The 72089-nt window shown below is 35.4% G+C and overlaps 1 pseudogene; it reads left to right on the top strand.

Moving 5' to 3' along the window:
- Positions 1-26995: 26995 nt before the first annotated feature.
- LOC112427397 (small nucleolar RNA U3) lies at positions 26996-27076 on the top strand (annotated as a pseudogene).
- Positions 27077-72089: the final 45013 nt, after the last annotated feature.

Raw genomic sequence — 72089 nt, forward strand, 5'->3', positions numbered from 1 at the left:
AGATACAAGTGATTTATACACTAGTATTTCAATATTAAAGTATTCCAAAATTTGACTGTGTACTTACTATTACCACTGAGCTTATACTTTTATGTTTTCATGTTACTAATTAGCTTCCTTTTGTTTCAGCTTGAAGATCTCCCTTTAGCATTTTTCATAAAGGCAAGTCTAGTAGGGTAAGCTCCCGGAGCTTTTATTGTCTAGAAAAGTCTTTATCTCTCTTTCATTTCTGCACAACAGCTATGAATAGAGTTTGTGATATTATCGGTTGGCAGTTTTTTTTTTTTTCTTTTAGCACTTTGAATGTCTCAACCTTATCTGCCTTTGCTTTGAAAAATTTCTGCTGAGAAATCATCTGGTAACATTATGGTTATAATATATATATGGAAGAATCATTTTTCTCTGTTGCATTCAAAATTCTTTGTCTTTAATTTTTGATAGTTTAATTATAATATGCCTCAGTGTAGTCTTCATTGACTTGATTATGATTAGAAACATGTTAGCTTTCTATATCTGTATATTTATATCATTCCCCAGATTTGAAATATTTTACTTACTATTTTTTAAAGAAGCTTTCATTCCCTTTCCTCTTTCTTTTGCTTCTCACGATGTGAAAGTTAGCTTTCTTGATGCTGTCCCATATAGCTCATAGGGTGTCTTTACCCCTTTTTATTTTCTTTATTTTTTCTTTCTCCTTTTATTATATATTTTTAAATAAATTGTCTTTGAATTCAAAGATTCTTTCTTCTGGTTGATTAATTTCATTGATGACAGTCTTTATTACATTTTTCATTTAGTTCATTATTTTCAACTCCAAAATTTGTTTGGTTCTTTTTAAAAAAAAAAAATAATCTGTTAATTTTTTCATGTTGATTGTTTCTTATTTTCTTGATTTCATTAAATTGTTTTCCTATGCCCTCTTAGAGTTCATTGAGCTTCCTGAAAATAATTATTTTAAACTTTTTGTAAGACAATTTGAAGGTTTCAATTTTGGGGTGGGGGTCATTTACCAGGAAATCGTTGTGTTCTTTTGGTGGTATATTCCCTTAGTTTTTCATAGTTTTTGTTGCCTTGCCTTGATGTTGTGCATATGATAGAGCAGTCACTTCTCCCAGACTTTACATACTATTTTCAGTGGGCAAAGATCCTCCCCTATGGGTGGGTTTGAGAGTGCTGGCTGTAAGCAGTGTAGTTTAGGTTCCAGTGAGGATACAGCAGCATAGTTCTTATGCAGTTCTGTCAGCTGAGGTCACTGTTGGCTAAGACTGCAGGGATCCTCAGCAGCAAAGAGTTTAGGTATCCCTAGTGGCAGCAAAGGCAGCTGAGGTTTTGTGCTCCTGATTATCTTTTTCTCCCACTGGAAAAGTCATGACCAAGAGGATCCCTTTTAGCACTGAAACCAACTTTTGGGCATGTTTGCAGTGGCAGCAGCACCATCATTGTCTGATTCATGGTGCCAGTGAAGTGGCCATAGAGCCGAGGTCTGAAGCACAGGCACACGGGGATGGACCAAGGCTCCAGAGTCTGGTGGTGGTACCAGTGCCTGGGGCACAGGTCTCCTTGTTGCCACTTTGGTAATGATGTCCAAGGCATGGTGCTTGTGGAGCAACCAAGAGGCTGTGTTCTGGAACATGGGCATACCCAGAGCTACAGAAGCTCCAAGGTCTCTGATGTATTCTAACTTGCAGCAGCAGTGACTCTGGTGTTCCACAAGTGGGCACAGCATGCCAGCAGCCATGGAGCTGGGATCTGGATCGTGGATATGCAAGATGCTATATGAGTGTGAGTCAGGTTTTGAGAGACTAGCTTGCTGTGGCAGTGGCTCTGATATCAGAGATGTGAGCACTCATGTAGCACCTGTGGAGCCAGCATGCCTTGTGCAAGTGTACACAGGAATAAAGTCCTGTAACCAGGGCTCCAAGATTGAGGGCGGGGCTACACTAGAGCAGCAGTGACTTCTGTGTCTGAGGTGTGAACACGTGTGATGTGACCACAGAGTGGGGTCCTAGAACATGGGCAAATGTGGAGCAGCCATGAAGCCTGGGTCTGGGTTGTGGCCATGCATGGAGCAACCATGGCTTCAGGGTATGGAGGCAGCGTTGGGAAAGGTGGCACGACAGTGTCTTCTTCATGGGAGGGTGGTGGGAAGCAGCAGCATCTCTCTTTCCTGGTGGTTTGCAATGAGGATGGCTGTTGGTTACCTCAGTGGCAAAAGCTGATGATGTCCTCTATTAAGCAGGCCCCTGTGGACTTCAGTGGCTGTCTCCATGTGGTGGATATTGATAACCTCCATACTTTTTCTTTGTTCCTAGGCATTCCCAGACATCTCATGTCTGCCAGTCTTTCCAACCACCATTTCTATGCAGTGATTCTGGGCTTTTTTGCTTCTTGGTTTTGCGGTCAGTTCTTAAGTGGACCTTTTATTTCTCCCAAGATTATTATCATTCATGGATAATTACATATTTGTTATTTTGGGGGCAATGTCTTATATTATCTACTCCACTATCTTGCTTATTTTTTTTCGTTTTAGGAATTGGGTCTTGCTCTGCCATCTATGCTGGAGTGCAGTGGTGCGATCGTAGCTCACTGTAACCTCAGACTCCAAGGCTCAAGGGATCCTGCCATGTCAGGCTCCTGAGTATCTTTTACTACTAGTATGTGCTACCATCTCTGGCTAATTTTAAAATTTTTTATACAAACAGAGTCTCACCATGTTGCCCAAACTGGTCTTAAACTCCTGGCCTTAAGTGACTCTCCTGCCTTGGCCTCCCAAAATGCTGGGATTACAGGCATGAGCTACTGTGCCTGGCCAGAGTTTCCAATTCTTCATATGACACACAATTTTGCTTGCTGGCTTGACTACAACTTCAATGACCCTTAAATCTGCCAGGCAAGTGTGTTGTGTTTATTGAATCTTTTCACTTGTTTACTTACATTGATGATTACCTTATACCTTATCCTTTTCCCTCAAACCTTTATCATGTCTCACCTTATCTGCAATCTTAGTATTCGTATATCTTTCCCACTGAGAGAATAGAAAGGAAATCCAAAAGACAATTTTTAGTTTGATCACTCACCTACCCATATCAGTGTGCATATGCTCTGTTTCCCCTCCTAGTACTCTAGGGCTTACACTGTTAAGACCCTTGGCCAAGACTAATCCCTCCATTTTGCAGTAAATTGTTTTTACCCTTGAATATTCAAGAGCATTTCCTCCAGAAATTTTGCTTATTTTATAGAAATTATTGGTTTTTCTCTCTTCACTGGATCATCTCTATCAAAATACAATGTATTATTTTTTCTGTCCTATATTTTTCTCTTGGCCCTTGTATTATTAGTCCATCTTTACACTGCTAAAGACATACACGAGATGGGGTAATTGACAAAAAAAAAGAGGTGTAATTGTACTCACCGTTCCACGTGGCTAGGGAGGCCTCACAATCATGGCAGAAGGGAAGGAGGAGCAAGTCATATTTTATGATGGCAGCAGGAAAAAAGAGAGCTTGTGTAAAGAAAATCTCGTTTTTAAAACCATCAGATCTCATGAGAATCATTCACTATCATGAGAGCAGCACAGGACAGACCCACCACCATAATTCTGTCACCTCCCACTGGATTCTTCCCATTACATTTAGGAATTGTGGGAGTTACGAATCAAGATGAGATTTGGGTGGGGACACAGCCAAATTATATTATTCCACCCCAAATCTCATGTCCTCACATTTCAAAACCAATCATGCCTTCCTAACTGTTCCCCAAAGTCTTAACTCAAAAGCATTAACTCAAAAGTCCACAGTCCAACCTCTCATCTCAGACAAGGCAAGTCCCTTCCACCTATGAGCCTGTAAAATCAAAAGTAAGTTAGTTTCTTCCTAGATACAATGGGAGTATAGGCATTGGGTAAATATAGCCATTCCAAATGGGAGAAATTGGGAAAAACAAAGGAGCTATAGGTCCCATGCAAGTCTGAAACCCAGCAGGGAAGTCAAGTCTTAAAGCTTCAAACTTTTCTCCTTTGATTCCATGTCTCACAGCCAGGTCATGTTGATGCAATAGGGGTTCCCATGGTCTTGAGCAGCTCTGCCCCGTGGCTTTGCAAAGTACAGCCTCCTTCCTGGCTGCTTTCACAGACTGGCCCTGAGTGTCTGTGGCTTTTCCAGTCGCATGGTGCAACCTATCACTGGATCTGCCGTTATGGGGTCTGGAGGATTGTGACCCTCTTCTCACAACTTCACTAAGCAGGGCACCAGTAGAAATTCTGTGTGGGGGCTCAACCCCACATTTCCCTAACACACTGCCCTTGCAGAGGTCCTCCATGAGAGCCCTGCCTCTGCAGCAAACTTCTGCCTGGACATTCAGGCATTCCCACACATCCTCTGAAATCTATGTAGGACCCTTACAGCCATGGCTGGAACAGCTGAGACACAGAGAACTACTTCCCTAGACTGCACACAGCACGGGAATACTGGGCCTGGTGCACAAAGCCACTATTTCCTCCCAAGCTTCCAGACCTGTGATGAGATGGACTGCCATGAAGACCACTGACACGCCCTGGAGACATTTTCCCCATTGTTTTGGGGATTAATATTCGGCTCCTTGGTACTTCACGCAAATTTCTGCCGCCAACTTGAATTTCTCCTCAAAAAATAGAAATTTATTTTCTATTGCAGTGTCAGGGTGCAAATTTTCCAAACTTTTATGCTCTGCTTCCCTTATAAAACTGAATTCCTTTAATAGCACTCAAGTCACCTCTTGGATGCTTTCCTGCTTAGAAATTTCTTCTGCAGGATACCCTAAATCATCTTTCTCAAGTTCAAAGTTCCACACATCTCTGGAGCAGGGGCAAATGCAGCCAGTCTCTTTGCTAAAACACAACAAGAGTCACCTTTGCTCCAGTTCTCAACAAGTTCCTCATCTCCTTCTGAGACCACCTCAGCCAGAGTTTAATTGTCCATATCATTATCAGCATTTTGGTCAAAGCCACTCAACAAGACTCTAGGGGGTTCCAAACTTTCCCACATTTTCTAATCTTCTTCTGAGTCCTCCAAACTGTTCCAGCCTCTGCCTGTTAACCAGTTCCAAAGTTACTTCCACATTTTTGGATATCTTTTCAAAAGCGCCCCACTACTGATAAAGACATAGCCAAGACTGGCTAATTTACAAAAGAAAGAGGTTTAATTGGACTCACAGTTCCACGTGGCTGGGGAGGCCTCACAATCATGGCAGAAGGCAAGAAAGAGCATCATTTGATGGCAGCAGGCAAAAAGAGAGCTTGTGCAGATAAACTCCCGTTTTTAAAACCATCAGACCTTGTGAGACTCATTCACCATTATGAGAACAGTGCAATAAAGATCCACTCCCATAATTCAATTACCTCCCACTGGGTTCCTCCCATGACATTTGGGAATTGTGGGAGTTACAATTGACGATGAAATTTGGGTGGAGACACAGCCGGACCATATCAGCCCTATTATTCAAGCCACCCACCACCCAATTTTTATCCCCTCACTACTTCCAAACTCCCCATAAGTTTTATCTGTACTTTTTGTTTCTAGTTCTTAGTATTTTATTCTGTATGCTATTGATCCAAACCAGGGCTTCTATATCTCTTCAGCAAAATAGTTCCTGTAAAATTCAGCAATGCTATCTTGAATTGGAGCTTAGATGACATTTACACCTAGCAGGAGCTGAAACTCTGATGGGCCTGTCCAGCAAAAACAGGCGTCATTTAGATCCCAGTAAAGTGAAAAAAGGATCGGGAGAAATACTCATTTCTTCTGCTTTCCAATTTTCTTGCAAATGGAAAATTTCCACACATCAACCACCCCCATCTGGAGAATACCTTACTTCAATGACTTAATCTTCATCATGTCTTGCCTTATCTGCAATCTCCGTGTTATGCTTTTTTTTTTTTTTTTCTTTTGGAGACAGAGCCTCACTCTGTCGCCAGGCTGGAGTGCAGTATTGCGATCTCCGCTCACTACAAAGTCTGCCCCCTGGGTTCAAGCAATTCTTCTCCCTCAGCCTCCCGAGTAGCTGGGACTACAGGTGCGCCGCACAACGCCCAGCTAATTTTTGTATTTTTAGTAGAAACGGGGTTTCACCGTGTTAGCCAGGATGGTCTCAATCTCTTGACCTCGTCATCTGCACGCCTCGGCCTCCCAAAGTGCTGGGATTACAGGCATGAACCTACGTGCCCCGCCTGTGTTATGCTTCTTAATATGTAACCCGAGGGACATCGTACTGGTGAATGTGTCAGGCCTCATGTGAAAACAGAACGTCTTTGGGTAAATGCAGCCAATCAGGGATGCGCAACAATAGAAGAGTGGATCTGAATAGATACAGGCCTCAGGACGTGTGAAATAGGCATTAAATTAATATTTGGTGATTTAGTAAGTCATCTGAAAATGTAAGTCAGGTTGGAAAATATTATGTAATCTCTTTAATACATATTCATGCTACTAAACTGAAATTAACTGAAACTAGAGACACATTCCCGGTTTATATTTAATAAAAATAATAGACAATTATAATTATCATATATTATGTATTTATACTGTATGTATATACAGGTAATCTTCAAAACATGTTTCTAAAATAAAAAGAACCTTAAATTTGGCTTAGAAATAATAACTTTTTAGCATCCACATATGCTCCAAGCATGCATTATTACTCATAAAATGAAAATAACCAATTGAGCAGTTTTTCCAGTTTAGCACTTAGACCTTGATATCAAGTTCTTGCCACTTAAATAATAAAAAAGTCAAGGCAATCAAAAGTATATTTCTCTATAAAGCACAGTTTGTATAGTTCTCTATAAGGCACAGTTTATTTCCTACAGGATTTAAAAGATAAATGCATAATTATCAGTCTATGTTACTGAGCACAGAATAGATAAAAATGTAATTTTTGTCAATATAAAGGTGGGAGGGGAAACCAGAACTGTATAGGAGCAGGGTTTTGTATGCTATTGAAATTTAGCTGGCATTAATTAGAACTGGATTAGTATAAGTTTGGAGTGTTATCTACCTGGCAACAAGTATCCAGTAACAAGCTACCGGGTAGATTACCTTTAACATTTCAAACTTATAATAATCTAATTCTAATTTCCAGGTAGGTTACATTTAACATTCCAAACTTATAATAATCGAATTCAAATTAATGCCAACTAAATTTTAAATTTCAGTAGCATACAAAACTCTGCTCCTATACAGTTCCATGTGTGTATGTGTGCGTGTGTGTGTGTGTGTGTGTGTGTGTGTGTGTGTATATATGAATGCAATAAGAAAAATTTAAAAAAAATCATCTTTTAGTCTCAGGCTTTTTTACTTAGAGGCTAGCAATTCCTGAAGCAAGATTGACTCTTTCTCAATATCCTGAAAGTCTCACACGGGCCCTTGTTTCTCCTCACTTGGGTAATGCGTTTAATCCTGAATCGATCACATCGATCCTGGGAACTGAGTGTTCTGAATGAATAGGTTGACACTTACAATCAAATCTGTAGCCAGCAGAGTACATCCACTGCTGCAAATATTTATTATATACTGATAATTAAACATAAAACTGTAAATTATAGAAAAATAAAATTTTAAGAAATATTGAATTGTTACAGGGTTTTAAAATTATAATGATAAACATATGTTTATATCTTATTAATTAATCTGTTGAGCAATTAGATTTTTTAAAATATAACATTATATGTAGTAAACATGCTGTTTCATCCCTTAATTGAGGTAACTTCATAAGAGAGGGATGAGTAAATGTTAATTAATAATAATTTTATGGTGCTTAGTAAACTTTAGGAGTTTATTGTATTGCTTAGTTACAGAAATAAGATATTTGTCTTTTTTTAAGGGTTCCTGCTTTATGACGTATTCTTTAGACAAATGCATTCTCATCACAGCATCTCATTCTCCCTCACCCCTTTAGATTTAAGGAAATTCAACCTCAGAAGGGCACTGGTTTTCTGGAAAATGTCTCGCTAAAGCAGAAAACTGAAACTGGACCCCTTCCTTACACCTTATACAAAAATTAACTCAAAGTGGAGTAAAGACTAAAACGTAAGACCTGAAACCATTAAAATCCTAGAAGAAAACCTAGGCAATACCATTCAGGACATAGGCATGGGCAAAGACTTCATGTCCCAAACACCAAAAGCAATGACAACAAAAGCCAAAATTGACAAATGGAATCTAATTAAACTCTTCCGCACAGCCAATAATAATAATAATAATAATAATAATAATAATAATAAAACTATAATCAGAGTGAACGGACATCCTACAGAATGGGAGAAAATTTTTGCAATCTATCCATCTGACAAAGGGCTAATAGCCAGAATCTACAAGTAACTTAAACAAATTTACAAGAAAACAAAAAAAAAATCAAAAAGTGGGCAAAGGATATGAACAGACACTTCTCAAAAGCAGACATTTATGCAGCCAATAGATATATTAAAAAACGATCATTATCACTGGTCATTAGAGAATGCAAATCAAAACCACAATGAGATATCATCTCATGCCAGTTAGAATGACGATCTCCGAAAAGGCAGGAAACAACAGATGCTGGAGAGGATGTGGAGAAATAAGAACACTTTTAAACTGTTGGTGGGAGTGTAAATTAGTTCAAGCATTGTGGAAGACAGTGTGGCGATTCCTCAAGGATCTAGAACTAGAAAAACCAGCAATCCCATTACTGGGTATACACACAAAGAATTAGAAATCATTCTACTATAAAGAAACATGCACACGTATGTTTATTGTGGCACCATTCACAATAGCAAGGACTTGGAACCAACCCAAATGTCCATCAATGATAGACTGGATTAAGAAAATGTGACACATATACACCATGGAATACTATGCAGCCACAAAAAAAGATAAGTTCATGTCCTTTGTAGGGACATGTATGAACCTGGAAACCATCATTCTCAGCAAACTAACACAGGAACAGAAAACCAAACACCACATGTTCTCACTCGTAAGTGGGAGTTGAATGATTAGAACACAAGGAAACAGGGTGGGGAACATCACCTACTGGGGCCTGCTTGGGAGTGGGGGTCTAGAGGAGGGATAGCATTAGGAGAAATACCTAAGGTAGGTGACAGTTTGATGGGTGCAACAAACCACCATGGCACATGTATACCTATGTAACAAACCTGCACGTTCTGCATATGTACCCCAGAACTTAAAGTATAATAACAAAAAGTCCACTCAATTTTTAAACACTAATTGTCAAGTAAGTGAATATAATCATCCCTGTTCAAATTCAGTTGGAATATCCAAAGCATAAAAAGGAAATTTACTTGCAGTTTGTTGGGGTAACAGTTTTGTTTACAAGACGACCTTCCAGATAATGCACTTAATTTCTGTTTTCAGTTTCACGGTAGACCTTTCAAGGTCTAAAAACAGAAGTACATTTAGTATTTTACAACAAGTTGGAAGGAGAAGATATATACAGGCAGAAATGATGTTGACATCCCCCAAATCATACTATGTTATAATGTACTGGAGTATTGTTCAAGTTAAAGGAAGATTGCCAAGATGCTTGACACATTCCAGAAAAGGATATGCCTCTGGACATGATGCTATAATGAATGGCAAAATGCATTTAAATATCTGATGTGAAACAAAGTTTCTAAAAGGTAAATTACTAAGTTAGCTGACAGAAAATTTTGCTCAAGGTGTTCACATATTATAAATGCCACTGTCAAATAAATGCAAATGTAACTTTCAAGGGATAATTTTGAAAATTGTGCGACAGCTTTTAAAGGAAAACAATGATTTATCCAACACCAGAGCAGCACAATTTACTATTGGGGTATCCTAGCAGGAGTTGTTAAAATATGTTGTTTTTAATTTGTTGCCTGTTTCTCTCTGGAGGATTTTGACCTAAAATATTTTCATTAAAGATGTTACACTAGTGAACTCAATTTATAAAATGACTACTTTTTAAGTCAGGTCTTTTCAAGGTCTATATCTTTTTGGTCAATTATCCCCAATAGTGCTCTAGGATAATATGCAGCTTGAGAACTGATAATGCAGTCTTTTTGCTACCATATAGGCAATTATAAGAAGTTAGGATGAGTGAGGCTGTTAATCATAGAGGCCCTGTAGCTAGAATGATGAGCAATAGTCTTAATCATCATGGTGTTTTTTCTGATAAACACACATTTTTCTCATACTTATTTAGCCAGCACAATAAACAGTACTCTTGTGGTATGAAAAATTGAATGCAGCTTTAAACTACGTAGCATCTTCTCCTGAGGTAGTTGACACTGTGGGAGTCTCTAGTTTGCATGCATTGTCATTAGCCTGGTTATCAGGACATGGTTTCCAGGCAAACAGTTACATCCTGGGAGAAACTGAGGTATAGAAAAAAATCTAATTATGGGTTGCATAGCTACTAATAGCCCCCTTTGCTAGAATGCTCACTTTACTAGAATGTCTTCAAACATTTCATTAGTTGGTCCACTTTGGCAGTTTCAATACCCATTAGGAGCAGAACGAATTTCTCTAGCCTTTTGCTACAGGAAGAATAAAACTGGCAAACACAAGCCCAAATCATATTGACAAATATGCTCTATATTGACTTTTTTTAAAATGGTCTTTTGTCCTTTATCTAAAGTTTCCTGAAATTTTCTAATCCTGAAGGCCTAAAAAATACAAAAAGAAAAAAATGTTTCTTTGACATCAGTTCTCCCCAAATTACTGTTATAAATACTTTCCCAATCCATCACTTAAAATACAGTATACTAATTGAAGAATCCAGTTCTAGGGAATCTGTTGGGAATCTGTGTAAAACTTAAATGAACCCTCTTAAAACGTGCTTCTTCTGTCTTGAATTTTTACTCCTCTTTCAGTTTAACTTTCCTTTCACTCAAACATAGAGAAAGCTGGGAGCCACTGCTCCCCATATTCAAGGGTGGATGTTATGTAATTCTGATCAACACATATTTTGCATTTATCTCATTTTATTTTTTTTGCAATGAATCATACATAAACAAGAGTGTAAAAACCACATATGGAGAATCAATAAAAACCTACTTAATAGTAACATTGGTTTAAAAAAATTGTACCAAGATCTTAGAAGACTCTTGTGTAGATTACATGTTCTTTTCTTCTCTTTAGATATAATCAGTATACTAACTTATCTGATAAAATTATCTCCATATATATATAATTCTTGAAAAAAATAGTATATGCTTTTCAAGTTTATACAAATGGAATCATACTGAGTGTATTAATTTCTGAGCTACATCCGAGTTGATGCACAATGCTGTCCTTCATCTAATTTCATTGCTGTAATAATCAATTGCATACACATATCAATTATTTTTCAGTTCTACAAGGACTGGCTATATAATTTGTGAAGTCCTGTTCAAAATGACAGTGTGAATCCCCTAGTTCGAAAGTATTAAAAATTTTAAGATGGTAACAGCAGAGCATTAAACCCAGTAGAGGATACTGAAGTGTGGAACCCTGAAAGTCTGCACAGGTCGTATGCTCGTGAAGTTAATGTGGATTCCATCATTGATTTACCTGTGAATTATTATTTTTTTAATTACCAACACAGCTGCTACAAATATTCTGCTAAATTTCTCCTGGAATACATGTTCCTTCGAGAGTTTCTCTAGACACCAGAGTTTGTGTGTCAAAAGGTAGGCCCTTGAAATTCAGTAGCTAATGAAAGGTTATTTATCAAACTGCTTAGTACAAGTTACATTTTCAACACAATAGATGAGATTTCTCTAATTTCAATTAATTACCAGTCTAGCTCATTATGATTTCAATTTCCTTGTTAATAAAAAAATGATTAACCTTCCTTTTACAGCATGTTGTGATGCTAACTAGGATTGGAATTTCATTGACTCCATCAATGTAAAGAAAACTGGCATTTTGACAATATCTGTTTTCTAATCATTGAACATTGTATATACATCTCCATTTTTAATCTTTTAAATTTATTACAAATACATTTTATAGTTTTCTATACAGAATTCTTAGAATTTTAAAAATATTTTCCCTTAGCACTTGGTAACTTTCATTTAAGACTCTTCTGTAGGTTGCCTGCTCACTCTGATGATAGTTTCTTTTGTTGTGCAGAAGCTGTTTAGTTTAATTAGATCCCATTTGTCAATTGTGACTTTTGATGCAATTTAGTTTTAGTTATTTTCAGTGTAATGTTTGTTTGAATAACAGTCTGCTAAATAATAGAAAATGAAGGTTTTCTTGCTATTATCACTTTTTTCAATAATAATCTATATATGCTGCCTCTATATTCTGAAGCCTCTATTTTCTGATTGCATGACCTTGCTTTCTCACTTTTATTTGCTAATCTATTAAAATTTAACTATTCCAAGAAATCATTAAGCACCTAATAATAGTAATGTTAGCTAAATTTGAATCTTTTAAACTTGGTTCCTCTTTGACATCTCTCCATATTTTAGTTTCCTTTTTAAAGTCATTTTCCCTCGTGGTAGCAGGTAGCAGTACATATTCCTGATTTGTTTCTTTCAAAGGATTTCAGGATTTCAGAGAGTCACCTCACCGATGAAAGCACTGTTCTTTAAATTTTGCCTTGTTTTCCTTTAAAAAAAAAAAGTTAGTTGAATTCAGTATTTCCATACCTGTAAATATCAAATCTTATAAATAACTCTCAATTTGATGTTGAAAATGTCACTTTGTAACCTAGAATTCAGTTTCCAGCTATTTGCCAAATCCATACTTCTTACCACACAAAATGTCATACAATTTGATGATGACTAAAATCACACATTTCCCCATGCAATTCCCCGTGTAGTTAATGGTATGAGTATTGTAAAAAATGTACTGTTAAACTACACAGCTGTCAGGAAACAGCTTTTGAGTGGCCCTAAGACTCTGAACTGGCCTGCACTATCTTCATGATTTTGTCGGTGAAGCTCTATTTTCCATCCTATGAGCAGTAGGTCATTTATTTATGATTTGATTTATGATTTTTTTAGTGCCTTCACAGTAGATGCATTTTTTTTTTTTTTTTTTTTTTGAGATAGTGTTTCACTGTTTTGTCCAGGCTGGCATGCAGTGGCATGATCTTGGCATACCGCAACCTCCACCTTCTGGTTTCAAATGATTCTCCTGCCTCAGCCTCCCGAGTAGCTGGGTTTACAGGTGCCTGCCACCATGCATGCCTAATTTTTTTTGTAGTTTTAGTAGAAACAGGGTTTCACCATGTTGGCCAGGCTGGTCTCAAACTCCTGACCTTGTGATCTGCCTGCCTCAGCCTTCCAAAGTGCTGGAATTAAAGGCGTGAGCCACCGCACCCAGCCAGTAGATGCATTTTCTAAACAAATTTGTGTAGTTATTAAACGTAAAATAAGTCTCAAAAATAATTTCAAATCAGTCTGTATTCTGAAATTTTGTACAGTATCCCAATCTCAGTATCCCGCTGAGAAGATGACTCACTTCTTCTCAGTACATACTCTCAGCATTTAGCTCTCATGTACATTTTTACATTGATTGTCTTCTCCAACTATTATGAATAGATCGTATGAATTTAAGAATGTGAAATTTTAGCAAAACACATCATGAAAAGCAATCACAGGCTTTACTTTGTTTAGGTTGTATAATAAGATAGTAAATATTTATGGAAAGTTTCTTATATTCCAGGGACTCTGTGAAACATTTTTCATTTATTAATGTATTAAATTTTTACTCAAATTGTAATGCATCCCTAATTATAGACAGAAAAACTGAAGTTTAAATAATTTGGGTAATTTATCCATGATTACTCGAAGTGGTTGAGCCACTTAGTTCAGAATTGAAAGATTCAAAATTTGTGAATTTAAATATTTTTCATTGTGGTTTTGTTTCCCACATTAAAAAATGCATGACATAAGGTCATAGCTTTATCTAATTCAAGAAAACAGTTTAAAAGAAATACTGTCCAAACAGCTGTGAAACCAGATTCCCTCAGTGTGTGAATCCCAAAAGAACCCCCAATTCTGATTGAAGTAGCTTTGAGAACAAAAATTCCAGGCTATGAATCTCAGCATAAAACTCAACTTGTTTGTTTCTAAAACATGTATTCAATATTTATATCCCATATGCTTTCCCGCTTGTATCTAAAATCTGCCATATTATTTTTATTACCATTTCACTAGTGTTCTATTTGCGAATAAGTGAGTCATAGCTAGATTATTTGAATAGCAGCAATATTTTTAATTACTATATAGTTTTTATCGTTAATAGTAAAGGATTAGCTATTTTAATAATGAATTAAAATTTGTGCCCACAATAGAATACTGTTTATTATTTAGCGAAGATAAGATAAAAGATGCTTAGTAAAAGATTGATAATCTCCAAATACCAAAATAATAGAGAAGATGAATGCAGAAATGTTACATTTTATATAACAAAAAAAAGTTAAAGAGATGAAATAACAAGGAGCAAATCAAATCTGAAAGCATATAAACAGAATAAAGAAATAAATTAAAGCCAATGATTTCTTTTTTTCTTTTAGAAGATGTTTACTAGGCTAGCGCCCCCCACCCCGCCCCGCACATCCCCTCCCGCCCCGCCCCGCGCCCGGCGCCAAACACCCCCAACTATCGCTGTATTCTCTGCAAACTTTTGGTTGTGAAATCAAGCCGCTATCTTGCTTTACATCCTGAGGGCTTGGCTGGTAACTGCTTGGCAAGGCTTTGTTTAGCAATCTTGCCTGAAGGGATGAGCCCTGAGGTTCCATATCCTAGCCCTGTCTCTTAAAGCGCCCCATCCAGGGGCTGGGTTTTTTTCTGCCTATGTGTATACTGTGTGTGATGTCTATAAAAATAGCTCTAATTAATTTGACCTAAAGAAAGACAAGTGCCTGGATCAATTTTTTTTTTTTTTTCTTTTTTTAAGGGGAGGTAAAAGCTGTGGTACCTTTCAGTTCACATGACTTTAATCTTAAAGAAATAAAAACAGCCCGAAAGGGGACAGGATTATTTGATAGGTTTAGGTGCATGGGATTGCCAAAGCAGGTCAGATGCAAGGTTTGCTAAGTGTTTTGAGGTTATAAACTGCTTTTTGGGTTTTGAGAACCATTTGACTTGCTGGCTTCACAACTGGTAAGGCCCAGGGACATATGGAACTAACCATACCCTTAATTAAGAAGGTAACCTTGGATGTACTTAGCACTCAGTTAAAGCAACTTACCAAGTTTTACGTTAAAGTTAAAAATTGCTAGAAGTTAATTGAAACTACTAGAAGTAAATTTTCATGCAAGGTGTGTAAGAACAGTAAAATGTGTTTTTTAGTTAAAGGTTATAAGAAGGCCTTGAAATGTAAACTTTTGCCTAGGGTTAAAGGATTGTTCAGAGTTAAATGAGATAGCTGAAGGTTCAAAGAAGTGGTGGAAGAATTGTGGAAATTAATCTTGTAGAAGAGGTTCTCTGTGTGAACATATTGACTAAATTCAGAAAAGGATAGTATGTGGTTTTTCTGTAAATTGGGCATTGAAATAGAAGCATAACAAGGTTTTCCTGAGGTGGTAATCTGCTCTTTGGCAAAAGTTGTAAAGGGTTATAAAAGGTTTTTGCTTCTTTAAAATTTCTGAGTCTTCATTTTGGAAAAATAAATAATTTATGGTAATCTGGAATTCTATTACATAACATCAAGTGTTTTAAACCTCAAACATTTAACAGCCTTCTCAAAATCAAACTTCAGTTTCAAATTTGTCTTTCCTGGCACCTGTCTTTTTTAATACTTCAGAAGGCCCCATGAAGTGTCCAGACAAGAGAGGTAAACAGGATTATTTGACATGTTTAGGTGCATGGGATTGTCAAAATAATGTTCAGTCTTCTTTAGGTTGTATATTGATGAATGCTAATATATGTTCAAAAATTGTATGGGATTTCTAAAATTCTAACGTCTGAGTGTGTGCTATCACAATTAAGGTTGCTATATTAAGTTATTGTAAACCACAGAGAAAACCAAAGTTCCTTGTCAATTGTGTTTCTAACCATAACTACCCTGAACATTTTGCTATTCACAGACAATTGTCTTGTTTTAATCCCTTTCAAAGATGGTTTAAAATGAGCTATAGAATTTTAACAGGTGCTCTCAAATACGTGCTTCTGATAATCTCTGTACTTTAGAGATTGTGCATTGGAATGAAGGAAAATGTACAGGACTCATGAAGAGCCGAAATGCTCATGAATATCAAGCAGAGATTGTGCATTGGAATGAAGGAAAATGTACAGGACTCATGAAGAGCTGAAATGCTCATGAATATCAAGCAGAGATTGTGCATTGGAATGAAGGAAAATGTACAGGACTCATGAAGAGCCGAAATGCTCATGAACATCAAGCAAAACAAGAATGAACTAAATAGACTGAACTCAGAAAGCTGAAGCAACCTTTTTGACTTTTGCTTGGAATATTGCTGATCCTTGTTTGGTTTTTCAGAGTCAAGGAAACATATTTTGAATTGTTTACAGCCTGTAATAATTGGATACGGTATACTATGAACAAAATTTAAAGCATCTTTGTTTCTCTCTGCCTGGTCCCTCTAGAATTTGGAAACTGTGAGTAATTTTAACTTATCGCAATATAGTCGTTTGCATCAGTGCAGTGAGAATCCATTTTTCTTTTGCAATAGGACACACTTGGAGAAACTGGTTATTTTACCAAGGCGTTGACTGGAAGCGTATGCTTCCCTTTAAAGAGTCAATTTTGACTTGCAGAGCCAGGAAAAGCCCAGTGGGGAAACTGTCCTCATACCTTTGTCTACACAGTCCCTGTACAGGGTTTCTGATCTGTGGTCAGTAAAGAATGTCACTTTCTAACACATCTAGGAGCTCCAAGTTTATTATGGAACCTTAAGAGGAAAGGATCACTCAACTCACAGGTATCTGAGGATTAACCCATGGCTGAGCTCGGCTGTAAAAGCTCTTATCTGAGATTCCTTGGGGAAGAAAGTTCCATCAAAGCCAATTCAAAAAACTTATGCAAAATAATTATACTTGCTGCACTTTATGCAAATAATCAGGCCAAGTGTAAAACTAAAGTCTATTTTGCAAACCACTCAGTCCTATGATGATTTTTCAACAAACATGAGGACTGGAAAGAGAGAGATCTTGTTTCAGAAAGTATGTTTGTTATTAAATTCTAAACTCACTAGTTGTTTTTAAATTTTTGCCTACATTTTAGACTAATCCTGCTTGTTCCTGTGAACCAACCAGCAATCTCCAGCTGCGGCTTAGAAAGAACAAGAGGGATGGGTAATGTAAAAATTGGGATCAATATCCTAGTTCTGAGCAATTATCCTGCAAATCCTGCCAGGTGATGGGACTAAATAGGATGCCCATCACGCAAAGTTTCTTTTTGGGGAAGGTAAGACCAAGAAAGCTAACCAAAGCCAAGCACTATGCACCTAAATCATAGCAAGCATAACTATAGCTACCAGTTATCTGGGTGTGTCACAAGACATCCTTTCCCTTCCCTTGTTGAAGGAGGACTCAGTTCCACAGTTTTCACTTAGTATTCAGCTTATGATAAGGAGTTCATGCAACTCCCCTGAGACACATTTTTGTCCAGGACTCAATTCCAAGCGTTGAGTCAAAGCACTAGGCAAGAAAACTGGATCTGAGGAATCCAGAGGAAGATGATAATGGAAGTTAAAAGGCACAGCGCAGGTGTGCGTGACTGATTCCTGCCAATTAAGCCAACCCTGAGCTTCTGTTTCATAAATAAAGGCCACATTAATATCCATGGCATAAATGAGGTCTAGGGAACTCCAAGGATACCAACAGTCATGGGGAGAGAGGCATAGGTGAGAGCAGATAATTCCTATTCTCTAGGCCCTCCCTGCTTCATGAGTGCAAGCCATTTTGGCACTCATGGTGGCACCTGCCAAGGTCACCAGGACTCGGAGATGCAAGGATGGAAGAGGAAAAGAGGACACTCTTCCCTCTCTCCCTCATGTGCCCTGGTATCTGCTAGGAAGAGAAGGGAACCAGGGACGCCTGCTTATCTCTTTCTAGATGCATAGCCATTCATCTTCAGTCTGTACCCCTTTCGAATGCATCCTAAACCCTTGGGACTCCTTTTAAAAATGCTTGCTTTTTCATTTCATTGCCCAGTTCTCGCTTCACTGATACGTAATTGTGTCTCTGTACTACAGGACATTCCCCTCAGATGCATCCTCCAAACTGGAAAGAGTTAATTTCCCAAACCTTAAACTGCTTGGCTCAGGACTGGGCTCCAGGCAAGGGAACCCAGAAGCCCAACATGCCGGCAAAAGGGTAAAGTTTTTTGTTTTGTTTTGTTTTGTTTTTAACCAGTCGAGCTTTTGGCCTCTTTCTCTCTGTGCAAACTGGTAAAGGACCTTGGAATTTTTGAGCTGTCCTTAACCCTCCCCTTGTTTCATTTTGATACATGTTTTCTAATAGCCAGGTTTGTCTGTTCTTGCCTTCAGGCCATCAGATTCCAAACAGTCATGCAACCAGAGCCTCTGATGATGGCCCCTTCTTCTGGATAGGCTTCTGAGGGAGCTCTCACTGCTGTTTCCCCAAAACAGTGCCCCTGTCAGCAGGAAGCAGTTAAGATCTGTCTTTGTCCTTATCCTTAATCTACAGGCAGTTACATGTACTTCTTCAGAAGAAGGAAAGAGACAACCAGGTGGGAGGGGGTCCCTGGAGAAACTCTAACCCGCCTGCCCACTGTGGTGGTGCCTCGGGAAGTTCATGCCCTTCGCAGCAAGGAGGAGCCGGGCCCCTCTTTTTTCTAGGTGGAACCTGGGATTTGAATGGCTGGCAGGAAGCGCTCTAGCTGCGGGACTCTGGCCTTGCAAGAGTCCCTGTTTTCCCTTTTATTACCCTTTTCATCCAATAAAACCCTGCTTTCCACACCCTTTAAACAATCTGTGAGCCTAAATTTTCGTGACGGTGGGACGGACAAGAACTCCTCCTTTAGCTGAACTAAGGAAAAGTCCTGCAACAATTTGATCATAAGTTAGAAATAAACCACTGTTGTACAACATTTAGAGTTTTGAATTTTTACTGACACACAGTTTATTTTATCCAGAATGATAGACTGCTAGCTAGAGAAGTGTTTTATTCAGACTCATGGAATACTATCAAAAGAATATTCTATAGAGAATTTTAAGAATTATATTTAATCCCCTTTGAATTCAGTTAACTTATATGTACCAGCTATTTTGTGCCCGACTCTGTTAGGATGGTGATTCAGCAGAAAAAATAAATAAATAAATAAAACTTTTCTCCTCATGGAACTTACATTCTAGTGGAAGAAGAAAAGCAAACCATTACTTAAATTATATTAAGTGTTAGAACTTGATATGTATCATGGAAATAAATAAAGCAAGAAGAGTTAATGGAGAGTTCAGCTGTACAGAAGTGTGATGGTTGATTTAGGTGTCAACATGGCTGGATTAAAGGATATCCAGATAGGATATCCAGGTACAGTATTAATTATTCTCAGTGTTTAAGAGACACTGAACCCATCCTCTTCTGCTGCAAGGGAAACCCAAGTGGTTGGCTGTTTGGTAAGAATGATTGGGATGCTCCAGGTGTGTCTGTGAGCGTACACCTGAAGGAGATTGGTGTGTGAATCAGTGGGTTGAGTAGGGAAGATCTGCCTACCATGATAGCGGGCGCAATCCAATCAGCTGGGAGGCAGGATGAAACAAAAAGGTAGGGGAAGGGTAAAGTTTTGCCCCCTCTCTCCCAGAGCTGCAATGCCCTTCCTCTCTCGCCCTTTGTAAGGTACACAGATGTGTTTTGGTCAGGCATAGGCCAAAGTAAACATCCCGGCCAAAGTGACTCAGTGAGTTTGGAGTGCAGGTGCATGATGTTATATAACCTTGTTTGTGTAACCTCTACTTGTTTGTGTAAGCTCATACTTGGCTAGGAGCCACTGTTGTTTGTAAAAGGTATAGCTGCTGTGCTGATACTGTGCACAGGGCTCACACATGTACCCAGAGAAAGAGAGAAAGCCAGAGTTGTCTGTCTTACAGACACACAGGGTGGAGCCAGGGCATGGCTCTCTGTCTTGTGCCTAGGGAGAGAGAGTAACACTACTGATCCCTGTAAGGGAAACTCAGTTACCTCAAAGGTGGGCAGGTGGGAGGCCAGGACTTGGTTTGTGCCTAGAGGGAAAGGGTTAAGCTGCTGACCCTGTCCTTGCAGACCACAGAGTGCAGCTGTGGGTGTGGGGGCAGCAGGATCCACAGAGCCAGCTGCTGAGAGGAGCCAGAGCAGACAGCCAAGATAAAGGCGGACCGTGTGAAAGACTGCTAATGAGAGAGCTGCTGAATAAAACTACATTTCACCTGCCTACATCCCCCTAAGTGTCCTTTCAGCTACTTGTCACCCATCCACCCACTCCCTTCGGACCTCATCATGGGCTGGAACCTTGGCATAGTTGTGATTAACACCCTTGGATGTGAGAACTCCAGCCTTTGGGCTCTGGGACTCACACCAGTGGCCCCCTAGGCTCCCAGTCCTTCAGCTTTGGACTGAAAGTTTAATATTGACTGCTTTATTCTAAGGCCTTTGGTCCTGGGCTGAGCCATGTAACCAGCTTTCCTGGTTTTTCTGCTTTGCAGACAGCCTGTCCTGAGACTTTTTCAGCCTCCTTCATCAAGTGAGCCCATTCTCCTAATAGATTATTTTTCATCTTTCTCTATATATAGTCTATTGTTTCTGTCTCTTAGTAAAACCCTGAGTAAAACGGGTGGTTAAACTTTAAAATAAATACTCAGGGAACATGTCAGTGTTAAGGTAACATTTTCCCAAAAGCTTCAATAAGGCAAAGGAGCAAGACTGGAGGGTATCTCGCTGATGAGAAGTCTAGGCAGAAAGAACAGCCTGGTCAAAGATCCTGAGCTGTGAACATAATCACAGGAAGGAAAACAATGAAGCTGTACCAGAGCGAGTGGGCGCAGTCAAAGCAGGAGATGAGGGTCCAGAGGGGCAATGTTATTTAGATCACATAAGCTTTCTCATTTTGTTTTTTATACTGAGGGAAATTGGCAGTCCCTGGAGTGTTTAAACAGAACGCAGCAAGATGCAGTCAACATTTGCTGTTGTACTGTCAGAATCCAGTTGACCTGTTGGAAGGCTTTAGTTCTAGTCCAGGAAAGAAATGATAGTGACTTCAACAGGATAGTAGCAGAATTCTTTTGGTTGAATTCTGAATATAATTTGAAGATAGAGCCAATTAGATATGATGGCTGATTAAGAAAAGAATGTGATTTAAAAGAAGGTGTTAAGGATGACTCAAATCATTGCCTGAGTGACTGGAAAATGGAACTGCTATTAACTCAGAAAAATCTAGAGGAGTTAATGATTTTGGGGGAAGCATGACAATCAGGAATCCATTACATTAATGGGCATATTGACTTTGAGTTGTCAATTAGACATCCAAGTAAATTTTATGTATGATCTAGAGTTGATGGGAATTGACCAGGCTGCAGATAAAAATTTAGGAATCATATAGATTGCTTTTGAAGCCATAAGGCAGGGCAGCGCATTTCCAAGGAAATGAGAGTTGAGATCTGATTTTATATTGACTTGTATTATAATTTTTGCTAAGTGAGTGAGGAAGATTAGGATTATAATCAGTTTTAGAAGTCCTAGTTAGGATAGAAATGTTCACTAGACTTACAGGTATAAATATGTTGCTTGTCAGAGCCATTATCTGTAATGCATGATATATTCAAAGCGAAGCAAAATATATGCAGTATGTCTTCTTTTTTCTTATCAAGATTATGTTATCTCAGTATTTTATAGGTGAGTCAATAGATGTGGTCAGTTACCTGAGTTATATTCCTTAATTCCCTGAGAGAATAAAAACATTTAAAAAATTATGTGCAGCATTGTTTATTAAAAATAAATGTCTGATAAACATAAGTAAAAATGAGAAACGTTACTAACTCATTTGAAATGAGAAAAGGATTACAACTATATTTAAATACTTTGTGAATTATATTACTCTAGTTCTGGATTAAATGTTGATTGTGATGATAATGTTAAATTCTAAAAGCAATTTAGGAAAGAAATGAGAAAACACTAACAACAATAGAAAAGTAGAAGAAATTATCAAACACTATACTCTAAATTATGGTTTTTATAGGAGAGATTTATGAAATTTTAGTTCTATTTGGTTTCTATAGGGGGAATTCAGAATATCATCAAGTAACAGATAATCTATACAAAATACAGAAGAAATGTATATATATAGATAGATTTTGGTATATATAATTTGTATATACATAATTTGAAAGTAGAGCCAATTGGATATGATGACTGATTAGGAAGAATACATATATATATGAATATATATATGGATATATATATGAATATATATGGATATATATATGAATATATATATGGATATATATATGAATATATATGGATATATATATGAATATATATATGGATATATATATGAATATATATGGATATATATATGAATATATATATGGATATATATATATATATATTCTTTTCCAAATCTGCAAAAATACATCTTTCTTCCTTCCAAAAATAAAAGCAAACACAAAAATATCAAGGTACAGACAGAAATAAACAGATATGATAGCTGGCATAGTAACTGTTAGATGTTCCACTGAACATCAATAATTTCACAAATACCCAATATCAGATGAGGTCACTCTATAATGCTGAGGAAAACAAACAATCAAACAAAATTTATCTGTAATCACTTCTGAGTACAAATAAAAAACACTGTCCAAGGAACAAAAAAGGCCAAATAGCCTCATTTCCAGGCTTCCATGAGTGCCTACTGCTTTTTAACAAATCACAGTTTTAGTCTTGCTCTTTTGTTTTCATCCTTCTAGAAAACAGTGATTAATACACTGACCCAGATTCCCTTAAGGTTTCGCTCAGCTTGACTACAGTTTAGACAGACTTCTTTCTCACTATAGGTCCCTGAGCTCACTTTTCTCAGAGCATTTCTTCAGAAAATTTGCTATTTTATATTCTTTTTCTGCACCATTGAGATGTAAATCTTCTCTTAGTCTCTTACCAGTGCTCTGACCCTGAAGTGTCTTTCTTAAGGATATGAGAGCAATTAAGAAAGATAGCACCTCTATCTCCCTGTCCCTGTTGGAGAGTAAAAGCCTAATTTCACTAATTAGCAAACACTGGTGGCCTAATCACCTTGACCAATTTCCTGCCTAATGTCCTCCAGTACTTTTAGATAGATCACCTCAGCATTAAAAATATCCTTCCATCTTTTGTTTCAGTGGAATGGAGTTCTCGCCCTGTCTTCTAATGCAATAGTATTAACCCAAATTGCAATGGTTTCTGATAAATTCTTTCTTGCTTGTTTAACTATGACAGATGTAAATTTTTATTTTCTGGACAATACTTAATAGGACATTACCGCTGCTTCTTACCTGCACTCAATCCTGAAATACCTGGTTCCTTGGATCATCCCAAAATCTTCTAATGCAACCCCATGTCCTACAAAAAGCACTTACTAATATCCTCTTCGTAAGATGCCTGCTTTGTTAGACCACTGATTTGTTTCTGGTAAACTTGGCTGCTGAGCTGTAGGACAAATGTCACCTATAAATACAAGGGAGTGAATTCTAAATTAATCAAGAAAATAAGAATCCAAAGTCATTAAAATATCTCAAACAGATCACAATTAAATGTAGTTTGTGGAGGAATTAAATAATAGTTCTTGATGAAACTGTTAAAATGCAATATAAACACAAACATACTCTACAATTTTTCAGATTTCATTAAGTTACCAGATAAATATAAAACTAAATGATACTTATGCATACACATTCAGAGCATCATTAGAAAATAAGGAAAAACTATTCTGTAATACTGCAAAGTGTTTTAAATCATTTTCTTACAAGGGTATGCCTTTTAAGCTGAGACTTGAAAGGCAAGTAGAAATTAGACAAGAAAAGGCCTGTGAGTTTAATAAAATTTAAGTGGAAGAGCTAAATGAGTTGGGGCATAAAATTTGATGAGTCCAGGTTTACGAGAAATGCTCAGATGACTTGACGTGTGAATTCTCTCAAATATTCACAAATCAAATAATAATAATCCTCCATTTATTTCAGAGAATACAGGAGAAGGGAACAATTCCTATCTCATACCTTGATACTTGGACATAGACATCACAGGAACACATAAATGAACATCAATATCCTTTATGCACATAAACACATAAACATTAATGTTATACTACCAAACCAAATTCAAGACCATATACAAAATAATTATATGTCAAGTACAAGTAGAATGTATCCAAGGAGTACCGATTCTTTTATAACCTGAGAATCAATCAATGTAATAGCCATGTTAATACAAAGGGTACAGAAAATAAACTGCATAATCATCTTAATTAAGGCATAAAAATAGACTAAATCAAATATTCATATAAGTAAAACAAATTAACAAACTAGAAAAAGCAGAAAAATTTATAATTCCGATAAATAGCATTTACAAAAACCTCACAGCAAACATTATATATAATGATGAAAAACAGGATACATTCTCTCTGAGATCAAGAACAAGGAAAGAATGTCTTCTTTTACCACTTCTATTCAACAGTGTCCTGGAGACTCTACTTTGTACAATAAGGCATAAATTAAATAATTAAAACTGTCTTTATTCCCAGATAACTTGATAATATATGAAGAAAATATTATATCAAGGAATCCAGAAATAACTATTAGTACCAAAAAACAAGTTTGGTAAGACTGAAAGATTCAAAATTAGTATGAAAATAAATTGTATTTCTATAATCTAGTAACAAGAAAACAGCAAAAACAAACAAACAAACAAACAAAAAAATGTGGGAAGCAACTCCATTCACAGTAGCTCCAAAAAGGAAAGAAAAATGCATAAATTTAACAGAAGTCAATCAGAACCACAAAACATTGCTGAAATTAAATAATATTTAAATGAATGGAGAAACATTCCATGTTCCATATTCCTAAATTGGAAGACACAATATTATCAAGATGACAATTTTCATATTTAATTTTAATTTTTTCCCCTTCCTAGAAAAATCCAGCAGTCTCCTCAGTCTCCTTGTAAAATCTGCCAAGTTGATGCTCATATTTATATAGAAATCGAACGCACTTAGAATAGCAAAAAACAATATTGTGAAAGAAGAACAAAGCTGGAGGACTTAAACGTCTTGATTTCAAAACTTACTATGAAACTATAGTAATTAATGTAGTGTGTGGTACTGGCATAAAGACAGACATATAGATCAATGTAATAGAATTGAGATCCAGAAATAAACCATTGCTTTTATTGATTTTTCTACAAATGTTTCAAAATAATGAACTGTGGAAAATAGTCTTTTCAACAAATTGCGTTCACATTAAAACAGGCCGAATTTATACTTTTAACCCATATCATAATAAATAATGAAACATAGACCTAAAACATACACAAGACAATACAGGAGAATATTTTGTGACCATAAATTAGGCCACAAACTCTAACATATGACATCAAAAGCATGTTCCATCAAAAATGATAAATTTGAAATTATCAAAATAAATATTATTCAAAAGACTCCATTAAGAAAATGAAAAGACAGGCCACGTTGGGGAAAAGTATTTTCAAATAATATCTGATAAAGAACTTAATCAGAATGTACGAAGAATTTCATAACATTGAAACTATGAGAACAACTCAGTTTTAAAATAGGAAAATCTTAAATAGATATGTTACCAAAAAATAGCTAACAAGCACATTAAAACATTCAACATTTTTAGAGAAATGCAAATTAAAACTCCAATGAGATGTCACTATATGCCGCTACATGGCTATAATCAGAGACAGGTAATAATGTGTTTTCAAGGATGTAGAGAAATCAGGACTATCATATATTATTGGTGAGAATATAAAATGGTGTTGTTGCTTTGGGAAACATTTTGGCAAGTTCTTAAATGTTAAACATAAATTTACCATTTGACACAACAGTTACACTACTAGGAATTTACTCGAAAGTAAAAAACCATACTCACACAGGTATGTGCACAGTATTTATAACAGCATTTTTATATCCAAAAACTGGAAAAAAATCCAGATGCCAAACAAAAAAATGAATGAATGAATGGATAAACAACAATGGTATATCCATATAAGGATATACTTTTCAGCAACAAAAAGCAACAACTGATGCCTCCAGTTTTGTTCTTTTGCTCAGGATTGTCCAAAGTTCCTTTTTGGCATCACACTACCTGACTTTAAACTACAGTATAAGATTACGGTAACCAAAATAGCATGGTACTGGTATAAAACAGGCATATAGACCAAAGAAGCAGAATAAAGAACTCAGAAATAAAACCACACATCTGCAACCATCTGATCTTCTACAAACCTGACAAAAACAAGCAATGGTGAAAAGATTTCCCATTTAACAAATGGGGCTGGGAGAACTGGTTATCCATATGCAGAAAATTGAAACTGAACCCCTTCCCTGCACCTATACAAAAAAATTAACTCAATATGTGTTAAAGACTTAAATGTAAAGTCCCAAACTATAACAACCCTAGACGAAAATCTAGGCAATATCATTCAGGACATAAGCATGGGCAAAGATTTTATGGTGAAATCTCCAAAAGCAATTGCAGCAAAAGCAAACATTGACAAATAGGATCTAATTAAGCTAAAAAACTTCTTCACAGCACAAGAAACTATCATCAGAGTGAATGGACAACCTATAGAATGGGAGAAAAGCTTTGCTGTCTATCTGACAAAGGTGTAATATCCAGAATCTACAAGGAACTTACGCAAATTTACAAGAAAGAAACAACCCCATTAAAAAGTGAGGAGAAAACATGGATAGACAATTTTCAAGAAAAGATATACATATGACCAACAAACATATGGAAAAAACGATCAATGCCACTGATTATTACAACAAGGCAAATCAAAACCACAGTGAGATACCATTTTGTGCCAGTCAGAATGGCGATTGTTAAAATGTCAAGAGACAAGACTACACTTTCAGGGATCATTTCTGTAGTTTGTTACTAGAGAAGCTTCTCTGAACGTGTAGAGCACCAGAACACATAGACACAGGGAGGGGGATATCACACACTGGGGCCTGTCAGGGGGTAGGGGGCTAGGGGAGGGATAGCATTAGGAGAAATACCTAATGTAGGTGATGGGTTGATGGGTGCAGCAAACCACATGGCACGTGTATACCCATGTAATAAAACTGCATGTTCTGCACATGTACCCCAGAACTTAAAGTATAATAAAAAATAAAAATAAAAAAAATAAAGAGCATGCTTACAAAATTAAGACTGAATTTCAGAAAGGTCCTCCATCATTATTTTAGTTGATGGAATTCATTAGGCTCTCTTTCCTTAAAACATATCATCAAGTATGATATGGCGGGTACTCTTTTTAAAAAGGCGGGGAGAAGGGAAAAAAGGAGAGGAGGAAATAAGATTTACAAAAAGTGGAGTTGAAAGGAGAATCGAGGGGAAGAAAGGAGGATGAGAGAAGAGGACAGAAAAGGAAACAGGAAGAGGAAGGGGGCGTAAGGGGAAAAGAAGTAAAAAGCACGCCTGTGAATGGTTAGCCCTGTCTTACCATACAGGATTAAAAAGATTAAGTATTGCTTCTCAGCCTTTGGCTAAGATAAAGTATAAAACCTGAAGTAGCTGCAAAAGGGAAACAATAGTTGAAACTGTTCCTGTGCAAAATGTTTTGTTTTAAATAACGTTTTGTTTTAAATAAATGTTTTGTTTTAAATAAAGGAGTTTAAGTCAAAATGTCAAGAGACAACAGATGCTGGTGAGGTTGCAGAGAAATAGGAATTCTTTTACACTCTTGGTGGGAATGTCAGTTAGTTCAACCATTGTGGAAGAAAGTGTGATGATTCCTCAAAGATTTAGAACCAGAAATACCATGTGACCCAGCAATTCCATTACCAGGTCTATACCCAAAGGAATATAAATCATTCTATAATAAAGATACATGCACACATGTTCATTGCAGCACAATTCACAATAGCAAAGACATGGAATCAATCCAAATGCCCATCAATGATAGACTGGTTAAAGAAAATGTGGTACATCTACATGATAGAATACTATGGAGCCATAAAAAGGAGTGAGATCATGTCCTTTGCAGGGACATGGATGAAGCTGGAAGCCATTATCCTCAGCAAACGAACACAGGAACAGAAAACCAAGCACTACAGGTTCTTATTTATAAGCAGTAGCTGAACAATGAGAACACCTGGAAACCGGGAGGGGAATAACACACACTGGGACCTGTTGAGAGAGTGCACCAGGGGAGGAGCATTAGAAAAAGAGCTGATGTATGCTGGACTTAATACGTAGGTGATGGGTTGATAGGTGACAGCAAACCTCAAGGCACTCGTTTACCTAAGCAACAAACCTGCACATCCTGCACATATGCCGGGACTTAGAAAATAAAATAAAATAAAATAAAATAAAATAAAATAAAATAAAATAAAATGATAAAACAATTCAAAAAAAGAGCAACAACTGATACATTCTGCAGCATAAATAAACCTCAAAATTGGGCTAAGTGAAAGAAGTCAGATGCAAAAAACTATACATTGTTTAATTCAAATTATTTACATTGTCCAAAAATGGCAAATTTACAGTGATGGAAAGAAAGATCAAAGGCAGTATAAGGTTGAGGGTGTGTGGGAGGGTAGATTCATGATTGCCAGGCAAAGTTTTGGGGTAACTGAAGTGTTCTAACATTGGGTTGTGGTGAACAATTGTACAATTTTGATAAAAATAAAGATAATAGGGGAGAAGTCAGTTTCTTTATTGAGGCACCTCACTAAGGAGGTGATAATGGAGTTAGGACCTGTAGGATGGGAAGGATACAAGCTATGTGAGAGTATGGAGGCAAGGATTCAGGTTGTCAAATAACCTGGGTTAGCTTCCCAGGTAAAGACAAAGATCCTGAGCAGGTTTTAGAACAGCAAAAGAAAGAAGATACCAGAGAATGCACTTCTGATCACTGGCGGTCTCCAGTAGGGAACTTTGTCTCTAACTCATCAGGCAGCCTTTTATTAACTGCCTCTAGCAAAGGGGCTTTATAGGCATGCACATGGCCACACATTCAGAGGGACTGGGATTTGTTTAATTATTTGTTTTGTCATCTTGAAATTCTGAATACTTTTATCTTTGAACTTGGATTTTGTAAGTGAAACCCAAAGGGGTGATGGAGAATTCATGTTGGTAGGGAGATAAGCATAATATGATGTTCTACCATTATTAATTACCATCCATTTACCTACAATGTTTTCAATGCCCCATGAGCACATAATTCCAGTGGAACCAGAATGCTTGGGAGTTCAGTGAGAGTCAAAATGAGTAGTATTCAGAGTAAGAGAGTTATGCCTATGTCTGAACACGGAGGATGGGAATGCTGACAGCCCGACAGCCCTGAGACGACACACTTTCGATTTGAAACACAACTTTCTTTGAATGCAGAAAGAAGGCAAAGATGTTCTAAGAAACACAAACAATTAAGAAATGATATAAACTTTCTTACTTATGTTACTTTCCTGTATTAGCCAGTGAATTACACTGAAAATGATAGAGAAGGAAAGGCAAAGATAGGACAATCCTTTCCTATCTTTGCCTTTCTGTGGAGTGTTGGTAGTGAGTGGATACAGCACAAAGTAAGACAGTTGAGTTAATTTCTTGCAGAATTTTCACTCTTCTAGTAATAACAAAATACATATGCATACATGAGCTACAAAATAGAAATAGTGTAATTTCCTTGATTCCATAACCGAACAAAATGTTCTTATATTTGCATTTTGAAACTGACATTATACAATGCAAAGACGAACAGCAAACTTTATGGCAATAAAGTAAAATTTTACTTTTTCTTTACTTAGAATAACATTAGTTAGCAAACTTAAAAATGTAACAAATTTAAAGTTTGTAGAAAATGAGAAAAAAGCTTACGATTTTGGTATCTTTATTGTCACATTTTACCATACATTACTAATAAAAAAATCCATGATTTTTATTTTGCATTGAGCCTTGCAAACTAAATGGCTAGTTCTAATTGCTGAGAGATTTTATCAAACTTACTATTCTGAGGAGGTTAGAGGTTTAAAAACTCTACCTTGCCCAGATGTTACACTTTTCCCTGGTTTAGGTGTATGATCAGAGGTGAGATTTGCATGTGTGAGTTATTATGAGACAGTGTTTAATTCCTTAGATTTATATTGTGCCTTCAATTTGAAAAGCTAAATCTGAGCTTGCAAATTTTGCCAATAAATAATTGTCATTGTCCTGTCTTTGCTGTGAAATTGACTAAGACTTTTGAGAGCAGCCTTCTGGGTTATCAAACCAAACTGCTGCTTGCTCACTCCCACATCCCACAGTTATTTTGGTATAAGCGTATATGGCAGATTTTCACTGAAAAAATACAACAATACAGTCATTCTTCAGTAGGCATAAGGGATTGTTTCCATGACCCCCACACATAAAATCTGCAGATGCTCAAGTCTCATACAAAACAGTGTAATATTTGCGTATAACCTATGCATATCCTCCTGCATACTTTAAATCATCTCTAGATTTCTGATAAGAATTAGTACAAGGTAAACACTATGGAAATAGTTGTATTTTCAAATTTGTATTATTTGTATGGTATTATTTTTATCGTCATATTTTTATTTCTTTCCAAATATTTTTGATTCACAGTTTATTGAATTCATGGATGTGGAACCCACAAATGTGGAGGACAGACTGTATTCCTTGTTGAAACTTTGAGTTCTTTACATTTACTAGATTATGGATTTTCTTTCTTCTTCTTTTTTTGTTTTTTTTTTTTCGCATGTCAGAGGTTATTTTCTTAAATCATTTTTCTCTTTTTTAACTTGTATTTCAGATTCAGGACGTATATGTGCAAGTTGGTACCTGAGTATATTGCATGATATCGAGGTCTGTGGTATAAATAATCCCATCACCAGGTACTGGGAATAGTGTCCAACAGTTTTTCAACCTTTAACCCCACCTCTCTTCTCCTACCACTATAGTAGTCCCTCATCTTTATGTCCATGAATAATACTCAATGTTTAGCTCCCATTTATAAGTGGGATCATACTATATTTGCTCCTGTGTTAATTTGCTTAGGAAAATGGCCTCTAACTGCATCTGTGTTGCTGCATTTTATTCATTTTTCTGGCTGCATAGTATTTCATGGTGTTTGGGCAAAAGACGTGAACAGACACTTCTCAAAATGGCCATACACATGGCCAACAGACATGTGAAAAAGCGCTTATGATCACTAATTATCAGAGAAATTCAAATTAAAACCATGATGTGATACCATCTCACATAAGTCAGAGTGGCTACTATTAAAAAGTCAATAAACAACGAATGTTGGCCAGGCTGTGGAGAAAAGGGAATGCTTAATTTTTTATTTATCATACACTGTTGGTGGGAATGCAAATTAGTTCAGCCATTGTGGAAAGCAATTTGGAGATTTCTCAAATAACTTAAAATGGAATTACCATTCAACCCAGCAATCTCATTACTGGGTATATCCTCAAAGAAAACAAATCATTCCACCAAAAAGACTTGCACTCATATGGTCATCACAGCGCTACTTACAATAGCAAAGACGTGGAATCAACCTACGTGCACATCAATGGTGGATGAAACAAAAACAATTTGGTACATTTACTGGATTGAAGAAGTAAATTATCTTCATCACTACTGGCTACAAAATCACAGAAAACAAATAAATAAACAAGCAAAATATAAACAACAGTAACAAGACCATTGACAGCACTGATGAAGCTTATAAAAATTGCCTATTTGTGTCCTGTTTAAAAATTACCACAGCATCACCAGGAGCAGTGGCTCATACCTGTAATCCTAGCACTTTGAGAGGCCATGGAGGGCAGATTGCCTGAGTTCAGAAGCTTGAGACCAACCTGGGCAACATGGTAAAACTCTGTCTCTACTAAAAATACAAAAAAATTACCGGCCATGATGGCACATGCCTGCAGTCCCAGCTACTTGGGAGGTCAAGCACGAGAATTGCTTGAACCTAGGAGGCAGAAGTTGAAGTGAGCTAAGATCATGCCACTGCACTCCAGCCTGGGCAACAGAGCGGGACTCTGTCTCAAAAAAGTTAAAAATAAAAAATTAAAAAAAAAGAAAGGAAACAAAAAGAAAGAAAAATTACCACATCACTATAAGAAAAAATCAAGCAAAGATTTAGGAAACTCCAGCAAGAGCCAAAAATATATATATATATTTTTTCTCTAAATAAATAGAAGAAGTAATAACTGAAAGACAGCAGTGTGCTGAGCTACCAGAAGATATTGCTAAATTTGTACATGATATTGCAATAAACAGGATTAGGGCAGCAATGAAATTGTCCAAGGGAACAATTAACTAGGAGTAAAACTGCTTGAGTCATAGAACATCTTGTTTAGTAATCAAAAACACACACAACAAAATAAACCATAAAAAACACAGCTCAACAGCATAGAGAGTTAAGGAGTCATGAAGGGTTTGAAAATAGCAACCAGATTTAAGAGTTTTTCTAAAAAAAAAAAAAAAATCATAGCATTTTTAGACTTGGGAGGAACAAACCTTCTATCTTACCAGCATTCTTACTCAATTACTTCAGTTGCAGAAGATCCCAGTATTCCGAGATCCAATACAGATGTATTTGCTTTAATATCTCTCTCACTAACATAGCTTTCCTATTTTCATTCCTTCGACAGAATTACCAGGGCCCATTACTTTAACCGTTATCTTGTTAAAACTCTCTAATTTATTTACTATTTTTATTTTGTCTCCTCTGAAATGCAACTTACCAATCCTAGATAAATCCAGCTACCTGACTTCTTCATATCTGTGATAGATATCATAATGTTTAATGTATGATAAAACTGTAGACGTAAGTGCTATAATAAATCTGTATAACTCCAATTGTTTTCATCACTTAGATTTCTTTGTTTCCTTAGGAGTATTTTTTTCTAATATTCCACGAAGGTAGTCTCAGTCAGTTTTTTTATCTGCATCTTCTAGTTTCCTGATTAAACTGTCAAAGAAAAAACAGGTCAGAGAGAGTTAAACAGGCTAGGAAAACTTGATTTAAGCCTGTTAAAATAGAGGAGAGAATTGAAGTTAACTCTGCAGAAACAAAAGGCATGAGGGTCGCTAAGCATTGGGATGAGGTAGAGGAAAATACTGAAGAACATCAGGCATGAGATTCGTGAATGTGATTGGGCCATCTGATTTGCTAAATGGTGTTCCCTGAAGCTAGGCTCCTACCTTTTCACGGAGAATGAGAGACTGGGGCAAAGTGGTGGCTCCCAGGTTCTTGAGAAAGACTTTCCTAGTATGTAAAACTGGCAAGAGGCTTGGAGAAGCCTTCAGTCCCAAAGAGGTAAGAGAAAGAATTTAGAATAAAAAGTTTTCTCGAGTAAATGCCCAGAGAAAATGGAGGTCCAGGGCACATAGGAAGAAATCTGCCTAAAGATCGGTCAAGCTGAGGGAAAATATAAAGCCTTCTTGGACATCCTCACCTCCCCCACTTAGCCAATTACTTCTACTTCACATTAGTCTTTCATTAGACCTATAGGTTAACCTGTCTTTCTTCCCTGGAAGGTGCTTTTCCTCATTTCTGCACACGTCCGTCCACTTTAAGCTCCTTTCTCTGTGCTTTGCATTTTATCTCCTTGATTTGCTTAGTGATATCCATTAATTTCCCTTTGTAGTCTCTTACATTTTCAACTTCTTTGTCTCTGTTTGCTCCTTATTAGCATCAAATCGTTTTCAAAACAATAACAAAACAGCCAAATCCCATTTATTACACCATTCTGTTATTCAACTTCTCTTTAGAGCCAATTTTATTGAAATATTTTATGAATCACAGTCCTCTAGTCTTAATTTCCTACTTCTATACCCACCCATACTTTTGCTCTGCATCACTTATATAAATCTTATTTTATAATAAAAAGCAATGGCCCTTTTATTTCCCCTATTATATTTGATATTTCAATATCATTTTGAGGCACTGAATATACCATTTGCTTAGTTATTTACTTAACTACTATAATACTGTAATTTTCTCATTTTACACTTGAGGATCAGACACTTTTTGTTTTTTCCACAGAAGGTTTTACTCTGCCTTTTCCCAAATGCTCATGTTGTAAGAATCATGTCCTTAATGCTATTGTTTTCTTCTCCTCTACTTGCACTCTCTAGCACGTTGCATTCATGCCTTTTATCGTTCATGGGCTAATAGATTCTAACTATATATTTGCTCGCATATCTTTCTCGTCAGTTTCAGACCATACATAAAAATTATCTCACTATGGACATACATGTGGCACAAAACTAACCCATTTAATACTGAACTCATAACCTTTGCCCTTCCACCTTCAAAACTGTCCTTCCATTTCTCTCCATTGTTTTTTAGATGACAACATTTATCTAACAGAAGTCTGAGAGTCAAGGATTCACATCATCCTTGACTCCTTTCTCCTTTACTTATTTCACCTCAAATACCGAGGCATGTAGTTTCTAAATGCTCTACTCCCTTAAATCTGTGAATTTTTCTCTATTTTGATGGTTGATTTTCTCCTTTACGTCCATCTAGATTACTGTAATAGCCTGTCTGTATTTAAGTTTGTCTCCTTCTTGGAAATTATTTACCTAGCACTATGTAATCTGGCTATTTTATTTACTTCAAAACTTTTGATACAGTGTTTCTTATTTCAAAAAATTTTTGAAATAGTTAAGCAATTACTACTACTTACCACTTCAGGCAAATGCTCCTTAATCAACACCAACTTTTGTACTAGATTTGTATCTATCTTAATTGCCTTTTAAAGTTCTTCAGACATTAAATGTCTCATAACCTTGAGTTTTGGTATTTTCCTTTTCTTCTGCCTGAAATACACTCTCTACTCCCTCCCTTTACACCACCTCTCACTGAGTCTATTAGTTAGCTGTGCTGCAGTAGCAAATGTTCAACAACAGATATATTTTTAACTCACTCATTTTGCATGCTGCCTTTATGGGTCAGCTACTATGACTTTACTAAAGTGTAAAGTAATTTAATCATTATTGTTTTTTCCTACAGCTTGACTAAAAGACTCATTTTCAGGCATTTTTGTCTTGATGGAATTTTTTGTCTTTTTGTCAGTACCTTGAAGAATATGTTAGGATCAGTATGAAATGTTGAACTTAATGAACATATTAGTATTCAGGCTAACCTTGATGTCTATCATATAGATTTAATATATAATACATATATATATATAGAATGTCTTTATTTTTACTTTTTATGCATTACGTGTTATAATTTTCATTAAGAAAAAGAAAAGCTGAAGGTAGATCAGCATATAAAAATTACCTCTTTTTGCAGAATTGGAAGTAGTACCTCTGTTAACTTTTAAAAGGTTATGATAAGTATATTTCCTTCTAATAGGTCAAAAGAAATCCAGAACACCTAAAATAAAGACTTGATTAAGTATGTTCTAAATTACTTCTTTTTATTATTATTTTATTGCATTCCCAAGGACACAGCGTAAAGTGAATTGAAGTGAAAAAAATTAGAGTGATCAATATCATCATAACCCAAATTACTTTGAATCATTTGCTCATCTCTAACTATTATGAGCAACTTCAGTTGACATTTTCTATATCAATTAACATTATACTGAATATACTTCAATTTAATTTTCTCTAAATAACTTTTTTATATGCTACATGGAACAAGATCTTGCTATGTACCCTTCATTTCCAGTTTATATGCTTCAGTTGAAAGATAATTTGATTGCTTTTCTTTTGTGTCAGGGTCTTATTATAAGTTTTTCACATAAATATGAAACTCAAAATTGAGTTTATAATTCCCTGTGTAGAATGACTTGGACTAACAATGTGATTTTTTAGTGAATATGAATATTTACCTCTCTTATAAGACATAAAAGGAAAAGAAGCACTGAAAGTTAAAAATTCAACTTGCAGGTAACCATCCTAAGATCTGCACCATCCCCCAAAACTTAGTGAAAACTTTTTAGTGTCAGCCTCAATTTACTCTCTTGGACTATTCTAGTAGATGGATAAATTATTTCTCTATATCTAGACATGCTGCTTTTCAGTTGATTTCTTACAGTTGGAGTGACATTTCTGACTTATAATGTGATATTATCCCTTCATTAAAGCTATTCATGGTTTCTTATCACAAACCTGTAAGCTTTTCAGTCTCCAAATCCCTACATCATCACTCGTGCTATATTGCATTATTTGCTCTTACATCAAAATGTCTTGATTTCTACTCCTCCACACAGCATCTTCTTTATATCAGGAATGACTTTTATATATATATATTTTAATCGGTGATACTTTTTGTCTTCTTTTATGACTCAGTCTCTTGAATTGTTACGTGCCTTCTTTCATCATGATTTTTATAGCTTATCAATGTGTATTTATTTTTGAAAAGTACATGGTGTTAGATAATATGTCAAGTCTTGGATAAATAATAACAGATGTGGTCACTCCAAACTTGTTATGAAATACAATAATCAAGAAATGCATCATAGAAATATAAGTAGATAACTAGTGAATAGTGCTATAAATAAGAGGAATGTGGAATCATGATACAATATAAATTAGGGAAATTATCAAGGCACTGAGTTCAGGAAAGCCTTTCCAGGAAAATAATAATTAAACTAAAAACTCAAAGATGAGTAGGAGTTGTCTATGTAAAAGAAGCAGCAGAGACCATTCCAGCAGAACTAGCATATGCAGAGGCCATCTGGTAGAATTTTACTTGGGAGATAAGAGATTTTGAAATTGAGCAAATACAGCCAGAGGGAACAAGCATGAAAGGCTACAGCATTTGTGGGGTCCAGACCAGTTCATAGATTTGAGGAGTTAAATGTTTATCTTAAGAATAATGAGACACTGTTAACATATTTTAGGTAGATTAACAAATAAGGAGAGTTGCTTTTTGTATAATTTTTCATGATGGTATTCAGAGAACTAATTGTAGGAGACAAAGAATGAGTCAGTGGTTTTGATTTGAAATGCTTCACACTAGAGGGGCATTTTGGAAATTTGTAAAGGCAGTTTACACAATGATTGGGGTTCACCAGTAAAAGTTAGTGAATGAGAGGCAGTAGTGTTAGATCACAGAGATCAGTTCTACAGAGGAAAATATTGTCCTTCCAGAAATTAACATACTTTGCACAATGTGTTTTTATTTATCTAGATAAGAGCACAAGTGTATTTTACATAAAGCCAAAAGTGTTTTTTTGTGTGTGTGTAGTTTTAATACACCAAATATTATGGGCAAATTGTTTTGATATCACTTAATTTTACATAAATGTAACTCTGGTATAAATCAAGGAGAGTTTTTGTATTTTGCTGTATTCAAAATAAAACAAGAATTAATCATGATTGTAAAAAATTTTATTGCTGACAGCAGTACACTAATCATGTCAATCCACATGCCAATGATACACCGACAAAACATACCTGTATAAATGTACTTTTATATCTGTTACATTTATTATAATTCTAAATACATATTAATATTCAACTTTAGTAATTATTTCACAAGGTAAAACAAGTTTAAAAGTATCAACAATACTCAATTGAACATTGAAATTGAGTTGCTTAATATTGTTAATAAATTAAGGATTACCCTGTGGCGACACAGTTTTGTTTTTCTATTGAAGCAGACATCTTCAGTATTAAAGAGGTTGCCAAGAAACACTGCTAGTAAACTGAAAAAGATATATCACATTTTAGAGAATAAATGTAAAGTTTGTATTAAATTTAAAGTTTGTACTGTTGTCAATGTGATGTTTATAATGTCTTTTATTTAGTATGTAACCTCCCATTTTTGTTTTTACTTCATAGTACAGATTATTAAAAACTAAGAAAACCACACACTACCATGAAAATAATAAAACCATTCCTGTAAGAGGCTATGAGGCCGGGTGCGGTGGTTCACGCCTGTAATCCCAGCACTTTGGGAGGCCGAGGTGGGTGGATCATGAGGTCAAGAGATTGAGATCATCCTGGCCAACATGGTGAAACCCCGTCTCTACTAAAAATACAAAAATTAGCTGGGCATGGTGGCACACGATTGTAGTCCGAGCTATTTGAGAGACTGAGCCAGGAGAATCGCTTGAACCCAGCTACTCGAGAAGCCGAGGCAGGAGAATTGCTTGAACCCGGGAGGCGGAGTTTGCAGTGAGCCGAGATCGCGCCACTGCACTCCAGTCTGGTGACAGAGCGAGACTCTGTCTAAAAAAAAAAAAAAAAAAAAAAGAAAGAAAAAAGAAAAAGAAACTATGAGTATAAAGGGATAAAGGGCCAAAAAAAAAAAAATTCTAAGTAAAATTTCCACTGGCAATACCACTCTTAAAAAAAAAAAAAAAAAAAAAAAAAAAAAATTCATGAAGTGAAAATGTTACAAATCGGCTGTATAATTAAAAGCAATCAAGAAAAATTTCCACTGCCAGCAGGTAAAGAACAAATCCATTTGCAAATGTCTTGTTATTACATCCATCTTTTTAAAGATGTGTCTTGAAGTCACTTTTCCATATAGCTTCTGTCACATTTTTCTCCTCTCTTTGACAGATAAATTATCTTAAAATGTTGCCCATGCTCTTTGGCTGCCCAAGACCCAGAACTTTTTTCTCTTCTCTTCTCTCTTTGTATAATTACTCATTTAGTCTTCTCATACAGCCTCATGGCTTAAAATACATATGTATATGTATATGTATATGTATATGTATATGTGTATGTATATGTGTGTATTCAGAATCTGACCACTTCTTACTCCACTGCTATCACAGTGGTTTAAGTCACCACAAACTCGTACCCTGACAATTTTAGTAGACTCATAATTAGTATTTCTACTTCTACCCTTGCCACCTCCATGCTATAATCTATTCTCAACACAGTAATTATCTGTAAACTAATGCCCAGACCATGTCACTTTTCTTTCTGTTCATAATCCTCTTCACCTTACTTATAGTAAAGGTCAAGCACAAGATTTTAGCTGAAACTTCAGAAATCCTCTCTGACTTCATCTGGTGGACATCATTCAAACTGTTACTCACGTCGCTGTCTTTGAACTCAATAGGTCACCTTGAAACTTTTGGGCTTGACTTTTTTTTCCTCCTGAGGTATCCTTCCTTTAGATACTTCCTTTTAGATAATCCCTCCCTCTTCTTTTTTCAAAGCTTCGGTCAGTTGTTCTGTCTGCTGTGACTCGCCTTGTGTCTTCTGTCTTCCTCATCTTTTTAATCTTTCTCGATAGGACATAATTTCTGAAGTGTCATGTAATTTATTTACTCTGATGGAAAGTAAGCTCAATGAGGAGAGCAAATGTATCTATTTTATTTCTTACGTTAGTTCTAGCTAACAGACAATAATTGTTCTATATTTAATAAATGGATAACAAAAAACAAAGCAATTAGTGTTAAAACTAATTACTTATGTAAAGTTCTTATGGTAGGAAAAATAATTATGAGTAGTATATTCAACATTACCATCAATAAGTAAAAATATTTGTTAATATTTATATCTTAAAATATTTCCTTAGAAAGTACTTATTTTCCATTACAGCTCAGAGAACACCAGTTGTAGACAATTCATAGCATATGTTTATAGCCAGTATTGAGAAAGAAAAAATAAAAGAGCATAAGCATTTTAGAAATTTCCTGTGTTGTTTATAGACCAATATTTAGGTGTCAAAAATCTCAGAGAAGAACTTTACAAATCAATAGAGCGTTTCAATGGAATTAAAAAGAATAGCTTGGTTAATAGGTCATTCCTCAACTGTGTAGTAACAAGATGAATTTAAATATATTATCCCACATAGAAAAGGATTATCTGAAGAAAATCATTTTAATAGGCTTTATACTCATCAGTGTTGTATGGCTATCACAAAATACCACAGAATGGATAAGTTACAAAGGACAGAAATTTATTTCTCACAATTCTGGAGGCTGAGAAAAACAAAATCAAGGGACAGACAGATTAGACACTGTTCTTCTGCTTCCAAGATGGCAGCTTGAACCCTGCATCTTCCAGGAGAGGAGGAATGCCACGTCCTCACGTGGCAGAAGAGAAGACCCACTCCTGGAAGCCCCTTTCCCTTTGTGTGGCAGTATTAATTTATTAATTAAGGCAGAGTCCTTGAGACCTAAACACCTCTCAGAAGGCCCCATCTCCTATCACTGTTGCACTGGAATTTAAGTTTTTAACACATACATTTTGGGGAACACATCCAGACCAGAGTGAACTTTATTCTCTTTTTTCAGATATTGTAAATATTTTAATAAATCAGTTAAATTGTATCTATTAAAATAGTAATGATTATACCCTTCAGATATCTTTGTAAAACTAGATGTCCTCCCCATATATTGCAATAAAATAAATAGTATGTGTTCAAAATGAAGAAACGATCATTAGACCTGTCAATACAAAAATTAACTTTGTTAGAATTTTTAGTATGTATATTTAGCAAAATCAACTAAAATTAAGATTAAAGACACCAGTTGAGAAAGATATTATTCAATTTTGGGATGACTTTATTTTAAAAATACTTTTAAGTGTCTATAAACTTACAATAGTGATTGATAGACTGATCCATTTAAAAATATATGTGCATGTGGAGACTTCTCATTTCAGCTCCAAGATGCGAAGAGCTCCAATATACAAAGATCACTACTCTTGCTCTCATTACAAGACAAAACCTCAACAAGTGGAGTGACAACTCTTCTTGGATGCATTCGCAAATTAAAACACAGGGCAACGTGCTATATTAAAAACTGCTGAAGCAGGTGGATACAGAGAAATATACCTTGCAGGGAGCAGAAACTCACTGCTATAGCCAATGCTGGTCTACTGAATGAAATGGCGGCTCACAAGTGAGAGAACTGCAAGACACAGATTCCATGTAAGAGAGGATGTCTAGTCAAATCCAAAGACAGCAGGGGACATACAAGCAAAAACAATAGAGGAAATTTAAGTCTCTGATATTTACAATTACAATAAACATGAAGGCCTGCTTAACTCAGCCAGATAAACATAAAATCTTACACTAAATGCGTATTTACTTCAGTCCCTATTACCCAATACATCATGTATGGCTTGCAACAAAAAAATGACCAAGTATCCTGAAAGGCAAGGTAACAAGACAATCTGAAGACACACGGCAAGCATTAGAGGCAAAATCAAATAAGGCATAGATTTTCGAATTATCAGACTGGAATTTTAATATATAATATGCTAGAAGCCCTGATGAAAAAAGTGGACAATATACAAGAAAAGATGGGTAGTACATGAAAAGAGATGGCAACTTTAAGAAAAAATATCAAAGAGAGATTTAAAAATTAAAAACTGTAACATATAAAGAATGCTTTGATGGGCACACAAACAGAGTGGACACAGTTGAAAGGAAAATCAGTGAGCTTGAAGATAGGTCAAAAACTTCTCAACTGAATGCAAAGAGAATAAAGAATAAAAATTCGGCCGGGCACGGTGGCTCAAGCCTGTAATCCCAGCACTTTGGGAGGCCGAGACGGGCGGATCACGAGGTCAGGAAATCGAGACCATCCTGGCTAACACGGTGAAACCCCGTCTCTACTAAAAAAAAAAAAAAAAAATACAAAAAACTAGCCCGGCGAGGTGGCGGGCGCCTGTAGTCCCAGCTACTCGGGAGGCTGAGGCAGGAGAATGGCGTAAACTCGGGAGGCGGAGCTTGCAGTGAGCTGAGATCCAGCCACTGCACTCCAGCCTGGGCGACAGAGCGGGACTCCGTCTCAAAAAAAAAAAAAAAAATTTGGAACAGAATATCCAAAAAGAGACAACTACAAAAGTTGTAACATACTACAAAAGTTGTAACATACTACAAAAGTTGTAGCATACACATGATGGAATTACACAAAATATTTGAAAAAAAATAATAGCTAGAAATTTTCCAAAATTGCTTACAGGCACCAAACTGCACACCCACGAAAGTCAGAAGTCAGAAAATACCAAGCAGAATACATACCAAAAAAAAAAAAAAAAAAAAAATCTCTACCTAGACATATCAAAATTTACAGAAAACAAAAGCCAAAGAGACAATCTTTAAAGAAGACAGAGAAGGGAAAACAAATCAACAATGAAGCCTCTTACCTTTTTTCCAGAAACCTTTACAGGATTAAGGATGAGAATTACAGTAGAATTCTTTTCAAAAATCATGCAAAGAAGAGAATGGAGTAAAATATTTAAAGAGTTGGGGTGAAAAGCACCAATCTACTATATTACTGTATCCAGAAAAAGTATCTTTCAAAAATGAAAGAGAAATAAATATTTTTTCAGGTAAATAAAAATATAGGTAATTTGTCACCAGTGGATGTGCCTTGTAAGAAATAAGAAAATATATATATATATATATATATATATATATATATATATATATTTTTTTTTTTTTTTTGAGACAGAGTGTCACCCAGGCTGGAGTGCAGTGGTGTAACCTTGGCTCATTGCAACCTCTGCCTCCAGGTTCAAGCGATTATCTTGTCTCAACCTCCTGAGTAACTGGGATTACAGATGTGTGCCACCACGTCTGGCAAATTTTTTTAATTTTTAGTAGAGACAGGGTTTCTCCATGTTGGCCAGGCTGGTCTTGAACTTCTGACCTCGGGTGATCTGCCTGCCTCAGCCTCCCAAAGTGCTGGGATTACAGGTGTGAGCCACCACACCCAGTCAAGATTTTTTTTAAAAGACATGGATGGAAATTCATGTAAGCCAGAAACTTGTAAAGAAAGAAAGGACTTTAAATAGGTAATAAATAAAACTGTAGCAAAATATTTTATTTTTTTCCTTAACAGATCTAATAGATAACTGCTGGCTTGCAATATTGAACATTTTTCATATATGAATAAGTAAAATTAATAAAAGCCTGGTAGAAGACACTTTGACCGCATGTGAAGTGGAACAGTGCTTTTTGAAAGTAGACTTAGATTAGTGTAAATTACTACTACAAACCCTAGGGCAACCACAATTTTTTTTTTTTAATGAACTACTTGATATATCAAGAGAAGAGAACAAATGATATCATGTAAAATGCTCAACAAAAACCAGAGAAAATAGAAAAATGAGATTAATAAAGGATAAGTGTAATGAATAGAAAACATCTATAAATATAGTAGATAATAATTCAACTACATTGATAATTGCTTTATTTATTTATTTGTTTGTTTTTCATTTTAGGAGGTTTATTTGTCAAAGTTAAGGTGGTGTGGTCAGGAGTCAGGTCTAATGCCTTTCTCCAAAGATGATTTTCAGGGCTCCAAATTTAAAGGGGAAATGGTGGTATATTGAGAAGTACACAATTTTCATGTAAGAGAGGTGCTAGGGAAAAACAGTCATTCATGCCTTTGTCTTGCTCAGTGAATCTGCATTTTTTTATGTTCAAATATAGGTCAAAATAATTTTTTTGTTATAGTTTAAGTTCTAGGGTACATGTGCACAACGTGCAGGTTTGTTACATATGTATACATGCTGAATGCGCCTGATTTCGTCTGATAATCACTTTAAATGTGAATGTTCTGTATACACCAATTGAAAGATTGAGACTGACCACAGAGTGATCAAAGACCCAAACAGATAGTGTATATAAAATTTTAAAAATAAGTACACCCGATAGATGTACAGCAAAGGGATGGAGAAAAATACACCATGACTACACACAATAAAATAAAACTGTTGTAGCTACGTAGCTTGAGCATCCCTAATCCCAAAATTCAAAATCTGAAATACTCCCAAATCTGAAATTTTTGAAAGCAAACATGATGTCAGAAGTAAAAAGTTCCACACCTGACCTCATGTGATGGACCACAATTAAAACTTTTTCTCTTTGACAAAATAATTTAAAATGTTATCTAAAATTACCTTAGGCTATGTGTATCAAGTTTATACAAAGTATAAAATGAGTTTCACGTTTAGACTTGGTTGTCATTCCCAATATATCTCATTATGTATATGCAAATATTCCAAAATCCAAAGTCATCTAAAATCCAAAACACTTCCAGTCCTAAATATTTTGATAAGGTATACTCAACCTATATTTCAGAAAAGGAGACAGCAGAGCAAGGAAATCATCAGGGATAAAGAAGGGTATTACATAATGATAAAAGGGTCAATTTTCCAAGATGAGCCAATCTATAAAGTGTCTCTAAAAATAAAGCATTGAAATAAGTGAAGCAAAAACCAAAAGAATCACAAGGAGAAATAAAAAATCTATCATTATATTTAGAGACTTCAAGATATCTATTAGTAATTGACAGATCCAACAGGTAGAAAATCAGTAAGGATGTAGTTGAAGTAAAAATCAACATCAATCAACTAGCTCTAATTAACATTTCCTTCATGCAACTGCAGAATACATATTCTTGTTAAGGTCACATGAAACATTCACGACAATAGGCCACATCTCGGGTCATAAAACATACCACAGAGAATTAAAAGAATATTAAGGATTTAAGTATGCTCTCAGATGACAATATAATTAAATGAGAAATCAGTAACTGATGGGCATTTGGAAAATTCAAAAATATTGTAATATTGAACAATACACTTTTATATAATGTGTGAGTCAAAGAAGAAATTTCAAGAAAAATTAAAAATAGTTTGAACTAAATACAAACAAGAATACAACTTAACATTTGTGGAATTCAGAAAGGCAATTTTGAAATACATTTTATAGCATTAAATGCATGTTTAGAAAAGAAGAAAAATCAAAATCAATAATGTAACCTTACACCTTAATAAACTAGAAAAAGAAGAGCAACATTCACCTCAAGCAGCAGAAGAGAATAAATTGAAAAATAATAGCCAAAATAAACTTGAAGCAAGAAAACAGGAGGAAAAATTAATGAAACTAAAAGTTTTTGATTTTATTTTTAATTATTCATTTGTAATTAACACATGACTATACATATTTCAATGCATGTATAATGATCAAATCAGAATAATTGCTACCTCTATTACTTTGAACACTTATTATTTCTTTATACTGTTAACATTCAAAATCTACTCTTCTGGGTATCTTAAAATGTACACTAGATTATGTTCTACCTTACTGTATAATAGAGAACCAAAAGGTATTATTTTTGTCTAATGGTAACTTTGTATCTTTTATGCAACCTCTCCCAGTCCTTTCTCCCTGCCACAACTGAGCAAATGATACGAATACATGTTTTTCAAAAGAAGACATACAAATGGCCAACAGACATATTAAAAAATAGTGCTTAACATTAGAGACATGCAAATTAAAACAACAAGGAGGTATCGTCATATACCAGTCAGAATTAATATTATTAAAATGTCAAACAGTAACAATCGGTGAGGATGTGGAGAAAAGAGAATGCTTATATACTGTTGGTAGAAATATAAATTACTCTAATCTGTATGGAAAACAATGTGGAGATTTCCCAAAAAACTAAAAATAGAACTACCATTTGATCCAGCAATCCTACTACTAGGTATATACCCAAATAAAAGACATCATTATTTTAAAAAGATACCTGCACTTGTAGGTTTAGCACATAACTATTCACAATAGCAGAGATATGGAATCAACTTGAGTGTCCATCAATCGATGATTGGATAAATAAAAAGTAGTACACATACATAATGGAATACTATGCAGCCATAAAAAAGAATGAAATTATGTCTTTTGCAGCAACATGGAAGGAACTAGAGGCCATTATCTTAAGTAAAACAACTCAGACACAAAAAGACAAATAATATTCTCACTTATAAGTGGGAGCTAAATAATGTGTACACATGGATGTAGCATGTGGAATGACAGACAGTGGAGCCTCAGAAGGGAGGGGAAAAGGATGGGAGTGGATAATGAGAAATAATTTAATGGGTACAGTGTATGATATTCGGTTTGACACCCTGAGAGCCTTGACTTCACTATGCCATTTATCCATGTAACAAAATTACACTTGTATCCCATAAATTTATACAAATAAAGAATAATCTTATAAAAATGATACCAATTATTTACAATCTCTTCCAGAAAATAGAAACAGAACATTTTCTAACTCATTTTATATGACTGGCATTACACTAACACCAAAACCAGATAAATACATTACAAGAAAACTATGGATCAATTTCTCTCATGAACATCGATGCTAAATTATGAACAAAATATTAGTAAATCAAACCTAACCATGTTTAAAAATAATCATATGCCATAGCAAAATTGGATTTATATTCATATGCATGGTTGGTTCAACATTCAGAAATCAACATGATTCATGTCAGTAGCTAAAGAAAAATAATCATTATATGATCATATCAATTGATACAGAGCAAGTATTTGACCAAATGTAACAACCATTGGTAATTACAACTCTTAGCAAAGTAGGAAGAAAGACATTTTCTTAATATTATAAAGAACATCTGCAAACAAACCTAAAGTAATATATTTACTGAAGAGAATCTAGATGTTTTCCCAGCAAGATCAGGAACAAGGCAAAGCTCCTGCCTTACCATTCTTGTTTAACATTATGCTGGACATCCTAGCTAATGCAATAAGACCAAAAACAGACACATTAGGAAGTAAGAAATAAAACTGTCTTTATTAATAGAAGACAATAGAATATTCTATATAGAATATTCCAAAGGCATGATCAAAAAGAATCTCCTGGATCTAATAAGCAATTATAACAAGTTTATAAAATACAAAATTAATATACAATAGTCAATTACAATCTTATTATTGGAGTTTAAAATTTAAAATACCACACCATTTACATTAGCACAAATAATCAATTACTTAGGAATAAATCTAACAAAATACCTTAAAATATATATGAAAACCCAAAACTCTAATGAAAGTAAGAAAATAAAATCTAAATTAATAGAGAAATAGACCATGTTCTTGGATAGGAAGACTCAATCTTGTTTAGATGTCAGTTCTTTTCAAATTGATCTGTAGATTCAGTGAAACGCCAGTCAAAATTTCAGCAAATTACTATTTTTTTAACATATTGACATAAAGATTTTAAAGTTTTAAAAAAACGAAAAATCCCAGAATAGCCAACACAGTATTAAAGGAGAAAAAAATTGTTAGAGAATTGACACCACGCAATTTCAAGTCTTACTGTAAAGCTGCAGTATTCAAGTCAGTGGGAGTTGATAAAATAATGGACAAATAGATCCTCAGAAAAAAACTGGAGGACAGAAATATATCCACACAAATATAGTCCACTGATTACTGAAAAAGGAGCAAAGACAATTAAATGGAGAGAGTATAATCTTTTAAACACTGATGGAACAACATAACGTCCACTGTCACGCACGCACGCACTCTCTCTCTCTCTCTCTCACACACACACACACACACACACACACACACACACACACAGAAATCTAGGACCTGACCTTACTCCTTTCACAAAACGTTAATCAAAATAGGATCATAGACCCTAATGTAAAACACAAAACTGTAAAAATTCTAGAAGATAACAGAGGAAACAAAACCTAAGTGACTTGATTTGAGGGTGAGTTTCAGATACAATCCCCAAAGTGCAATCCATTAAAGAAAAATGGGAAAGTTCGACTTTACTCAACTTAAGATTATCTGTTTTGTAAATGAGGCTGTTGAGAAAATAAGAAAGTATGAGAAGCCACAAACTGGGAGAAAACACAGTTGTTTTTCTATAACTGTAGGAGATTGGTTCCATGATCCCCAAGGACACCAAACTCAATGATGCTCAAGTTCTGTGTATGAAATGACAGGTTCAGCATCTGCAGATGCAGAGGCCAACTGTATTTGCAAAACATATACCTGATAAATGACAACATATAAATATGTTTTGAAACTGATCTACAGGTCACATCTGTCAGACTTCCAAAATAATTGCCTGGGGAAGGTCTTATGATTCATGGTTTATATCCTGTCCCCAAGTAAGAGTCTTATTGTGAATGAGTCCCTGGAATCTTACTATGAGTTCCTCGAACTGTTGATGTACTGACTAATATATAACCACTGATATTGAAAAGGACACTGATATATTTCTGAATCAACAAGTTTTACTAATTTTCTTGCAGGTAAAACATTTTAGCCCATATGTTGTCATCTGAAGCCAATGATTGTAGCCTCTGTATTGTATTCTCAAATGAAAACAAACAAACAAACAAACAAAAAAACCTCTGAAATGAGTCCCCCTCTTTTCTCCTAAAATTTCCTATAAAAGCATTCCAACTTGTAACAGACTTTGGAGCATGCTCAATTTTGTTGGTGTCTTCTCAGGTTGATCCTTACATTTGGCTTCCAATAAACCTTTGCCAAATTATTTCTGCTTCAACAACCTTAATTTTGTTGAACAGAATTATACTACTCATTTGCAAGACAAATCTTTTTTTATTTCAAAATATTATATTTTACCTTATAATGTTATTTCTATCTCGATTGTTCATATCCCCCCACAAATTTCTACCTTTCACTTTTTATATAAAAATCACTTTAGCCTGTTCTTGCTCATCCTAGCACCCACAACTCTGCTTATTCTATTTTTCATTAATTCTTTAATGTAGTGGTACCTAATCTCCTTAGCTCTCTTAAATTTGGACAGATTAATATAGGTAAATGCAAGCAGCTGACTAGTGATTTCAAGAAATTATTTTCACATTTGGATATGTATTATTTTAAATTTCATTCCTTCCTTATTTAGCAGCAGAGGCACTGTATTAATTTATTTTGGAAATCATACTTGTGCATAGATTATGAAATTTATGAATTGCGTGGCAGGTAGTAAGGGAACATTAAAAATATGTATTACTAAAATAAGAGACCTTATCTAGTAAGGCTGACGACATTTAGGAGACCATAATTTAGATCTTGTCACTTCTGGGTTTGGAAACCTACAATCCCTCCCCTAACACTTACATAATATGATATGATGTGATATCTTTCTCCTCTTTCACCTTTTCTCATGTCATGTTCGCCGTCTCTAAGTATATTCTATTAACACTGGTCTTCTTTCTGTTAGGTAAACGCTCTCAATGTGTTTCTGCCCTAGAGCTTTGTACTGCTTTCCCCTCAGTTATGAATGTTCTTTCTCCATGACATTTTGGTTTTGTTCTCCTCACAGAAAAGTTCTCCGAATACTCAATATAAGGTTAGGACTTTGTCTCATATAATGTATCTTCTATGTTTCGAATAGTAGAGTTTCATAAATATTTAATGAAAAAATGAATGGGTAAGTGATTGAATGAAATATTTTTTGTGGAAACTGAGGAGAAGGAAGTTGAGGCCCAACAGTAGCCACAATAATTCCTGATGGAGCAGAACGATGATGTGATTAAGATAGGATTTCTGGCAAAGCAGCTTTTAGACTGGATTTTCCGGTACTCTTGGCTATCCTGAGATCCTATTGCTCTTCTTTAATGCATTCAATTTTATCACAAAGTGGTTAGAATCTTAATTCTTTCTGCTTTTGTCAACTCAGAATTCTCAGGTCTACGTATAATCTTCTGTTTTATGATTTAAAATACTTACAGATATCTGAAGCATGTTGCCTTTATTAATGGAGACAAAACTAGCTGTCAAGATGTAAGCCTGTAAATCAGCATTTCATCAACAGTTACTCTTAATGAAAACATGAAATTGTTGGTTTGACAATAGATCAGAGTCCAATATATTTACAGATAAAAAAGGAAGAGGGGTGGGGATGGAAGAACAATCCAATTATTTCCAGTATGAGAAATAACAAAATAATCTTATTGGATGCAAAGTATTTTATCATAAAATTGGTAACTAACACAATATCAAATTCTGATTTTAATGCAAATTCTCAAATGCAATATGAATTTAAATGTCTTTTTATAGCATAGACATTTGATAAAAACAAAATGGGGGGTAAAAGAAGGGAAATAAGAGCTTGTAAAGATAACCATTCAAAACATATTGTTTGAAGAACAAAATTTAAAATGGCAATATGTCAGTGGAATCATAGATAAACAGGAAACTATATGAGAAAAAAATTTCAGACAGCTCAAATTTTAAAACCTTGAACAAGGAATAAAATATTCAAAACATAATGCTAAAAGTAGGTCATTTACCTGTCAACAAATAATAAAATAAATGCTAGATGGATTTGAAAGGTAAGTAAAACCTCGAATATGCTAGTTGAATAGATAAGCAAATGTTTATCTCTTGTTCAATTTTAAATGTTTATATTAAAGTAAATTTAGAAGTTATAAATAAAACTGATAGACAGCATATAATAAAAATTAAAATAGCCTGTATACCAATAATTATATAAGAAAATTGAAGTAGAAATCAGGAGAAATATTTTCACATGTATAAAAATATCAACTTAAATAACCTGACTATATAAAGAACAACAGTATTTTAAAGGAATAAGAAAAAAATACCAATAAAAATGGGCATATGATTTAAATAGTCAAATCTCAGAGACAAAATTTAAATTCATAAAATTTAACTGCACTAATAATCCAGATAATATGAAATAATAAAACTATGTAACAACATTTTCACATATAAATTCACTATATTAATAAAGAATTATAATGCCCATGATTCTGGAGGATTTTATGAAATGCATGCTTTTATACTGTACTATTTTTCTTAGCCATTTATGTAAAATATTATGACATTTCTGAAGAAAATTTAACACTACAAATTAAATATTTTAAATTGTATACATTTTAATTTGGTAATTCAACTTGAAAGATTTTCCTAAGGGAACATTTAGAGATGAGATCAGAATTTTATGTACTATAAAATCTGCTATCCTATTTTTATGAAGAAAAAATGAGCCTAAATATTCTTCTCTGAGAAAACTATTAGATAGATAATATTCATTACACAAAGTTGAATATTATTTAGCTGTTAGAAAACATATGTTTGAAGAAAATGATATAAGAAAATGCTTATGATATGTTATTAAGTTAAAAATTCAGTATACAAATTTAATTTTACAACAATAATTTTGCATGCTTGTGCATGTTTGGCATACAGAAAAGTTAGGAGAAAAAAAGTCAAAGGAAAGACAATGAATACCAAAGATTCATGGTAGTTTTCATTTGGATGTTACATTCCTGGTCAATTTTTAAAATTCTTTTGCTGACACATTTTGTATTTTCTAAGCATTCTATCCTATTTTTTTATACTCAGAAAAACAATAAAAGAAGCCGTCTAATCACACTTAGCTTGAAGAAAAGATGAGAGGAGAAAGGGGGAGAAAAAATGATAAATCATAAATTTTTAAAGAAGCCAACTCCAATATTATAAGCAATATTAAAAAATCAATAATCAGTCCATTCACATTTGGTAGTGCAGGGGAAATCATTTGCAGGAAGGTTCCATTTTCCTGGTCTCTGTGCCATGCTCTGGTTCCATGCATATGTGAACTTGAATGCTTAAGCAAAAATCAAAGCATTCATTGACAAATACTGCTCCCATATCATTCTGCCCTCTTCCCCATTTTTTAAAGATAGGTAGATGACCAATAAAATCTTCAGGTCTCCTGTTCTCTATCCCTTTAACCTAGAGCTCTCCTGAAGTATGTTGATGGCAATTGAGTTCAATGTTCTCTCTTCTTTGGGTCCTGTCCTGGTTCTCCACCTCTCTGGGTTTAAATGTAACTCAAAGTAAAGCCTCACTCCATTAGAAAGAGAAACAGAAACAGGAAAAGAAAGATTGAAGCTCTTAGGAGACCAAATGTCACCACTCAAAAACATGCAAGTTAGGCCAGGTGTGGTGGCTCACGTCGGTAATCCCAGCGCTTTGGGAGGCTAAGGCAGGAAGATTGCTTGAGCCCAGGAGTTGGAGATCAGCCTGGGCAACATGGTGAGACATGTTGCTACAATAAATTTAATTTGTTTTATTAAGAAACAAACAACAAAAAAATCTAGTTTAGTGAAAAACCCAAAACCACTCTAGATATTTTAGTCAGAATTTAATATAGGAGACTATGGGATTATAAAAATCCTTGTATGAGCTAGAGGGAAAAAAAATGTCTTTAGACTGGAACTCCTGAAGCAACATTCAAAACATAGCAGAAATAAACTTCCAAGGAGATCCGTTTAGGAAGAGAGGGGACAGCTGCCTCCTCTTCCTTTGTAAGGAGGGACAAATAATATTTCTTTACCCTTCACCTGTGGAGGGTCTAGATACTGGGGTAGGAAAGGTTTTCACTGACTCCATTGCATCATGCTAGGGGTAAGCAATGGCACAAAGAGGAAACCAGTAAACTTATTATTTAGTATGACATGTTAATAAGAAATCTGTCTCTAATTCAGAATGTATCTTGTGTGAATTCATTATAAAATTATAAAGATGAATATTTAAAACCCCATAATCACCAATACAACAATAAACAATTCAAAAATCAGGAATCTAAGACAGCCACAAAACTGGAGACTAGACACTGAAATATTTTTGATGCAAAACTTTATATCATCACAAGTTTAACTGCCAGAAAAAAAATAATCACAGAAAATTGGGCTGTGATTCACTTCCACCACATAAATCTTATATAAGTGCACCCAATTTGTAGAAACTAATTGCCACATAGAATACTAGCTAACAGGCAGTCTGGAAACACGTTTTTTTTTGTTGTTGTTGTTGTTCCCTTGTTTTCACATGGCAGAACACATGAGTGAATGCTAATATTTGGTAAACATCTTCAAACCCTTCACACCAGTTCTCCTCTACCATTAAGTTTTATATCCATTCTTAACAAAGCTCTACCCCTGTCCAATTCGTTGAAGCTCAGCATTTGATTACCTAAAAACATTAGATGGCCAGAAAAAGATAGTAATATAAAATGCATTTTTCTCCAGAAAAATTATATACTCTGATTTATCTGTGATGATTTCTTTGCCCTTTTAAAAATATTTTTATATTTTTGTTTTCCATGTTTCACTGGCCACAGCTTTGCATAACTTGAGGAGTATGTAGAGAATGCAGTATTATACACAAATATGTAATAAAATTATATTGGTATAAAATAATAAACACTCAAAATATGTTTCTATGTTCTTCAGAATCTGAAAATAATACAAAAGCAGGATGAAGACTTTGGAGCAGTTGTGATATAGGAATGCCTTGTTAACCACTTCAAGTTAAACATACTCAATGGTTCCTTTGGAAACTGAAAAAAAAAAGTTCTTTCTTTACTCTGCAAAATGCAAATCATGTATGCCTTAATGTATTTACAAACCTTAGAAAAAAATTATATTTAGAAAGTGACCATGTTCCAGGTAAACCCTATATTATATAAAGACATAGCCTTCAATTATGGGTACATTATAAAATATTTTCTTTAATAAAAATAAAGAAACTTTAATCATGATCTTTTCTCTTGCCATATTCTTATCTTCATATAAAGTATGAGTTTTTCTGCAGTAGAAGGGAAAGGGGAAAAATACCTGATTTATATTTCCTGCAAAAAAATATATGTAATAGATGCTATAATGAGAAAAGAAAAACTTAAAAGAAGAAATACAAGAAAATGGGAAAAATAATAACTGACAGAAAATGTATTAATACCAATAAGAATGAAATAAAATATAGGGCCTATTGAAGAAAACATCCAGAGTTTTTTCAAAAGATCAAAAATTCTCGCAAACATTCTGAAAAAAATAGACTGTTAAATGTTTAAGACTTAATTCTGTAAAGTTAGTTTTGAACTAGTTTTAATGCTGTCTTGGAAAATGATGAGGAATTTAATGAAGGAAATGAAAATGTGGACAGAAATATTGCCAAGAATGGAGAAAGGATTTTGCCTGAATCTCCAGGATCATGCTACAAGACACTTGCCTCTCTTCCTCCCTTCCATTCAAACCACCAAGCTTCAAGAAATCAAATATTTCACAATTCAATTTTTTCATATCAAAAAAAAATGCCTCATTGTTAATAGTTTGTGGAAAGTAGGAATATGCATTGGCCTAGATACCCTTTAGACAGCCAGGAAAAGAGAAGTTTGGGCTGCAGTATCAAGGGTAAAAGACTAAAATAAATCTCCAAAATCTCCTCTCACCACTATAAGGCAAAGAGAGGATGCCCAGATTTGAATTTGATTGTCACTGTTAAGCTGAACAGAGTGATACATCATAATGTAACACAACAAATCTTAAGCTATGTGATCTCCCCAATGTAATGATGCAGTGTAGTACTTAACAGTCTTTACCATATATTAAAAGACTTACACTATATCTTGTAAATATACACACACATACACACACATGCACACACATATGTTATATGCCACATAATGACATCTTGGTCAATGTCGGACTGCATAAGATAATAATGGAGCTGAAAATTTCCAATCACTTAGGAACGGTGCTAACTTCCTAGTGCAACATATTACTCATCTGTTTGTTTGTGTTGATGATAGTGTAAACAAACCTCCTTTGTTGCCACACAAAAACCTACTTCATAGGCCAGGTACAGTGACTCATGCCTTCATACCAGCACTTTGATAGTTCAGGGCTGGAGGATTACTTGAGGCTAGGGGTTTGAGACCCCTAGCAAACCTAGCAAAACCTCATCTCTATAAAAACTATTTAAACATTAGCCGGGCCTGGTGGCACATGCCTGTAGTCTCAACTACTTGGGAGATAGGCAAAGGTAGGAGGATTGCTTAAGTCCAGGAGATCGAGGCTGCAGTGAGCTATGATTATGCCACTGCACTCTCAGCCTGGGCAACAGAGTGAGATCCTGTCTCAAAAACAAAAACAAAATGTAACACATATGATCATGTACAGTACATAATACTTGATAATAAGTGACTATGTTACTGGATTATGTATTCATTATCATATACTCTTTATCATTATATTAGAGTGTACTACTTTTTTTTCTTTTGAGACAGAGTCTCACTTTGTCACCCAGGCTGAAGTGCAGTGACACAATCTCAGCTCACTGCAACCTCTGCCTCCCAGGGCCAAACAATTCTCCTGTCTCAGCCTCACAAGTATCTGGGACTACAGGCACATGCTACCACAACTGGCTAATTTTTTTGTATTTTTAGTAGAGATGGGGTTTTAACATATTGGTCAGGCTGGTCTTGAACTCCTGACCTCAAGTGATCCACCGATCTAGGCCTCAAAGTGCCAGGATTACAGGCGTGAGCCACCACAATGGCACTACTTTTAAAAACTTCATTGTAAAAATGTGTGTTGTGTTACCCCAGCAGCAGCCTTATACATCTCATGTTTATCTCATCGCTGGATTACCTCATTTTTCTCTTGTGCTTGATTTACTCTTCTGTAGTTTTGTTTATCAGGGCCCCTAAACATAAAAAATCCACTGTTAATGTTGCCAGTAAGAGGTCAAGTTGAGTAACTGACTTGGACACAAAATTTAAAATGATTAAAGACTATGAAGTGATAGTTATTACTCACCAGTCAGACATGCACTCCACCATAGCAATGATCGTGAAAAACTAGAACAAGGGGATTATCAAAAATTTCAGAAGGTCCTACATTAGATATGGAGAAACTTCTAATGTCCCCGGTTGAAGACCAGACAAAGAAGTGTGTCCCTTTCAGCACCATGATGATCATGGCCAAAAGAAAACTTTTCCTATGTTGAAGAAAATACTCATCCCAATTACTATGCTGAATTTACTTCCAGCTCTGAGTGGTTCAAAGAATTCAAGAACCGCTATTTACTACATAATATAAAATTGTGTGGTGAGTCTGCAAGTGCTGATGTGAAGGTAGCTGAAGAACTTTTGGAGACTAGATAAACTGATTGTGAAGGAAAATTACTAGCCAGAGTAGATCTTCTAGTATGTGATGAGAGCTCCCTATTCTGGAAACAAATGCCTGAAAGGACTTTCACCTGTAAACAGTCCAAGTCAATGCCAGGTTTCAAGACTTTAAAGACAAGATAACAGTCTTGTTTGAGGGAAATGTTGCAGGACACAAATTGAAGCCCTTTGTGCTCTGGCACAGTGGGAAACCCAGGGCCTTCAAGCATATCAATAAGAACACACCGTCAGTGTACTATAGCAGCAATAAGAAATCATGGATTACTGGGAATCCATTCCAAGATGGCTGAATAGGAAGAGCTCCGATCTGCAGCTCCCAGCTTGATCGACACAGAAGACAGGTGATTTCTGTCACTTCCAACTGAGGTACCTGCTTCATCTCATTGGGACCGGTTGGATAGTGGGTGCAGCCCACAGAAGGTGAGCTGAAGAAGGGCAGCATGTTGCCTCACCTGGGAAGTGCAAGGGGTCTGGGGATTTCCCTTTCCTAGCCAAGGGAAGCCGTGAGAGACTGTACCTGAAAAAACGGGACACTACTACCCAAATACCGCACTTTTCCCAAGGTCTTAGCAACCAGGAGATAAGGAAATTCTCTCCTTTGCCTGGATCAGCAGGTCCCATGCCCATGGAGCCTTGCTCACTGCTAGCGCAGCAGTCTGAGATCGAACTGCGATGTGGCAGCCTGGGTGGGGGAGGGGCACCCACATTGCTAAGGCTTGAGTAGGTAAACAAAGTGGCCAGGAAACTCGAACTGGGTGGAGCCCATCACAGCTAAGCAATGCCTACTGCCTCTATAGACTCCACTTCTGTGGGCAGGGCATAGCTGAACAAAAGGCAGCAGACACCTTCTGCAGACTTAAACGTCCCTCTCTGACAGCTCTGAAGAGAACAGTGGTTCTCCCAACATGGCATTGGAGCTCTCAGAATGGACAGACTGCCTCCTCAAGTGGGTCCCTGACCCCCGTGTTGCCTGACTAGGAGACACCTCCTAGTAGGGGCTGAAAGACACCTCATATAGGCGGGTGACCTTCTGGGACGAAGCTTCCAGAGGAAGGATCAGGCAGCAATATTTGCTGTTCTACAGCCTCCACTAGTGATACCCAGGCAAACAGGGTCTGTAGTGGACCTCCAGGAAAGTCTAACAGACCTGCAGCTGAGGAACCTGACTATTAGAAGGAAAGCTAACAAACAGAAAGGAATAGCATCAACATCAACAAAAGGGACATCTACCAAAAACCCCATCTGTAGGTCACCAACATCAAAGACCAAAGGTAGATAGAACCACAAAGATGGGGAGAAACCAGAACAGAAAAGCTGAAAATTAAATTCTAAAAACCAGAGCGCCTCTTCTCCTCCAAAGGATCACAGCTCCTTGCCAGCAATGGAACAAAGCTGGACGAAGAATGACTTTGACAAGTTGACAGACGTAGGCTTCAGAAGGTCAGTAATAACAAACTTCTCTGAGGTAAAGAAGCATATTCAAACCCATCACAAGGAAACTAAAAACCTTGAAAAAAAGGTTAGATGAATGGCTAACTAGAATAAACAGTATAGAGAAGACCTTAAATGACCTGAAGGAGCTGAAAACCATGACATGAGAACTTCGTGACACATGCATAAGCTTCAATAGCCTATTCAATCAAGTGGAAGAAAGGGTATCAGTGATTGAAGGCCAACTTAATAAAATAAAGTGAGAAGACAAGGTTAGGAAAAAAAGGGTAAAAAGAAATGAACAAAGCCTCCAAGAAATTGGGACTATGTGGAAAGACCAAATCTACATTTGATAGGTGCACCTAAAAGTGATGGTGAGAATGGAACCTAGTTGGAAAACACTCTACAGGATATTATCCAGGAGAACTTCCCCAACCTAGCAAGGCAGGCCAACATTCAAATCCAGGAAATACAGAGAACACCACAGAGATACTCCTCAAGAAGAGCAACCCCAAGACACATAATTGTCAGATTCACCAAGGTTGAAATGAAGGAAAAAATGTTAAGGGCAGCCAGAGAGAAAGCTCAGGTTACTCACAAAGGGAAGCCCATCAGACTAACAGCAGATCTCTCTGCAGAAACCCTACAAGCCAGAAGAAAGTGGGAACCAATATTCAACATTCTTAAAGAAAATTATTTTCAACCCAGAATTTCATATCCAGCCAAACTAAGCTTCATAAGTGAAGGGGAAATAAAATCCTTTACAGACAAGCAAATGCTGACAGATTTTGCCACCACCAGGCCTGCCTTACAAGAGCCTCTGAAGGAAGCACTAAACATGGAAAGAATCAAACATTACCAGCCACTGCAAAAACATGCCAAATTGTAAAGATCATTGATGCTAGGAACAAACTGCATCAAGTAATGGGCAAAATAACCAACTAACATCATAATGACAGGATCAAATTCACACATAACAATATTAAGCTTTAATGTAAATGGGCTAAATGCCCCAATTAAAAGACACAGACTGGCAAATTGGATAACGAGTCAAGACCCATTAGTGTGCTGTATTCAGGAGGACGATCTCACATGCAGAGACTCATGTAGCCTTAAAATAAAGGGATGGAGGAAGATCTACCAAGCAAATGGAAAGTAAAAAAAGCAGGGGTTGCAATCCTAGTCTCCGATAAAACAGACTTTAACCAACAAAGATCAAAAGAGACAAAGAAGGCCATTACATAATTGTAAAGGGATCAATTCAACAAGAACAGCTTACTATCCTAAGTATATATGCACCCAATACAGGAGCACCCAGATTCATAAAGCAAGTCCTTAGAGACCTACAAAGAGACTTAGACTCCCACACAATTAAAATGGGAGACTTTAACATCCCACTGTCAATATTAGACAGATCACCAAGACAGAAGGTTAACAAAGATATCCAGGATTTGAACTCAGCTCTGCACCAAGCAGATCTAATAGACATCTACAGAACTCTCCACTCCAAAGCAACAGAATATATATTCTTCTCAGCACCACATCACACTTATTCTAAAATTGACCACATATTGGAAGTAAAGCACTCCTCAACAAATGTAAAAGAACAGAAATCACAACAAACTGTCTCTCAGACCACAGCACAATCAAATTAGAACTCAGTATTAAGAAACTCACTCAAAACCACACAACTACATGGAAACTGAACAACCTGCTCCTGAATTACTACTGGGTAAACAACAAAATGAAGGCAGAAATAAAGATGTTCTTTGAAACCAATGAGAACAAAGACACAAAGTCCAGAATCACTAGGACACATTTAAAGCAGTATGTAGAGCAAAACTTATAGCACTAAATGCCCACAAGAGAAAGGAGGAAAGATCTAAAATCTACACCCTAACATCACAGTTAAAAGAACCGGAAGAGCAATAGCAAACACATTCAAAAGCTAGCAGAAGGCAAGAAATAACTAAGAACAGAACAGAACTGAAAGAGATAGAGACACAGAAAAACTCTCAAAAACTCAATGAATCCAAGAGCTGGGTTTTTGAAAAGATCAACAAAATTGATAGCCTGCTAGCAAGAGTAATAAAGAAGAAAAGAGAGAAGAATCAAATAGATGCAATAAAAAATGATAAAGGGGATATCACCAATGATCCCGCAGAAATATAAACGACCATCAGAGAATATTATAAACACATCTATGTAAATAAACTAAAAAATCTAGAAAAATTGGAAAAATTACTGGACACATACACCCTCCCTTGACTAAACCATGAAGACGTTGAATCCCTGAATAGACAAATAACAGGCTCTGAAATTGAGGCAATGATTAATAGCCCACCAACCAAAACAAGTCCAGGACCAGATGGATTCACAGCCAAACTCTACCAGAGGTACAAAGGGGAGCTGGTACCATACCTTTTGAAAGCATTCCAATCAATAGAGAAAGAGGGAATCCTCCCTAACTCATTTTATGAGGGCAACATCATCCTGATATCAAAGCCTGGCAGAGACACAACAAAACAAGATAATGTTAGACCAATATCCATGATGAACATTGATGTGAAAATCTTCAATAAAATACTGGCAAACTGAATCCAGCAGCACATCAAAAAGCTTATCCAACACAATCAAGTCACCTGCATCCGTGGGATGCAAGGCTGGTTCAACATATGCAAGTCAATAAACATAATCCATCACATAAATAAAACCAATGACAAAAACCACATGATTATCTCAATAGATGCAGAAAAGGCCTTCGACAAAATTCAACAGCCCTTCATGGTAAAAACTCTCAATAAACTACATGTTGACGAAACATATCTCAAAATAATAAGGGCTATTTATGACAAATCCACAGCCAATATCATACTGAATGGGCAGAAACTGGAAGTATTTCCTTTCAAAACTGGCACAAGACAAGAATGCCCTCTCTCACCACTCTTATTCAACATAGTGTTGGAAATTCTGGCCAGGGCAATCAGGCAAGAGAAAGAAATATAGGGTATTCAATTAGGAAAAGAGGAAGTCAAATTGTCCCTGTTTGCAGATGACATGATTGTATATTTAGAAAATGCCATTGTCTCAGCCCAAAATCTCCTTAAGCTGATAAGCAACTTCAGCAAAGTCTCAGGATACAAAATCCATGTGCAAAAATCACGAGCGTTCCTATACACCAATAACAGACAAACAGAGAGCCAAATCATGAGTGAACTTTCATTCACAATTGCTACAAAGAGAATAAAATACCTAGGAATTCAACTTAGAAGGGACTTGAAGGACCTCTTCAAGGAGAACTACAAACTACTGCTCAATGAAATAAAAGAGGACTCAAACAAATGGAAGAACATTCCATGCTCGTGGATAGGAAGAATCAATACCATGAAAATGGCCATACTGCCCAAGGTAATTTATAGATTCAATGCAATCTCCATCAAGTTACCAATTACTTTCTTCACAGAACTGGAAAAAACTACTTTAAAGTTCATATGGAACTGAAGAAGAGCCTGCATTGCCAAGACAATCCTAAGCAAAAAGAACAAATCTGGAGGCATCAGGCTACCTGACTTCAAGCTATACTACAAGGCTACAATAACCAAAACAGCATGGTACTGGTACCAAAACAGATATATATATATACCAATGGAACAGAACAGAGGCCTCAGAAATAACACCACACATTTACAACCATCTGATCTTTGACAAACCTGACAAAAACAAGCAATGGGGAGGGGATTCCCTATTTAATAAATGGTGCTTGGAAAATTGCCTAGCCATATGTAGAAAGCTGAAACTGGATCCCTTCCTTACACCTTATACAAAAATTAATTCAAGGTAGATTAAAGACTTAAATGTCGGACCTAAAACCATAAAATTACTAGATGAAAACCTAGGAAATACCATTCAGGACATAGGCATGGGCAAGAACTTCATGACTAAAACACCAAAAGCAATGGCAACAGAAGCTAAAATAGGCAAATGGGATCTAATTAAACTAAAGAGCTTCCGCACAGCAAAAGAAATTACCATCAGAGTGAACAGGCAACCTACAGAATGGGAGAAAAATTTTGCAATCTCTCTATCTGACAAAGGGCTAATGTCCAGAATCTACAAAGATCTCAAACAAATTTTCAAGAAAAAAACAACTCCATCAAAAAGTGGGCAAAGGACACAAACAGACACTTCTCAAAAGAAGACATTTATGCAGCCAATAGACACATAAAAAAATGCTCATCATCACTGGTCATCAGAGAAATGTAAATCAAAGACTCAGTGAGATACCATCTCATGCCAGTTAGAAGGCTGATGATTAAAAAGTCAGGAAACAACAGATGCTGGAGAGGATGTGGAGAAACAGGAACACTTTTACACTGTTGGTAGGAGTGTAAACTAGTTCAACCATTGTGGAAGACAGTATGGCAATTCCTCAAGGATCTAGAACTAGAAATACCATTTGACCCAGCCATCCCATTACTGAGTATATACCCAAAGTATTATAAATCATGCTACTATAAAGACACATGCACATGTATGTTTATTGTGGCACTGTTCACAATAGCAAAGACTTGAAACCAACCCCAATGTCCATCAATGATAGACTGGATTAAGAAAATGTGGCTCATATACAGCATGGAATACTATGTGGCCATAAAAAAAAGATGAGTTCATGCCCTTTGCAAGGACATGGATGAAACTGGAAACCATCATTCTTAGCAAACTATCACAAAGACGGAAAACCAAACACCACATGTTCTCACTCATAGGTGGGAATTGAACAATGAGAACACATGGACACAGGGCAGGGAACATCACACATCAGGGCATGTCAGAGGGTGGGGGCAGCTGGGAGAGGGATAACATTAAGAGAAATACCTAATGTAAATGACGAGTTGATGGGTGCAGCAAACCAACATGGCACATGTATACCTATGTAGCAAACCTGCACATTGTGCACATGTACCCTAGAACTTAAAGTGTAATTAAAAATTTTTTTTAAAAATCATAGATGAATGAGTTTCTTTTCCAAGATGCCCTCCTGAATTGCTATGCCAACCAAATGGAGAAGTGCCATTTGGAAAAAAATTTACCTTTTAATATTTCACTTATTGTTGATGTTGCTCCCGTACAACCTCCTTTCATCGGTGATCTTCATTCCAATATCAAAGTGGTGGTTCTCCCCACCAGACATCACCTATTTGATCCAATCTGTGGAACAAGGAGTTGTAGCAGCTGTTTTAAGGCCTACAACCTCAGGAGGATCTTTTCTCAGACTGTAGCTGCCACTGAGGAAGAAGATACTGAAGCAATTCTGAAAAGACTACAACATCTATCACTGCATCAGGAACCTTACTTGTGCTTGGGGTGATGTCATCAAGCAGTTTACTAATGGCATCTGGAAGAAGACATTCGAGATGTTTGTCCACGAGTACAAAGGATTTGCCAAATATAAGGAGATTGCAAAAAATCACCAAGGCTGTGGTTGAAATGGCAAATAATTTCAACTTGAGTGTGCCTGAGGATGACATCAAGGAGTTTCCTAAGGTGGTTCCTGAGGAATTAACTAAGGAGGTAGAACTGGAATAGAAACAAATCACTGAAGAAAAGTCAAGAAAAAAATGAAATTGCAAGAGAAGAAACATTAGAGTTCTAAAGAAAATTCACAGTGAAGGGTTTAGTAGAAGCTTTCACAGACCTCAGCAAGCTCCTTGAAAGATTTGAAAGCATGAGCCTTAATTCTGAAAGGTTTTCACTAATAGAAAGGAATGTTCTTGGTGTATTATCTACTTGCAGGCAAATGTATGATAAAAACAATTAAACTGACAAACTACCATAGACATATTTCTAAAAAGAGTTGATATCTCCCAAGAGAAGCTTGAGGCAGGTCCAGGTTCTTCAGGAGGAGTTCCAGAGGAAGGCATTGTTATCATAGTAGATAACAGCTCCATGTGTGTTATTGCCCCTGAAGACCTATCAGTGGGACAAGACGTGGTGGTGGAAGGCAGTGATACTGATGATCCTGACCCTACATAGGCCTAGGCTAATACATGTGTTTATGTCTTAGATTGAAAAGGAAAAGTTTAAAGAGTAAAAAAAAAAAATAAATAAAAATACAAAAAGCTTATAGAATAAGGAAATTTTTTTAAAAAATTGTACAGTTATACAATGTTTGTGTTTTAGGCAATGTTATTAGAATAGAGTCAAAAAATTTTAAAAAAGTTTATAAAGTAAAAATGTTACAGTAAGCTAAGGTTAATTTATCATCGATGAAATAATTTTTAAGTAAAATTAGTGTAGCCTAAGTGTATAATGTTAATAAAGTCTACAGTACTGGACAGTAGTATCCTGGGCCTTCAGATTCACTCACCACTCACTGACTGACTCACTCAGAGCAACTTCCAGTCCAACTCCTTTCATGGTAAGCATCCTATACAGGTTTACCATTTAAAAAAATATTTTATACTATTATTGTACCTTTGTATGTATAGATATGCTCAGATACACAACTACTTACCAACATGTTACAAATGCCTACAGTATTCAGTGCAGTGACATGCTAAACAGGTTTGTAGCCTAAGAGCAAGAGGCTATACCATCTAGCTTAGATGTGTAGTAGGCTGTATCAAACAGCTTTGTGATAAGTATACTCTATGATGTTTACACAATGACCAAACCACCTAAAGATGAATCTCTCAGAATGTATCCTCCTTAAGCAACATATAACTTGATGTATATCTATATGTACACTTATATATAACAGTCATGTATTTACATACAGTGCATATATACAGCTATGTGTCAAAGTATATTATATACACATATACAATGTATATAGAATGCGTATATATACACAAACATACACACGCATGCAGGGTCAGGCACTGCTTAAAGTATATTATCCCTATATATCATAACTTCCAACAACATTGAGCTTCAGGAAGGTTAAAATGTTCAAATTGATATGGTTAATAATTTGCATTTAGGCGTTAAAAGTCCATACTATTTCTATTTAGCAGCATTGAGTCTTCCACACTGTAATTCATTTTAAAAAGTGCAGATATAATAAAAGAAAATCTATCAAATCTAAAACCGAAGAAATCCCACATACCGGGAATAAAGTTTCTTACCAAGTTCCATAGTAGAATAAAATATTTATATTGACACACATTTTTGTGGTTTATTTCAAATATATGTATATATTTAGAACTAGTTTGTATCCCCATAAGTTGTCATTATGTGAGTTCTGAAAAGTCACAGATATGTTAAGTACTGAAAATTGAAACAATTCAATGAAACAAGAATTTTATGAAATAAATACTTATAAATCCAATCTAGAAAATTGTTGGGGAGCAAAATTCAAAATTGAGAACATATAAGAACAAAGGATTTAAAATTGTGTATAATAAACCTGATAATGACAGTGAAAACAATTTGATATGGGTATAATCTCAAATATTTATTATTTGATTTCTTTAGATATCAGAATAAAATTTTTAAAATATTTTTAAAGTTGGTCTATATTATTAAAACAAATAAAGGAAAAGAACTGGAAAAAAAGCAACATTGAAGAGTAGAATAAATAAAAGAGCAACAAATTTAAACATGTTCTCTTCTTGCCTTGATAATTTGACACCTCTAGTTTTAATACGGTTTTGATAAATTTTATGACTAATTTGCCTTCTACCTAAACGTTGAAGATTTTAGAGAAAACTAAAATATCTTTCCAACAATGGCTTAAACAAAATGAAAAATAAGAATATATAAAACAAATAATATATTATTTGATATGTTAGACATTAAGTTCATAGTCAGTTGCATCACTACAGTAAAATATTGGAATCTGGTTTTTCTGTTTGATTTTTTTTTTTGAGATAGAGAGCTGGTAGAACAATATGAATATTTCAACATGTATAAATATATATATATATATATATATATATATATTTCTGTACCTATTATATGTCCCAATGATCAGATATTGGAGCAGGTTTTGAAATTTCTCCCAGATTATATTGTGCAGTTAACTGCTCAGAGTATCATTCAACTTCTATCTGTAATAAAATAGCAACAAAAATGTACCATATTTTAAATTTCAACTTACTAGAATATGATAATCAAACGTTGAATTAAATACATTTTAATAGATTTTGTTTATAAAATTTAAATTTATTGAATCAATTGTTTTAAGCCCTGAATTAGTTTTCTCCAAATGCAAGACTAATTAATTAAAATGTAGAAAATTGTGTTGTTCTTCTGTGAGAGACAAACAACAGCTTGTAAGTTTAGCACATTTTGAAACCAGTGAAATTGTCATATTTCAGTAAAATATGTTGATGATTTTCAAAAAAAAATCTTTAGCAGTTTACTTTTTTCAGTCTACCAGTTAAATGGTAAGAAAAAAAGATAAATGATTATTAAAAATAGTCACTTTTCCAACAAGATTAAGCAACTCCTCACAATCATTAACATTTTTTGTCTTTTTAAGGAACATAATTTTTGATTTAGTAAAATTAATCACCCACCACTATCACTTTCTCAAGGAGTCCACGTAATTTTCAGATTGCACAGTCAGATTTAAGGAAACACCAAACTAATTTTCGTAAGCAATTAGGAGCCTGCATAATCATAGCTATGCCTAGATTAAATATTCATATTTGGATGCCAATCATGATGATTAAGTTAATATGTCACCTTTGCTAGCGTTACCATGGCAATATTACAATTAGAATTATCCAAGTTAAAACTAATAACCTCAATATGCAATTAGCTAACATCTGCTACAATAGTATTACAATGTACTGATTCAGAAAACCGCTGAAATGTAAAGATTTTTTTCTCTTTTCTCCTCTCTCATTCCTCCAGGATAAAGAGACAAACAGCAAATCTAGAGAAAAGGAAAGTTGTTGATTATTACTAAACATTCTATTGGCAAACATTTTAAACAGACGTCACACAAAAATTGTTACAACTAAAACAGGGAGGATTCCTTAAAAACAAACTTTAAAGCAACTTTCTTTGTCATGCATTCCTTTACCTCCCCATTTTATTCACTGTAAATTTCTTATTTAGTCCTGAGCACAATTGGCAATATAAGAAGTCTGTCTCATTTTCCCTTATTTAAATACTCATTTTATGTTATTGTACACATCCCTCTCTTCTTTTTTTCCCCTGTTTATAACTGGTACGCTGATGCTTGCTTCCAGTGTCAGAAGTACTACGATGATAATAGCATCAGAAGTGGGATGATAGCAAAGAGTTTCTCTGATTGAATGCCATCATATCTTCTACTACCTTAGTTGGATCACTTCTTAAAGTATTTTCTGAGACAAGGACTTAAGTCAAGATAGTTTAATTGAGATCTTGAGAAATATAAATAATGAACTAGTAAAAGTGAGCTAAACTGTAAGATGTGTGGTAATGATCCATTTTCCAATGAGGGAAATTGAAGCTCTATTAATTAGTGACTCTCAGAGCTTACATGTAAAACATGTCTTAGAATGAGCCCATTGCTAATGGAAGGCTGAGTCATTTATTCATTGATTCCATTCCATAAGTGAGGGTCACCTCAGAGGTGTCATCTTTTTCTGCCTCTTGGATATGCCTGCGTTTATCCCAGCAAGCACTGTCTACTAGAGAAAGTTCTTAGGCTGAGAAGAAAAACACCCAGATGCCCTTGTTATGAGCAGCCATTAGTTCTAGACAAACTTAATTAGGCCAATAAGATATGAAGCAGAAAATCGGTGGGATCTGCTCTCTACTTGATTCAATGCTCCGAGCCAGACTCTAGATTTAAAATAGTCGACAAGACAGACATTGATTTCCCATGGTGTTTGTGGAATTTCTGGTTGTTGACAATGCAAATTTAGACATTTTTTTATAATTGGCAGATAAAATCTTATGTATTTATTATGTACAACATGATTTTTTTTTTTTTTTTTTTTTTTGAGGCGGAGTTTCACTCTTGTTGCCCAGGCTGGAGTGCAATGGCACGATCTCGGCTCACCACAACCTCCGCCTCCCAGGCTCAAGCAATTCTCCTGCCTCAGCCTCCCTAGTAGCTGGGATTATAGGCATGCGCCACCACGCCCAGCTAATTTTGTATTTTTAGTAGAGACGAGGTTTCTCCATGTTGTTCAGGCTGGTCTCGAACTCCTGACCTCAGGTGATCCACCCGCCTCGGCCTCCCAAAGTGCTGGGATTACAGGCGTGAGCCACTGCGCCCGGCAACATGATATTTTAAAGTATGTGGATGGTGAAGACTAGCTAATTAACAAAAGCATTACCTTACTGAAATCCAATGACTTGATTGCATTCGATACACTTGTGTAACAACGAATACCTTTTCTTAACATAATGATTTTTCAGAATAAGAGAATCATGCTGTTCCCACTATTCTTCCCCACCAAGGCTATGTGGAAATGCTATAATGTGCTGTGACAACCCACCAGGGCATTTAATCTTGTGGTTCTATGAACCACCTGGGCTCTATCTAGAGACACACATTCTCTCTGTGCTTGTATAAAGTTTTTTATTACCCGAGTCTCGCAGCCCACACCCCAAGGTGGTAGCACAATGTGAACAAACATAAAGCTTCCCCTTAGTCTATCATACTTTCTAAATTTTTGTGATATATCTTTAGCAGTTGTAGAATTAATGTCTGCTTTTATTGATCACATAATATCATATGCTCTAATTCCTTTATGACACAGGAATTTCACAAAGTGAAAGTTCATTTAAACAACACACAAATCAAGAGTATTATCAGCAACTCAGAAGCTTTCGGATGTCCCCTCCTGTTCTCTGCTCAACCCCAAGACAGGCATCATCCTGTTTTTCATCACTGTAAATTACTTTTGCTTTGGGACATATTATGAATGAAAGCAACCAATATTCACTGCTCTATGTGAGGCTCCTTTTCCTATACATTATACATATTTTTATATGTAACAATAGACCATTATTTATGATTACTTTCAGATACTATATTTTATAAATTAACCATCATTTTAAAGTAATAATGGAAATTTAGTTTACTTCTAGTTCTTGGCTACTGAAAATAGTGCTTCTGTGATAATTATTGCATCTTTGGCAAATATATGTTTGCATTTCTTTTGCACATATAGCTAAGAGTGGAATTACTAGATCTTACGTTATTTGTTCAACTTTACTGAATACCGTTAAAAAACCTTTCCAAAGTGATTTTATCAGTTTTATTTTTAAATTGAATGTTCTCCTAGTTACTGTTAAATAAAATTGCAACTGATTGTTTTATATTGACCTTGCTATATCCGTGTATCTATCTATTTTAATAGATGTCTGTCAATTATTTTGGACTTTCTACATACACAATCATGTTGACAGCAAGTGCTTATAATTTATTTCTTTCATTCCAATTCTCATTTACTTTTTATCTTATTGCACTGGTTAGAACAGCTAATTGAATGTAGGATAAAAATGTTGGATTATAATTGTTATAATAGGCAATTTATACTAACACTAGTCTTGAAAACACTTTAAGTATTTTATTATTAAACACATCGCTTGGTCAAGGGTTTTTCTTAGGTACTCATGAAAAGGGGGGTGACTTTTTCTCTAGTCTTCTCAGCTCCCATTTTTGTAAAGAAGGGTGCTAAATTTTATCAGCAAATGTTTTTGTGTCTACAAAGATACTCTGTACTGTTATCTTTCCAGAGCCTCCATAATAAATTATCACAAACTTGGTGGCTTAAAACAATAGAAGTGTATTATTTCATAATTCTAGGGTCCAGAAGTTTCCTGACATCAAGGTATCATTAGGACTGTATATCCTCAAAAAGTCTAGAGGAGAATCCTTCCTTGCTTCTTACAGCTTTGGGTGGTTCCTAGCATTCCTTGACTTCTAGCTTTATAACTCCTTCGTCTTCACATGACATTTCTCTGTGTTTCTTTCTTAAATCTCTCTCTGCTTATCTCTTACAAGGTATATGTCATTGGATTTAGGGCCCATCCAGATAATCCAGTTTGCTTCTCTCACAATCCTGAACTTAATCATTTATTTTCCTGTATCAAGTAATATTCACAGATTCTATGAATCTTACATGGATACCTTTTGGAGCTTTAATTTTGGGGCACTACATATTTATATGATCTCTCTCGCTCGCTCGCTCTCTCTCTCTCTCGTGCGCATCGAATGTACTTTTTCTTTTTCAGACAGACTCTTGCTCTGTTGCCCAGGCTGGAGTGTGGTGGCAACATCATAGCCCATGCAGTCTTAAATAGCCCATCATAGCCCATGCAGCCTTAAGTTCCTGGGCTCAAGTAATCTTCCCATATCAGCCTATTGAGTAGCTAATTGTTTTGGAAGAGATGGGGATCTTACTATGTTGCCCAGGCTGGTCTCAAACTCTTAGTCTCAAGTAATCCTCCTACCTCAGCCTCCCAAAGTGATGGGATTAATAATGTGTCGAATTATATATAAACCAACTTTACACTTCAAGGATGAATCCAACTTTATATGATGTATTGTACTTTCATATATTACTGGATTTGGTTAATCTTTTTTTTTTGCATTTATAATAATGAGAGATATTGTGCTGTAATCTCCCTCCTATTATAATGCTTCATTGTTAAGTTTTATACTGGCATCGTTAAACAAGTTTGTAGTGTTCTTTGTTTTGAATATCTGGAAGAGTTGTTCAAAGTTTTGTTGTAATTTTTTTCCTAGAATATTTTGGATTCTTCAGTAATTAAATTTCTTTGATTCTGGAAGTTTATATGGGTAAATATATTCATTATAAATCCAATTAATATATTTAATAGTGATTAGATTTTACTTTCATATTTGGTCACTTTTGGTAATTTGTATGTTTCCAGTAAGTTATCCATTTCAATCATTGTCAAATTAGTTGACATAAAGTTGTTAATGGCATACCTTAATATATTCTTAATATCTGAATGATTTGTAATGATGAGCGCCTCTTTTCATAACACTGTTAGTGCATATTTTGTCTATATTTTTCCTTTACTTATATTAGCGGTACAAACATTTTACTGTTTCAAAGAACTGCTTCTAGTTTTGTTGGTTTATTTCAACATAGTTTAATTTTTTCATTTTTTATGCTTTTATCTTCAGCATGTTCTTTATTCTTATTTCTTTGGTTTAACATACTATTTATGTTCTAATATCTTGAGATGAATATTCATTCATCCTACCTCTAATATATCCACTTAAGATCATAATTTTCTCTCTAACCATTCCATTAACAGTTTTAATCATATTTCCCAAGTCTGTGCATCTTTTATTTTTATTCAGTTTTAAAATGTTCTAATTTCCATTGTATTTCTACTTTGACTAATGAGCTATTTAAGAGTGTATATCTTAACTGAAACTGAGTATTTACTTATCATTGTTCTTGTTAGTTATGTACTATTGATATCAACTGTAGTCAGAAAATCTACTCTGAATTATGTACATCCTTTGAGAAATGCCAGGTCCTACTTTGTGATCCAGAAAAAATCAATTTTATTAAACGATCTTTGACTAGATGAAAGAAAGATGTATTTGTTCATTGCTGAATGCTCTGTTTTATTAATCTATATCAACGACATAAATATTCTTAATCAAATTTGTGACAACTTTTACATCCTTACTTAAATTTTCCTGCTCTTTCAATCATTAATTGAAAGGTGAGTGCTAATATCGTCCATTATGAATGTAGAGTAGGCCTAGATCTGAACTTTGCTGAATGTGTTCATATCTAGTGAAACAATGTTATTAGATTTTACAAATCTAGAATTTTATGACTTTCTGTGTAATGGTACTCTAATCATTGTAAATTACCTATTTTTGTCTCTAATAATTATAGCTTAAAACTTGCTTTGCCTGAAATGTGCTTAAATTTATCAAAAGTATTTAAAGGCACTGCTTGGATGGAGCAAAAGTTATATTCATGCACATGGCATTGACAACTAATATGGCACGATCAACATCATAGAGATAAGAAGTATAATATCATAAAGCTTAAGGGAAAGGAGAAGAAATATTTGCTAAAAATATTATAATCTACCTCATCATTCTTTTACTTTTAATCTTTCTGTGTCTTATAAGTTATTCACTTGTTATCAGCCTATCTTTTATTTTGCTTTGCCTGAAAAAAATCATTTCTTTTAACTGAAGTATCTGTTTCATTAAATGACAAATGTGTATATTACCATTTTATACAAGTTGTACCTTTTATAAGGTTGGGTAAATTATGACATTAAGCATCCTGGGTATTAACCACAAGTCTCAAGAAAATGATAAGTTCAAAACTGTTTAAATTATTAGAGCAGGGCACTGTGGCTCACACCTGTAATCTCAGTGCTTTGGGACGCCAAGAGGGAAAGATCACTTGAGGCCAGGAGTTTGAGATCAGCCTGAGCAGTATAGTGAGACCCTCATCTATACCAAAAAATAAATAAATAAATAAATAAAAATTACCTTGGCATGGTGGCATGCACCTGTCGTCTTAGCTATTTGGGAGGCTAAGGTGGAACCATTGCTTGTGCCTAGGAGTGCAAGGCTGTAGTGAACTATAATCACCCCACTGCACTCCAGCCTGAGCGACAGAGCAAGATCCGGTCTCAACAGATACATAAAACATATAACTAAAAATATCATAATTACTGATTAGGTAGTTATAAAGATTTTTATTAAAGTTCAATTTATATAAAACCAAAACCATATATTCTAAGGAAACAGTCCTGTGTATTTTGCAAATGTGTACGGTGATGCAACAACACCAAAATTAGCTTTTAGAACATTTCTCCTCCCCAAATGTTACCCTATGCCACTTGATTATATTCTAT

Source organism: Macaca nemestrina, chromosome 16, assembly GCF_043159975.1.
Source record: "Macaca nemestrina isolate mMacNem1 chromosome 16, mMacNem.hap1, whole genome shotgun sequence".
In the NCBI taxonomy this organism is placed as follows: Eukaryota; Metazoa; Chordata; class Mammalia; order Primates; family Cercopithecidae; genus Macaca; species Macaca nemestrina.